The 72089-nt window shown below is 44.2% G+C and overlaps 2 protein-coding genes and 1 pseudogene across 2 annotated transcripts; all 3 read left to right on the top strand.

Annotated features, from left to right (window-relative positions):
* Positions 1 to 50: 50 nt before the first annotated feature.
* Positions 51 to 6651, top strand: LOC139566757 (uncharacterized; annotated as a pseudogene).
* LOC139541155 (gastrula zinc finger protein XlCGF57.1-like) lies at positions 6650 to 9093 on the top strand (the record flags this gene model as incomplete). Its single annotated transcript, XM_071345461.1, has 1 exon — positions 6650 to 9093. A coding segment is annotated over one exon (723 nt), but the record flags the coding sequence as incomplete, so codon positions are not given.
* Positions 9094 to 34361: 25268 nt separating this feature from the next.
* Positions 34362 to 51142, top strand: LOC139541148 (5-hydroxytryptamine receptor 3A-like). Its single transcript, XM_071345448.1, has 9 exons — positions 34362 to 34851; positions 34969 to 35013; positions 35098 to 35207; positions 41612 to 41781; positions 47766 to 47923; positions 48044 to 48254; positions 48419 to 48637; positions 48893 to 48897; positions 50606 to 51142. Exons 1-9 carry the CDS (start codon positions 34666 to 34668, stop codon positions 50825 to 50827), a joined length of 1326 nt encoding a protein of 441 aa, XP_071201549.1. The 5' UTR covers positions 34362 to 34665; the 3' UTR covers positions 50828 to 51142.
* Positions 51143 to 72089: the final 20947 nt, after the last annotated feature.

The following is a 72089-nucleotide window of genomic DNA, read 5'->3' as shown; positions in this document are numbered from 1 at the left end:
AGTTGGTGGCAACAATACACCATGTGTGTGTAGTTCGTCATGAAACTCAAAGAAGTAGTAAAAGGAAGTAGAAGTAGAGACTGGTTTGTTTTGGTTATGAAAATTCCTTGCGGAGTGAAGACCCGCCGACTACCCACCTCGCTCAGTCGAAAAATGTCTAAACTACAGTCGTTTCGTGAGTTTTTAAATGAGCGTTTAACAGCGGCTGCCTTGGAGATTTTCGCGGCAGTTGAGAAAACGGTGGCAGAGTACCAGGAGGAGAATGATCGGCTACGGAGATTGCTGCGGATCACCCCGAAGATAAAACTATGTAGAATTGGTTCGTATGTAGATTGTAGAGATCTACCGGGGGATAGGGTTATGTAATTATGTAAGTGGATAAACGCCGACAATATTTCCAAGGTAATGTACAGAACTCAGGCCTTTATACCGCTTATATAACACAGTTGCCAAATAAAACAATACTAAAGTACAGTTACCAGGGGGACATTTTTTTTTTTGCAAGGTAATTCATGCTTTGTCATCTTTTGGTTACTAGACGCGACCCAGTCGTTAGACGCTGCCCCAGGCAGTTGTTCGTTCTATAGCTATGTTCCATTGTCGCTGGCAACGTTCTTGCCCCTTGCTTGCTAGCTAGCCAACTAGCTACGGCTAACACAGTCACGACCTCTGCAGCTGGTAGCTACATTTGCGTTTGTTTAAGCTGCTTTCTATTCACATTAATTTGGACACATCCATAACGAGCGGATGATGCCCGATTCTTCCTGGCATAGCTAGAAAAGTTTGCTTTCAGGGCTGCCAACTTTTGAATTAAGTTTAGAGTGAGATTTGCGATGTGAATTTCATTGCCCCCTGGCACAACCCCTAGACAGGGGATTGGGGAATATATTTTTTTTAAAGCGAATTTCCTGCCATTCTACGTATTTTGACATAGCTTAGGCCTATGACCAGGGTGGAAAATAAAAAACATAGGTCAGGTGTATTCAGGATGCTTTGAACATTAAATTAATACTCAAACTTCGACGAGTTTGTTACTTAGATTTTTGGGGGACGAAATTGACACTTAGGTTCACAATCTTTTCAAAATTATTTTAATAGTTACAAATCAGGTCACCCTACAAAACTTCATGCTAAAATATACTGTAGGTCTATCTGCTGCTTTTAAATTGTCACAGCCTAAATTACAGTCACCAAACGTGGGGACGAATGTGATTAAATCGACTTTAGTACATGCTGTCAAAAGCCTGCATTCTGCAATAGCGACGTTAAGTCCTATGGGGCTCGGGTCCACTATTCCAACTGGAGTTACAACTCTAGTAACTATCGCTCTATATCGTGGAGCGCAACGCTCCAAAATGTACTCCCTGCTGAGCCAAACACTTCCCACTTAATGAAAAGGTCGGGCCCAGCAATGGCTGCGACCAAGTCCCACAGTACTGTGACACACTGTGTCACAATATACTGTGTCCTCAGTACAATCCGCCCCACTCAGTCCAGAGACATAGTCAATGGCTAGTGCGCAGATAAACAGAATATGAGCCATACTAATCTCAGATAGCTCATGCTTCAATATCCTGTCAATATTCAATGATTGGTCTAATAGCACTGTAATCTAGTTACAGGAACTATTTCCCTCATCCTTCTGCCCAAACATAGTCATAGACTTGTGGGCAGGTTAGAATACATGACCTCTACTGTACTGATCTCTCAGTCATAGTCACTCTAACAGGAAAAAGCGGACCTGAAGGAAACGGGTCCATCGGTCCTGCAGTTTTCCCACTTAGTTCAAGTCCTCCCGTCAGCTATGCTGAGTACAGACTGAACCATGGTTAGAAGACATATTATACTGATTTCTCAGTAAATCCACCACACTCAATCTAGAGACCAAAGCCTATGATTTGTGGGCAGATAGAAAGAACATGGGCCATACTAATCTGACTAGCAGATAGATGATCTGTCAATATTCAATGAACGGTCTAATAGTAGTGTAATACCAGTTACAGCACAATTTCCCTCATAGTGCCAACTGTAAAGTTTGGTGGAGGAGAAATACTGGTCTGGGGCTGTTTTTCATGGTTCGGGCTAGGCCCCTTAGTTCCAGTGAAAGGAAATCTTAACGCTGCAGCATACAATGGCATTCTAGACAATTCTGTGCTTTGTGGCAACAGTTCCGACAAGGCCCCCGTGCACAAAGCGAGGTCCATACAAAATAACTCGACTGGCCTGCACAGAGCCCTGACCTCAACTCCATAGAACACCTTTGGGATGAATTGGAACACCGACTGCGAGCCAGGCTTAATCGCCCAACATCAGTTCCCCACCTCACTAATGCTCTTGTGGCTGAATGGAGGCAAGTCCCCGCAGCAATGTTCAGATATCTAGTGGAAAGCCTTCCTAGAAGAGTGGAGGCTGTTATAGCAGCAAAGTGGGGCCAACTCCATGTTAATGCCCATGATTTTGGAATGAGATGTTCGATGAGCAGGTGTCCTCATACTTTTGGTTGTGGAGTTTGTTGTTAGTTAACCTGCCAATATGAAAGCCGAATAAAAAAAATACCAGCTTAATCAAATGCAACCACTGACTGTTTGCTCATTGCTGTTGCTCTAAAATGGCAACTCAGCGCTAAAGCGCATGTGCCAATTGAATCAACAGTCTGGTTGTATTTGATTAACCTTTATTGAAAAAGTATGTATTTAAGCAAAGAAAGGCACACAACTACAGAGGACAAACATAAGTACAAGCTAGGCGTTTCATAATTATAACATTTTGAAGTATTGACCTTGGGCTAATCGATGTAGTCAGTTAGATTCCACAAAGCCTTGTCTCTGCTCCCCTCTGTTGGTGGAGTCATCTGAAACTTCTTTCACCCTTGGAGTGGAGTTTAGACTGTCCGCTATGTAGGCCTAATTATGTGCACAAGCACAAATCGTCACATCCGCAATTCATGTCCCGTCCATATCTGTTATGTCGGTCATTTTTTTTACACTGCACATTGGCCAACTAAGCCCAAAAAGAGATTGTATTTTAAAATAACAATAATTTCATACCTTGATGACATTGAGACACGATCTCAAATGTGAGAATGGTGCCGGAGGGGATGGCTGCCGCTTTACGGGCCCCTGGCCAATTGTGATATTATTATTATATTTTTTTTTAACATAATGTTTCCGCCATTGTTTTCTATGACCAAAAGCTCTTTTCGGTCATAAGACGGTATCAGAAACATAATGTACAAACAATGTGAAAAGACACACAAAATAGCACAATTGGTTAGCAGCCTGTAAAACGGAAGCCATCTTTTTTTTTATTATTATTATTATTTTTTTTACATTTGTGGATAGACTTTTTCTCAACTCAAATCCTATATATGCAGTACGAGTCAAAAGTTTGGACACACCTACTAATTCCCAGGTTTTTCTTTGTTTTACTATTTTCTACATTGTAGAATACTAGTGAAGACAAACTATGGAATCATGTACTAACCAAAAAATTGTTAAACAAATCAAACTATATTTTATATGAGATTCTTCATAGTAGCCACCCTTTGCCTTGATGACAGAAAATAATAAAAATAAAGAAAAAACATTGAATGAGAAGGTGTGTCCAAACTTTTGACTGGTACTGTATATTTGTCAAAGCCTGGCCTAAAACCATCAAGTGCGCTGTTTAGGTCTCGTCTGCAGGCTTGGGGGATATTTTAGGACGTCTACTATCGGATCGCTAAAATAATGATTATGATCACACTTCCTCAATTCAAATATTATGGCGACACTATACCAAAGATGGTTGGGTATGGCTTAGAAACTTGGGACATGTTGAAATATCTTAACGCCTAGAATAAAAACCTCCAGACTTTCTGCATAGCGATCAATTTATTAAATATATATATTTTTTTTTTACAGGGGCCAGTTTTGAGCAACCTAATCCCGTCCAAATCGTCCTCTGGGGCAATAGTTGCATAACCAATGTTCTCTAGTAATATTGCTCCTGTGCAAATAGGGCTTAAAAGTGATACCCATTTAAAAAAATATGTTATATTATCTCTGATCCAGGGCTTTCCATTGAGGGCTCTATTAATTTCTACTACATGCCTTTGATGAAGATTTTGGTCATATGAAAACACAATTGAACATTTTCACAAGGCATTTGGTAGAAGTAAATGCATCCATAAAAATAAATATAATTTGATTTAAAATAACTTCAGCTTATTTTAATGAATTTAGTTATCTTGAAGCCCATTCACAACAACATGAGAAAGTATATAGGGCGGCAGGTAGTCTAGTGGTTAGATTGTTGGGCTAGATCGAATCCCCGAGCTGACAAGGTAAAAATCTGTTGTTCTGCCCCTGAACAAGGCAGTTAACCCACTGTTCCTAGGCCGTCATTGTAAATAAGAATTTGTTCTTAACTGACTTGTCTAGTTAAATAAAGGTAAAATAAAAAATATGGAAGCAAAGCAGAAGGGTCATCACTTTCACCAAATATTAGCTATTATATTGACAAGATGGTCAACTGACCGCTCTAACAATGGAAATGAACTCAGCAAAAAAAGAAATGTCCTCCCTGTCAACTGCATTTATTTTCAGCAAACTTAACATGTGTAAATATTTGTATGAACATAACAAGATTCAACAACTGAGACATAAACTGAACAAGTTCCATAGACATGTGACTAACAGAAATTGAATAATATGTCCCTGAACAAAAGGGAGGTCAAAATCAAAAGTAACAGTCAGTATCTGGTGTGGCCACCAGCTGCATTAAGTACTACAGTGCATCTCCTCATGAACTGCACCAGATTTACCAGTTTTTGCTGTGAGATGTTACCCCACTCTTCCACCAAGGCACCTGCAAGTTCCCGGACATTTCTGGGGGGAATGGCCCCAGCCCTCCGTTCCAACAGGTCCCATATGTGCTCAATAGGATTGAGATCGGGCTCTTCGCTGGTTTCATCAGACCACAGAATCTTTTTTCTCATGGTCAGAGTCATTTAGGTGCCTTTTGGCAAACTCCAAGCAGGCTGTCATGTGCCTTTTTACTGAGGAGTGGCTATTGTCTGGCCACTCTACCATAAAGTCCTGATTGGTGGATTGCTGCAGAGATGGTTGTCCTTCTGGAAGGTTCTCGAATGTCCACAGAGGAACTCTGGTCAGAGTGACCATCGGGTCCTTGGTCACCTCCCTGACAAAGGCCCTTCTCCCCCGATTGCTCAGTTTGGCTGGGCGGCCAGCTCTAGGAAGACTCTTGGTGGTTCCAAACTTATTCCATTTAAGAATGATGGAGAACACTGTGTTCTTGGGTACCTTCAATGCTGCAGACATTTTGTGGTACCCTTCCCCAGATCTGTGCCTCGACACAATCCTGTCTCAGAGCTCTAAGGACAATTCCTTCGACCTCATGGCTTGGTTTTTGCTCTGACATGCACTGTTAAATGTGGTACCTTTTAATATAGACAGGTGTGTGCCTTTACAAATCATGTCCAATCAATTGAAATTACCACAGGTGGACTCCAATCAAGTTGTAGAAACATCTAAAGGATGATCAATGGAAACAGGATGTACCTGAGCTCAATTTCGAGTCTCATAGCAGAGGTTCTGAATACTTATGTAAATAAGGTGTGTGTATATATATATATATATATATATTTTTTTTTTTTTTCCCTTCATAAATTTGCTAACATTTCTAAACCCGTTTTTGCTTTGTCATTATGGGAATTGTGTATAGATTGACGAAATTTAATCAGTAACTTAACAAAATTTGGAAAAAGTGAAGGGTTCTGAATACTTTCCGAATCTTGTGATAGTGGACTTTTGAAGTTGCGTTGAGCGGAGATTTGGGGGTATGTGGATGACTGAGAAGAGAGTAAAGAATTCAGCTTTTTTCTCAACTTTGAGAAGTAAATGAAAATGGATTAAAAAAAAAAAAAAATCTTTTTTTTCTGTTTACTTCCTGCATTGCCTGACTTCAATTTGAATTGACCCCAACCCTGATGTCTAAAGGCTGTATAGATAATATCTGCTCCCTTCTTCTTCTTCCCTCCAGACTCCCTGCAACTCTCTCTCGCTGTCTCTGAAGAGGATGTTCCCTTTGAGCAGCAGTACTGTGAGCAGGAGTGGAGCACCAGACTGGGGCAGGAGGATCCAGAGCCCATACAGATTAAAGAGGAACAGGAGGAACTCTGGACCAGTCAGGAGAAAGAGAAGCTTCAAGGGATGGAGGTTGATATCATAGAGTTCAAATGCACTCCTCCTTGTGTGAAAAGTGAATGTGATCAGGAGGATTGACTTCAGTCCTTGACTCTTCTTGAAACCCAGACTGTGGAGAATGTAGAGAGTGACTCTAAACCAGTGGATCTCAAACCTATTGACAATGCGACCCACCTAAATAATCAATACAATGACTCCAGGAACACCACATCTAAAAAAACAGTATGCTGCCATGACTGTGGTGCAACATTTGCTCTGAAAGCTGACCTGCAGAGGCATTTGACTCACCAAGATGAGACCCAGGGAATGCTGATTCTGCAAAAAACACTACAATTCCACCTGTAAACTGAAAGCCCATGTCCGACTCTGTCACGTGGAGAAGCCCTGCCCCATTTGTGGCAAGACCTTCAAATACAAAGGGGTTCTTTCCAGGCACATGATGACTCATACAGGAGAGACGAGAGAAACCATTTAGCTGTGGTGACTGTGGGAAGAGCTTCAAACGCAAGCAGCACCTAACCAACCATGTACGGACTCACACAGGAGAAAAACCATTTAGCTGTGGAGACTGCGGGAAAAGCTTCATTCAGAAGGGATATCTAACCGAACATATTCGAACCCACACAGGAGAGAAACCATTTAGCTGTAGTGACTGTGGGAAAAAAAGCTTTAATCAGAAGTGGCTCCTAACCGAACATATACGGACTCACACAGGAGAGAAACCATTTAACTGTAGTGACTGCGGGAAAAGCTTTAGTTACAAGGGGGACCTAAGGAGGCATATGCTGACTCACACCGGAGAGAAACCATTTAGCTGTGGTGACTGTGGGAGATGTTTCAATCATAAGGGGCACCTAAGGAAGCATGTATTGACTCACACTGGAGTGAAACCATTTAGCTGGGGTGACTGTGGAAAAAGCTTCAATCAGAAGGGAGACCTAAATACACACATACTGACTCACACAGGAGTGAAACCATTTAGCTGTGGTGATTGCGGGAAAAGCTTCTATCAGAAGGGACACCTAAATGAACATATTCGGACTCACACAGGAGAGAAACAACATGTCTGCTCAGTATGTGGTAAAGGATTCACTCAGAAGGCTCATCTGGTGAGGCATGTAAATAACGTCCACAAAGAAAGAAAACAGGACGAAAACGGGAAATAAGAAAAAAGATCTTCTGTCAGAAGATTGGAATTAAAAAAGGCAGGATGTGGACAGGAAAACACGAAGGAAAGCAAAATAAGTGTGGATCATAGGTTTCAGATATTCTATAGGCCTACATCTTTGGGGTAAGTGTAGCGACCTTGTTAGCCTAATGGGTTTTGGATAGTCGAAGGAGCTGCGATTTGAGTCCTGGTTGGATTTGTTTTTGTTCACCATGTAATTCTTAATCCAGCCCTGCCTAGGTCTTTGGTGGCTTAAATTGCTTATCTAGCTAAATATGTTGTTCTAAACTGTTTGATTCTTCTTCCTAATAATGTTTCTTTAACCACAGTAAGGAAAGGTAATAGATAGCCTATTAATATTTTGCTCTATATTTGCCACCCAAAGCAGTTTGTCAGGGGCCATATTTTAGTCCTGTTTTAGGCATCTCAAATATGTACAAATACATCATACAAGGGAGCATATGTATTCCATTATCTGTATAGTGGACAGAAGATTGCTGTTCAAGGTCATGAATATTAAAATGTAGAGGGAAAATGCTGGTGGAGTGCCGAATAAAGATACCCTGTTAATTCTATCCATCATTTTAGGGCACCTACAACACGATATACTCTAAAAACATTTGTCTAATTCAATTTGTGCAATCAAAATAGTTTCTCTAAAAACTATTATCCATGAGTGCTGTAGCTATGCAAAGGTATTGCTGTGATGAAAACATTACAGCAGCAATTTGGTATAGACCTACATCATTTTGTCTGAACTCAAGGGTAGAAGCAAACCGATAAAGCAACTTAAAGGTAAATGGTGCAGACATTTATGTCAATAGGGTGAGAGTTGTCCGACTTTTAAAAACACAATGGCCGTTTATTACTTGCCACGTCAGGCTTGTTGTTTGGGGGGTTACAGTAGGTTTCCAAATTCTGTCGAATTACTATTACTCGAATTACTATTACAGTCATTGCATTGAATCGGGTTCAAAATAGTTAAATAATGACTCAAAATATACTTATTAATTTATCTAAGGGAACATTGGATGGTCAGTTATTATGGTCAAGTCGTGGGGATGCGGAGAGGTACAGTATGTCTTATGAAAAAGATGTTCTGTGTTTTGACACAAAGATCAACTGTACTAGTTGTTCAGGCTTTGATCTTGTCCCATCTTGATTACTGTCAGGTGTTGAGAATATGAAATGTTACTTATTCGTGTCACTGATGGAGTGCTAAGGTTGAGGGTCTACAACAGAAGTTAAGGGTTATAGGAGGAAGGTATATAGTGTGTGCAACTAAGCTTGGAATGTGTTGAGTGCAGGGAAGTGATTACATGTGGCAGCCATTGATAAGGGGAGACGGGTGGAGATCTTAGAAACTAACAATGTCACTGAGGGAGAGAGGGTAATATATAACGTTTACATTATGTCAGGATATGTTGTTGTTAGCCATCAGGGATCCTCTGGGAGGAGAAGAGACACAGTCTGGTATCAATAACCATGAAAGCCTTGAGTTGGGGTGAGCACTTTTTCTCACTTTGGGATGAAGTGAGAAAGAACAGATATCACTAAGGTTCTGTCGAGCAACAGGGATGCATTGGCTGTTCAGTTGTGGAGGAGGAGACTCAGCCTAGGAGAAAGGGTTAAATATAAGTGCTTGTGTGAAATGTTTTTTTTTTGTCTGAATTACAGCTGTAACGACCCTTTGGGAAGAATTAAACTTGGTTAAGCTTCTCTAGTGTCCGTGAGTTATTTACTCTGAAAAATAAGAACAAAACACAGGTCATCTGGTCAGGTTTCAGCAAAGAAAAACTCAAAAAAAGCAGCACACATTGCACTTAACACACACACAACTTACATCAACAACATGCATGACAGTCTCATGGTTGAGGAGAAATTGACTACTTCTCTAGTCTTTTTAGTTCTAACCACTTGTATAATATATTTGCATACACTTCAAACAGACATGCCCCTATGGGTTTCTTCACGGTACCCAAACCAAAAACAGATTTAATGCGTTGCTCAGTTATGTACAGAGCCATGTCATCGTGGAATGCTCTGCTATAAGAGGTTACACAGGCAAAAATCAAGTTCAGCTTTAAAAAACATCTTGTATCAAATCGTCTCTCCTCTTTCCAATTAACACATTTAACTGTACTGTATATAAAAATAGTGTCAAATGTCAAGTGTTTTTGTTTTCTCTCCTATATATAACTCTTATTTTAATTTTGTATTTTGAATTGAATGCAATATCTTATGTTATTGTCTTTCTGTACTTGGTCATGTATTTGTATGTTTTATGTGGACCACAGGAAGAGTGCTGCATGTGCAGTAGTTCATGATTATCCTAATAAACTAAACCTCTGCTTGTGTGTCTGTGCAGTAAAAAGGTTGGTCCCATTGTCGCTCAGAGTTCTAAACGGCAAGGCATCATCATTCAGAAAATTCTGTTGCGTCATAGTTGGTTTGATGACTTCACAATGCCACTCATCTCATTGTGGCAGTTACATAAATTCATTGTCTCAGTCTGTTGGACCCTTGGAGCAGAGCAACAGACATATACTCATCAGCAACCTTTCCTGCAGTTTTGTTTTCACATCACTTTTTTGTTAAATCAATAGATATTAGATTTATTTTATATTCTCACTCAAGTGGGGATTTTTTTTCTCCACAAGATTAACAATGCCTTTACTTTGAGGTTGCAATATTTTTCTTTCTATCGTGAAGCTGCAATCATTTGATACATTTTTACATTAAATCTGTTTTCGAATTCCGCTGAGTGATGGCTGTAACACCTCAAATGTACACCATGCTCTAGATTTAAGGACTGACAGCCCATGTCATGCATGACATCCTATAACATTTGGAAGCTATACAAGGTTTCTCCTTTCCCCCCTCTGATAACCAGGTGGTGAATCGCATCTCTGCATGTCTGGCAGACATATCAGTGTGGATGACGGATCACCACCTCAAGCTGAACCTCGGCAAGACGGAGCTGCTCTTCCTCCCGGGGAAGGACTGCCCGTTCCATGATCTCGCCATCACGGTTGACAACTCCATTGTGTCCTCCTCCCAGAGTGCTAAGAACCTTGGCGTGATCCTGGACAACACCCTGTCGTTCTCAACTAACATCAAGGCGGTGACCCGTTCCTGTAGGTTCATGCTCTACAACATTCGCAGAGTACGACCCTGCCTCACGCAGGAAGCGGCGCAGGTCCTAATCCAGGCACTTGTCATCTCCCGTCTGGATTACTGCAACTCGCTGTTGGCTGGGCTCCCTGCCTGTGCCATTAAACCCCTACAACTCATCCAGAACGCCGCAGCCCGTCTGGTGTTCAACTTTCCCAAGTTCTCTCACGTCACCCCGCTCCTCCGCTCTCTCCACTGGCTTCCAGTTGAAGCTCGCATCCGCTACAAGACCATGGTGCTTGCCTACGGAGCTGTGAGGGGAACGGCACCTCCGTACCTTCAGGCTCTGATCAGGCCCTACACCCAAACAAGGGCACTGCGTTCATCCACCTCTGGCCTGCTCGCCTCCCTACCTCTGAGGAAGTACAGTTCCCGCTCAGCCCAGTCAAAACTGTTCGCTGCTCTGGCACCCCAATGGTGGAACAAACTCCCTCACGACGCCAGGTCAGCGGAGTCAATCACCACCTTCCGGAGACACCTGAAACCCCACCTCTTTAAGGAATACCTAGGATAGGATAAAGTAATCCTTCTAACCCCCCCCCCCCCCCCCCTTAAAAGAGTTAGATGCACTATTGTAAAGTGGTTGTTCCACTGGATATCATAAGGTGAATGCACCAATTTGTAAGTCGCTCTGGATAAGAGCGTGTAGTGCCTGGATTAGGACCTGCGCCGCTTCCTGCGTGAGGCAGGGTCGTACTCTGCGAATGTTGTAGAGCATGAACCTACAGGAACGGGTCACCGCCTTGATGTTAGTTGAGAACGACAGGGTGTTGTCCAGGATCACGCCAAGGTTCTTAGCACTCTGGGAGGAGGACACAATGGAGTTGTCAACCGTGATGGCGAGATCATGGAACGGGCAGTCCTTCCCCGGGAGGAAGAGCAGCTCCGTCTTGCCGAGGTTCAGCTTGAGGTGGTGATCCGTCATCCACACTGATATGTCTGCCAGACATGCAGAGATGCGATTCACCACCTGGTTATCAGAGGGGGGAAAGGAGAAGATTAATTGTGTGTCGTCTGCATAGCAATGATAGGAGAGACCATGTGAGGATATGACAGAGCCAAGTGACTTGGTGTATAGCGAGAATAGGAGAGGGCCTAGAACAGAGCCCTGGGGGACACCAGTGGTGAGAGCACGTGGTGCGGAGACAGATTCTCGCCACGCCACCTGGTAGGAGCGACCTGTCAGGTAGGACGCGATCCAAGCGTGGGCCGCGCCGGAGATGCCCAGCTCGGAGAGGGTGGAGAGGAGGATCTGATGGTTCACAGTATCAAAGGCAGCCGATAGGTCTAGAAGGATGAGAGCAGAGGAGAGAGAGTTAGCTTTAGCAGTGCGGAGCGCCTCCGTGACACAGAGAAGAGCAGTCTCAGTTGAATGACTAGTCTTGAAACCTGACTGATTTGGATCAAGAAGGTCATTCTGAGAGAGATAGTAGGAGAGCTGGCCAAGGACGGCACGTTCAAGAGTTTTGGAGAGAAAAGAAAGAAGGGATACTGGTCTGTAGTTGTTGACATCGGAGGGATCGAGTGTAGGTTTTTTCAGAAGGGGTGCAACTCTCGCTCTCTTGAAGACGGAAGGGACGTAGCCAGCGGTCAAGGATGAGTTGATGAGCGAAGTGAGGTAAGGGAGAAGGTCTCCGGAAATGGTCTGGAGAAGAGAGGAGGGGATAGGGTCAAGCGGGCAGGTTGTTGGGCGGCCGGCCGTCACAAGACGCGAGATTTCATCTGGAGAGAGAGGGGAGAAAGAGGTCAAAGCACAGGGTAGGGCAGTGTGAGCAGAACCAGCGGTGTCGTTTGACTTAGCAAACGAGGATCGGATGTCGTCGACCTTCTTTTCAAAATGGTTGACGAAGTCATCAGCAGAGAGGGAGGAGGGGGGAGGAGGGGGAGGAGGATTCAGGAGGGAGGAGAAGGTGGCAAAGAGCTTCCTAGGGTTAGAGGCAGATGCTTGGAATTTAGAGTGGTAGAAATTGGCTTTAGCAGCAGAGACAGAAGAGGAGAATGTAGAGAGGAGGGAGTGAAAGGATGCCAGGTCCGCAGGGAGGCGAGTTTTCCTCCATTTCCGCTCGGCTGCCCGGAGCCCTGTTCTGTGAGCTCGCAATGAGTCGTCGAGCCACGGAGCAGGAGGGGAGGACCGAGCCTGCCTGGAGGATAGGGGACATAGAGAGTCAAAGGATGCAGAAAGGGAGGAGAGGAGGGTTGAGGAGGCAGAATCAGGAGATAGGTTGGAGAAGGTTTGAGCAGAGGGAAGAGATGATAGGATGGAAGAGGAGAGAGTAGCGGGGAGAGAGAGCGAAGGTTGGGACGGCGCGATACCATCCGAGTAGGGGCAGTGTGGGAAGTGTTGGATGAGAGCGAGAGGGAAAAGGATACAAGGTAGTGGTCGGAGACTTGGAGGGGAGTTGCAATGAGATTAGTGGAAGAACAGCATCTAGTAAAGATGAGGTCAAGCGTATTGCCTGCCTTGTGAGTAGGGGGGGAAGGTGAGAGGGTGAGGTCAAAAGAGGAGAGGAGTGGAAAGAAGGAGGCAGAGAGGAATGAGTCAAAGGTAGACGTGGGGAGGTTAAAGTCACCCAGAACTGTGAGAGGTGAGCCATCCTCAGGAAAGGAACTTATCAGGGCGTCAAGCTCATTGATGAACTCTCCAAGGGAACCTGGAGGGCGATAAATGATAAGGATGTTAAGCTTGAAAGGGCTGGTAACTGTGACAGCATGGAATTCAAAGGAGGCGATAGACAGATGGGTCAGGGGAGAAAGAGAGAATGTCCACTTGGGAGAGATGAGGATCCCAGTGCCACCACCCCGCTGACCAGAAGCTCTCGGGGTGTGCGAGAACACGTGGGCAGACGAGGAGAGAGCAGTAGGAGTAGCAGTGTTATCAGTGGTAATCCATGTTTCCGTCAGTGCCAAGAAGTCGAGGGACTGGAGGGAAGCATAGGCTGAGATGAACTCTGCCTTGTTGGCCGCAGATCGGCAGTTCCAGAGGCTGCCTGAGACCTGGAACTCCACGTGGGTCGTGCGCGCTGGGACCACCAGGTTAGAGTAGCAGCGGCCACGCGGTGTGAAGCGTTTGTATGGTCTGTGCAGAGAGGAGAGAACAGGGATAGACAGACACATAGTTGACAGGCTACAGAAGAGGCTACGCTAATGCAAAGGAGATTGGAATGACAAGTGGACTACACGTCTCGAATGTTCAGAAAGTTAAGCTTACGTTGCAAAAAATCTTATTGACTAAAATGATATAGTACTGCTGGCTGGTGAAATAGGCTAGCTAGCAGTGGCTGCGTTGTTGACTTTGTTTGAAAGTGTAGCTGGCTAGGTAACCTCTAACTGGCTAGGTAACCTCGACAATTACTCTAGACTACACAATTATCTTGGATACAAAGACGGCTATGTAGCCAGCTAAGATCAAACAAATCAAACTGTTGTACTGTAATGAAATGAAATGTAATACTACCTGTAATACTACCTGTGGAGCAAAGCGGAATGCAACTACTCGCTCCAAACCAAACCGGAAGTGCGTATCGTAGAGGGAGAGGCAATAGAAGTGTTGTTTCTTGTATTATTGTCTTTTGTGTCTTTAGAGGACTGCTTCACCTTAATGTCCCCTTTCCCTTTTCTTCTGTCCTTATTTTGTCCCACTTTGTCCCTTCTTTGTCCCTTCTTCTCTTCTGCCAACTAGACACTCCTTGTTAGCTAGCTAGCTTCTTTCAGGAATGTCCCTAGCAACTGCCTAGCAACAGGTAAACAACTTAGCTAGCTAAGAAAACGGTATAATTTTATGAAAAATTGTTACTTTTTCAAAAGCCTTTCTTCTTTGTTTGCTGCTTGTTTGGTCTCCTATTCAGTTTGCAGTTTTCTTTTGATTTTTTTCGATGTACTTTACTCTAAAAAAACATTTAAATGTCAATATTTGTAGGTTTCTTCAGCAAGGTTTTTCAACGAATGCACAGGTTGACATAATTTCCAAATTTATTGGTTAATTTCTGTTCAGTAGAACCCATCTTTCACCAGAGTTGTTGTTCTATAAATGGGCATATGCCCCCCATTTCATCAGGCAGTGCGGGCAGGACCAGGGCAAGGTATTTTTCATGCAGCACCCAGTAATCCAGTACACTACTTCCCCTTTCAGTTCATATCAGTCCCATTCCTTTAAGTACAGGGGGAGATTAGGGTGGTTCCTCTGTACTGAGCTGTTGGGTGCTTGGTGGAGGAGTGCCGTCTGAAATCCAGGGTCACTGTGTTGTGCTTGAATGAGGTCTGCTTCCTTCTGGAGTTTGGAGGTACCCCAAGTAAGTTTGCCACACGTGCTGGCAGGTCTTCCTCATGCAACTTCTGACACACTGTGGTGACTTCCTTGGTCGGTACTGACAACTTGTCTTCAGGGCTGGGTAGTTGAATTGGTTCACTTTGAAAGGGCATCAGCGTCAATGTTGATCTTGCCTGGGTGGTACTGGAGACTGAAGTTGTAGTTGGCAAGGCTGGCCAACCACCTGTGCCCAGTGGCATTGAGTTTGGCTATGGTCAAGATGTAGGTGAGGGAATTGTTGTCAGTACATGTAACAAAACTGGCCCCAGACAAGTAGTTCAGGGGCGGACTGGGAACAGAAATTGGTCATGGCATTTCTAACACACCTCCCTTGAGGCCCCCACACCGGTCCATTTTTTTTAGGCATCTATTTAGCCAGATAATTATAATTTTGAGTAAAAAACCCAAGTTGGACAGCCCATCTGGCATTTGCCAAAATGGTGGATGTCCAGTCCACCCCTGCCACTGCCCACTTCAGAGCCAAAAATTCCTACCAATGAACCGGATACCTCTTCTCAGACTCAGCATAGTCAAACCTTGGAACGGTGTATTGATCTCGATGGTCCGTCTGTTCAATGTTCGGTAGTTCACACACATCCTTATGGCTCCATGTCTTTCTGGCCACTACAATAGGAGAGACATAGAGACTTTGTGACTGAAATTATCAGTCACCAACAGCTCCTGCAGGTCCCTTCTCACATCCTCAATGTTCACTAGTTGAGTAGTAGCCTTTGAGATCTCTCTCTGAAAGGCCTGGAGTCTGAATCCCAGAAAGCCACATCCTTGGCTAGTGATAGGGGAATCCCCAAATCTAAAATCATGGGGTTCACGGCAGGCTAAGACACTAAGGATGGAGGTGTGGAGGAGGTCAGAAGTTTAACAATGGATAATACCTTGGCAAAAACTGTCTTTTTGCCAGTACTATTTCCTTCTTGGTAGCATTACATACTCGGATAGACAGCACGACGTCACTCCACTTCAGTGAACGAACAACCCCCCGGGCAACGTGTCTTCTTCTGTGGCCCCACACTGCAGGGAATGTATACATCGGAGTCAGTTGGAATAGTTGAAGCCTCTGGCCCCACCCACTTAACTTCACCAAGCTGGATCATCATACAGTCCCGGTTTCTGAAGGGACTGGTGTTTGATGTAGGCCATGGAAAACATAGGGTGGATGGTCAGTACGTTGCCATACTCTCTTCCTGTGGTCTCTTCACACAGCTGGCTCAGGCACTTAAGAGATGGGATGGGAACCCCGTCCTGGCATTTCGTCTCTGGACCCCAGCTACGTCCTCAGGAATTCTAACTCAATGACCACATAGTGACAGTAGTTATCCTTATTGTGTTCCCATATAGCTAAACCCTCTACTGGCTTCCAGGCAAGTGCCCCAAGTGTGCTTGGAACCAGTCCTAAAAAATTCTAGTAACTTAGGAGCCACTATCTCACAAGACTATGACTACTATGGCTATGACAAATGACTAAAATGTTTTTAAAAAACTACCCATTTGATTTTAACTGGAACGACAGTAGCTGGCCCGACAAGCCCCTGGGGCAGTGGAGCTGAAGAAGTCAAACTGGGAAAGGCCTTCAAGGGGGAGCTGTTTTCTACAGTGGGGGCCACAGTCTGCTCAGTTACTGTGCCTCATTGGCATTTCTTGATGATATCCACACACAATGGTGTGTATTCATGGATGTGAAGTGAAGCCAGGCTTCCCCCAAAAATTGACCAAGAAAAAAAGACATAAAATAATTGATCTTTCGTCCCTCTGTGTTTTCAGAATTTTCCTTCAATTTGTAAGAGGCTGATTGTATCTCACCGGAGAAAGCATCTGAGCGAGCGAAACAGCACCCCTCTGTCTCTGCATGTGTAGACCATCTATCTGATGCTGTCTGGTCATAAAGAGTATGACATTGTTTTGCCTCCCATAGCATTGAGCGCAAGGGAAGCCAGCGAGCATTTGGCTTCTCTTGATTTAAGGGATAAAAGCATGTACTGTATGACAAAGTCATAGACCGTTTCATCAACATGAAAGAAACGGAGGATGGCATTGGAGTTTCTCTACAAGAGGGGCGAGTCAACATGTTTTTTCTACTTGCACGAATGCACGCACGCACACACACACACACAAATCAGAACAATGGACAGACACATATTTAGCTTACATTGATTGGCCTAAATTGTTTTTGGCATCTTTTAGTTGTCACTGTATTAGACTAAGCATTAGGTGATTTGATGATGTTGAAATGGTGCTGGAATAGGAGGCAGCTCCTGTTTTCTTTGCGACATGCGGTAACACTGTGGTTTTAAATCAATAGTTGTTTAGTGGTCTGAAAATGTTGGAAACATTAACTTGCTTGACCATGCAGTAGGTTATGTAACTGTTTGTTACATGCATATACTTTGTGGACTTCACTGGACAGCGGCTGCTTTCCGGTTTCGTGATGAAGCTTATTCTGCCACTGTCTTCTTATTGTCTCGGCCTTAGGCCTATATATCACGGTCGCAAGGCAAATGTTATACAGGTTATAGAGCAAACAACGCAATTACGTCATTTTTTTCTGTCTTGGGTTCCCCAGTGATTTTATCCACGCACACCTACCTTCCACATCTGCCTGCAACAGTTGAAGTTGTTGACTGAGTGTGGCCTATTCCTGTCTCGTACCACTCTCTATTGTGGGATATGGCCGGCTGTGCTCCAGTGACTCTTGCTCCTCTGCTGTTTGTTTTGACTGAGGAGTGAGATCATACCCAATTGTAGATCCCGGAGCTGATCCTGCATAGTAGAGGTTTTTATACTCACCCCTTCCTTCTGAGACTGATGGGGACCCAGAGTTTATTTACATTTTAGTCATTTAGCAGATGCTCTATTGATGCAAATGTGGGTTAATAGGGGGCTAAAAAAATACAAATTACAAATCAAATTTTAATGGTCACATACACTCACATTAACATCTGCAACGAACCAAGCTGCATACCTATTGCAGATTCAGTCTTCCCAGCCTGGTGCAGGTCTACAATTTTGTTTCTGGTGTCCTTTGACAGCTCTTTGGTCTTGGCCATAGTGGAGTTTGGAGTGTGACTGTTTGAGGTTGTGGACAGGTGTCTTTTATACTGATAACAAGTTCAAACAGGTGCCATTAATACAGGTAACGAGTGGAGGACAGAGGAGCCTCTTGAAGAAGTTACAGGTCTGTGCGAGCCAGAAATCTTGCTTGTTTGTAGGTGACCAAATACTTATTTTCCACCATCATTTGCAAATAAATAAATAAAAAATCCTACAATGTGATTTTCTGGATTTTTTTTCCTCATTTTGTCTGTCATAGTTGAAGTGTACCTATGATGCAAATTACAGGCCTCTCTCATCTTTTTAAGTGGGAGAACTTGCACAATTGGTGGCTGACTAAATACTCTTTTGCCCCACTGTATATATGGTGCCCCCAGCTGTGCTCAGCGCACCATATGTGAACTGATTGCACCCCATCTATCTTCAGAGCTCGTGCTGCTAGGTGACCTAAACTGGGACATGCTTCACACCCCGGCCATCCTACAATCTAAGCTTGAAACCCTCAATCTCACACAAATTATCAATGAACCTACCAGGTACAACCCCAAAGCCGTAAACACGGGCACACTCATAGATATCATCCTAACCAACTTGCCCTCTAAACACACCTCTGCTGTTTTCAACCAAGATCTCAGCAATCACTGCCTCATTGCCTGCATCCGTAATGGGTCAGCGGTCAAACGACCTCCACTCATCACTGTCAAACGCTCCCTGAAACACTTCAGCGAGCAGGCCTTTCTAATCGACCTGGCCCGGGTATCCTGGAAGGACAATGACCTCATCCCGTCAGTAGAGGATGCCTGGTTATTTAAAAAAAAAAGCCTTCCTCACCATCTTAAATAAGCATGCCCCATTCAAGAAATTTCGAACCAGGAACAGATATAGCCCTTGGTTCTCTCCAGACCTGACTGCCCTTAACCAACACAAAAACATCATGTGGCGTTCTGCATTAGCATCGAACAGCCCCCGTGATATGCAACTTTTCAGGGAAGTTAGAAACCAATATACACAGGCAGTTAGAAAAGCCAAAGCTAGCTTTTTCAAGCAGAAATGTATTCCTGCAACACAAACTCAATAAAGTTCTGGGACACTGTAGTTCATGGAGAATAAGAGCACCTCCTCCCAGCTGCCCACTGCAGTGAGGATAGGAAACTCTGTCACCACTGATGAATACACTATGATTGAGAATTTCAATAAACATTTTTCTTCGGCTAGCCATGCTTTCCACCTGGCTACCCCTACCCCGGTCAACAGCACTGCACCCCCCACAGCAACTCGCCCAAGCCTTCCCCATTTCTCCTTCTCCCAAATCCAATCAGCTGATGTTCTGAAAGAGCTGCAAAATCTGGACCCCTACAAATCAGCCGGGCTAGACAATCTGGACCCTTTCTTTCTAAAATTATCTGCCGAAATTGTTGCAACCCCTATTACTAGCCTGTTCAACCTCTCGTGTCGTCTGAGATTCCCAAAGATTGGAAAGCAGCTGTGGTCATCCCCCTCTTCAAAAGGGGGGACACTCTTGACTCAAACTGCTACAGACCTAAATCTATCCTACCCTGCCTTTCTAAGGTCTTCGAAAGCCAAGTTAACAAACAGATTACCGACCATTTCGATTCCCACCGTACCTTCTCCGCTATGCAATCTGGTTTCAGAGCTGGTCATGGGTGCACCTCAGCCACGGTCAAGGTCCTAAACAATATCTTAACCGCCATCGATAAGAAACAATACTGTGCAGCCGTATTCATTGACCTGGCCAAGGCTTTCGACTCTGTCAATCACTGCAGACTCAACAGCCTTGGTTTCTCAAATGATTGCCTCGCCTGGTTCACCAACTACTTCTCTGATAGAGTTCAATGTGTCAAATCGGAGGGCCTGTTGTCCGGGCCTCTGGCAGTCTCTATGGGGGTGCCACAGGGTTCAATTCTTGGGGCGACTCTCTTCTCTGTATACATCAATGATGTCGCTCTTGCTGCTGGTGAGTCTCTGAACCACCTCTACACAGACGACACCAATCTGTATACTTCTGGCCCTTCTTTGGACACTGTGTTAACAACCCTCCAGACGAGCTTCAATGCCATACAACTCTCCTTCCGTGGCCTCCAACTACTCTTAAATACAAGTAAAACTAAATGCATGCTCTTCAACAAATCGCTGCCTGCACTTGCCCGCCCGTCCAGCATCACTACTCTGGACGGTTCTGACTTAGAATATGTGGACAACTGCAAATATCTAGGTGTCTGGTTAGACTGTAAACTCTCCTTCCAGACTCATATCAAACATCTCCAATCCAAAGTTAAATCTAGAATTGGCTTCCTATATCGCAACAAAGCATCCTTCACTCATGCTGTCAAACATACCCTTGTAAAACTGACCATCCTACCAATCCTCGACTTCGGCGATGTCATTTACAAAATAGCCTCCAATACCCTACTCAATAAATTGGATGCAGTCTATCACAGTGCCATCCATTTTGTCACCAAAGCACCATATACTACCCACCACTGCGACCTGTACGCTCTCGTTGGCTGGCCCTCGCTTCATACTCGTCGCCAAACCCACTGGCTCCAGGTCATCTACAAGACCCTGCCAGGTAAAGTCCCCCCTTATCTCAGCTCACTGGTCACCATAGCAGCATCCACTCGTAGCACGAGCTCCAGTAGATATATCTCACTGGTCACCCCCAAAGCCAATTCCTCCTTTGGCCGCCTCTCCTTCCAGTTCTCTGCTGCCAATGACTGGAACAAACTACAAAAATCTCTGAAACTGGAAACACTTATCTCCCTCACTAGCTTTGAGCAGCTCACAGATCACTGCACCTGTACATAGCCCATCTATAAATAGCCCAAACAACTGCCTCTTCCCCTACTGTATTTATTTAGCTCCTTTGCACCCCAGTATTTCTACTTTTCACATTCATCTACTGCAAATCTACCACTCCAGTGTTTTACTTGCTATGTTGTATTTACTTCGCCACCATGGCCTATTTATTGCCTTTACCTCCCTTATCTCACCTCATTTGCTCACATTGTATATAGACTTATTTTTCTATTGTATGTTTGTTTTACTCCATGTGTAACTCTGTGTTGTTGTATGTGTCGAACTGCTTTGCTTTATCTTGGCCAGGTCGCAGTTGTAAATGAGAACTTGTTCTCGACTTGCCTACCTGGTTAAATAAAGGTGAAATAAAAATAAAACATTTAAAAAATGAGCAATGTAAGATATGTAAAAATGATTAAAGTGGCATTATTTAAAGTAACTAGTGATCCATTTATTAAAGTGTCCAGTGATTGGGTCTCAATGTAGGCAGCAGCCTCTGAGTTAGTGATTGCTGTTTAGCAGTCTGATGGCCTTGAGATAGAAGCTGTTTTTTAGTCTCTCGGTCTCAGCTTTGATGCACCTGCACTGACCTCGTCTTCTGGGTGATAGCGGTGTGAACAAGCAGTGGCTCAGGTGGTTGTTGTCCTTGATGATCTTTTTGGCCTTCCTGTGATATCGGGTGCTGTAGGTGTCAAGGAGGGCAGGTAGTTTGCCCCTGGTGATGCGTTGTGCAGACCACACCACCCTCTGGAGAGCCTTGCAGTTGAGGGCGGTGCAGTTGCAGTACCAGGCTGTGATACAGCCCGACAGGATGCCCTCGATTGTGCATCTGTAAAGGATTGTCAGGGTTTTGGGTGACAAGCCACATTTTTTCAACCTCCTGAAGTTGAAGAGGCGCTGTTGCGCCTTCTTCACCACAATGTCTGTGATGTGTACGCCCAGGAACTTTCCACCTTCTCCACTGCTGTCCCTTCGATGTGGATAGGGGGGAGCTCCCTCTGCTGTTTCCTGAAGTCCACGGTCATCTCCTTTTTGTTTTGTTGACGTTGAGTGAGAGGTTGTTTTCCTGACACCACACTCCGAGTGCCCTCACCTCCTCCCTGTAGGCTGTCTCGTCGTTGTTGGTGATCAGGCCCACTACTGTTGTGTCATTTGCAAACTTGATGATTGAGTTGGAGCCGTGCATGGCCATGCAGTCGTGGGTGAACAGGGAGTACAGGAGAGGGCTGAGCACACACCCTTGTGGGGCCCCAGTGTTGAGGGGCAGCGAGGTGGATATGTTGTTTCCTACCTTCACCACCTGGGGGGCGGCCCGTCAAAGTCCAGGACCCAGTTGCACAGGGCGGGGTTGAGACCCAGGTCCTCCAGCTTGATGATGCGCTTGGAGGGTACTATGGTGTTAAATGCTGAGCTGTTGTCAATGAACAGCATTCTTACATAGGTATTATTTTTGTCCAGATGGAATAGGGCAGTGTGCAGTGTGATTGCGTCATCTGTGGATCTGTTGGGGTGGTATGCAAACTGAAGTGGGTCTAGGGTGACCGGTAAGGTGGTTGTGATATGATCCTTGACTTGCCTCTCAAATCACTTCATGTATCTTGTTACAAAATACAGTACATTGGATTGTAGTTCAGGTCAGTGAAATACAAATTACAAAACTCAAAAGTAATCAAAATAGGTATTTCAAATACATGTAAACAGAAATACTTCCCATCTCTGCACACACACACAGTTATGTTGTCCGGTTGTTGACTCAACACAAACCCATCTTGTACAGCTGGTTTAGAAGGGGCTGTTGCCGGGGGTAGTCGGTTGATATTACTGTAAGTGTTCCTAGAATGATCTTTCACTCCTTTCTTCCTCTGTTTGAGCAGGATGATGTTTATCTTACCAGACACTGATCTCAGAAAAGTTCTGTCTCTCCTTCCCTCAATGGTTAAGGGCTCTGTCCCAAATGGCACCCATTCCCTGTATAGTGCACTGCTTCTGACCAAAGTCCCATGGGCCCTTTTTTGGATCCATGTTTACAGGCAGCTGCAGCCCATTTGGGATACAGACTCTTTCTCTCTGTGTCTAAACCCATCTCTCACTCAGACCACCCTAAACCAATAAAAAGTCACTCTAATAATTTTAAATCAATCAAAAGTATTGCTGGCCCACACAACCAAATCAGTGTGCCCCGGTCAAGTGTCTCAAAGCCCCTCCCCTCTCTCTCTCCCTGTGATGTCGTTGCAGGTGATAATGGATGACTGTCATTTCTGGCACCTCTCTGCACACACACAGCACGGACACTCAGACACGCCTGCACATTGGACTCGTCACACACACACACACACACACACACACTCTCTGATGGTCCTGCTGTTTCACACACTCTCTGTATCACTGTTCCACACTCACGGCTGGTGTCATGCTCCGGGTTACTCTACTCCATCTACTCTTTCTTTCAGGTGAGTGGTTGTTATACTTTTTGAAGCCTCGGGAGCACTCTCACATACACTGTAGTAAAAAAAAAAAATGCGACCAGTTACAATAGGATTGTGAGTTTGCTCAACATTTGGGCATATAGCTGAACCAACACACATTCTCAAGTTGAATTGTATGTTCACTGAACTTTGAGTTTTAGGTTGAGTGAACATACAATTCTACTTGAGAATTTATTCTACATTATTTCCCAGTGTGCCTTGCCTTTAGAGCGAATTGTAGTTACCACCCATGACTGTATTTGTTAGCTACAGAGACATGGTTGTTGTATTCACTGACTTTCAGTTATGTAGCCTTTTCCAAAATAAGTGTCCAAGTGAATATGTTATCATTAAATTAAACTCTTTATAATAATACACTGCTCAAAAAAATAAAGGGAACACTTAAACAACACAATGTAACTCCAAGTCAATCACACTTCTGTGAAATCAAACTGTCCACTTAGGAAGCAACACTGATTGACAATAAATTTCACATGCTGTTGTGCAAATGGAATAGACAAAAGGTGGAAATTATAGGCAATTAGCAAGACACCCCCAATAAAGGAGTGATTCTGCAGGTGGTGACCACAGACCACTTCTCAGTTCCTATGCTTCCTGGCTGATGTTTTGGTCACTTTTGAATGCTGGCGGTGCTCTCACTCTAGTGGTAGCATGAGACGGAGTCTACAACCCACACAAGTGGCTCAGGTAGTGCAGCTCATCCAGGATGGCACATCAATGCGAGCTGTGGCAAGAAGGTTTGCTGTGTCTGTCAGCGTACTGTCCAGAGCATGGATGCGCTACCAGGAGACAGGCCAGTACATCAGGAGACGTGGAGAAGGCCGTAGGAGGGCAACAACCCAGCAGCAGGACCGCTACCTCCGCCTTTGAGCAGGAGGAGCACTGCCAGAGCCCTGCAAAATGACCTCCAGCAGGCCACAAATGTGCATGTGTCAGCATATGGTCTCACAAGGGCTCTGAGGATCTCATCTCGGTACCTAATGGCAGTCAGGCTACCTCTGGCGAGCACATGGAGGGCTGTGCGTCCCCACAAAGAAATGCCACCCCACACCATGACTGACCCACCGCCAAACCGGTCATGCTGGAGGATGTTGCAGGCAGCAGAACGTTCTCCACGGCGTCTCCAGACTCTGTCACGTCTGTCACATGTGCTCATGTGCTCAGTGTGAACCTGCTTTCATCTGTGACGAGCACAGGGCGCCAGTGGCGAATTTGCCAATCTTGGTGTTCTCTGGCAAATGCCAAACGTCCTGCACGGTGTTGGGCTGTAAGCACAACCCCCACCTGTGGACGTCGGGCTCTCATACCACCCTCATGGAGTCTGTTTCTGACCGTTTGAGCAGACACATGCACATTTGTGGCCTGCTGGAGGTCATTTTGCAGGGCTCTGGCAGTGCTCCTCCTGCTCAAAGGCGGAGGTAGCGGTCCTGCTGCTGGGTTGTTGCCCTCCTACGGCCTCCTCCACGTCTCCTGATGTACTGGCCTGTCTCCTGGTAGCGCCTCCATGCTCTGGACACTACGCTGACAGACACAGCAAACCTTCTTGCCACAGCTCGCATTGTTGTGCCATCCTGGATGAGCTGCACTACCTGAGCCACTTGTGTGGGTTGTAGACTCCGTCTCATGCTACCACTAGAGTGAGAGCACCGCCAGCATTCAAAAGTGACCAAATCATCAGCCAGGAAGCATAGGAACTGAGAAGTGGTCTGTGGTCACCACCTGCAGAATCACTCCTTTATTGGGGGTGTCTTGCTAATTGCCTATAATTTCCACCTGTTGTCTATTCCATTTGCCCAACAGCATGTGAAATGTATTGTCAATCAGTGTTGCTTCCTAAGTGGACAGTTTGATTTCACAGAAGTGTGATTGACTTGGAGTTACATTGTGTTGTTTCCATTTCCATTTACATTTACATTTAAGTCATTTAGCAGACGCTCTTATCCAGAGCGACTTACAAATTGGTGCATTCACCTTATGACATCCAGTGGAACGGCCACTTTACAATAGTGCATCTAAATCTTTTAAGGGGGGGGGGAGTGAGAAGGATTACTTTATCCTATCCTAGGTATTCCTTAAAGAGGTGGGGTTTCAGGTGTCTCCGGAAGGTGGTGATTGACTCCGCTGTCCTGGCGTCGTGAGGGAGTTTGTTCCACCATTGGGGGGCCAGAGCAGCGAACAGTTTTGACTGGGCTGAGCGGGAACTGTACTTCCTCAGTGGTAGGGAGGCGAGCAGGCCAGAGGTGGATGAACGCAGTGCCCTTGTTTGGGTGTAGGGCCTGATCAGAGCCTGGAGGTACTGAGGTGCCGTTCCCCTCACAGCTCCGTAGGCAAGCACCATGGTCTTGTAGCGGATGCGAGCTTCAACTGGAAGCCAGTGGAGAGAGCGGAGGAGCGGGGTGACGTGAGAGAACTTGGGAAGGTTGAACACCAGACGGGCTGCGGCGTTCTGGATGAGTTGTAGGGGTTTAATGGCACAGGCAGGGAGCCCAGCCAACAGCGAGTTGCAGTAATCCAGACGGGAGATGACAAGTGCCTGGATTAGGACCTGCGCCGCTTCCTGTGTGAGGCAGGGTCGTACTCTGCGGATGTTGTAGAGCATGAACCTACAGGAACGGGCCACCGCCTTGATGTTGGTTGAGAACGACAGGGTGTTGTCCAGGATCACGCCAAGGTTCTTAGCGCTCTGGGAGGAGGACACAATGGAGTTGTCAACCGTGATGGCGAGATCATGGAACGGGCAGTCCTTCCCCGGGAGGAAGAGCAGCTCCGTCTTGCCGAGGTTCAGCTTGAGGTGGTGATCCGTCATCCACACTGATATGTCTGCCAGACATGCAGAGATGCGATTCGCCACCTGGTCATCAGAAGGGGGAAAGGAGAAGATTAGTTGTGTGTCGTCTGCATAGCAATGATAGGAGAGACCATGTGAGGTTATGACAGAGCCAAGTGACTTGGTGTATAGCGAGAATAGGAGAGGGCCTAGAACAGAGCCCTGGGGGACACCAGTGGTGAGAGCACGTGGTGAGGAGACAGATTCTCGCCACGCCACCTGGTAGGAGCGACCTGTCAGGTAGGACGCAATCCAAGCGTGGGCCGCGCCGGAGATGCCCAACTCGGAGAGGGTGGAGAGGAGGATCTGATGGTTCACAGTATCGAAGGCAGCCGATAGGTCTAGAAGGATGAGAGCAGAGGAGAGAGAGTTAGCTTTAGCAGTGCGGAGCGCCTCCGTGATACAGAGAAGAGCAGTCTCAGTTGAATGACTAGTCTTGAAACCTGACTGATTTGGATCAAGAAGGTCATTCTGAGAGAGATAGCGGGAGAGCTGGCCAAGGACGGCACGTTCAAGAGTTTTGGAGAGAAAAGAAAGAAGGGATACTGGTCTGTAGTTGTTGACATCGGAGGGATCGAGTGTAGGTTTTTTCAGAAGGGGTGCAACTCTCGCTCTCTTGAAGACGGAAGGGACGTAGCCAGCGGTCAGGGATGAGTTGATGAGCGAGGTGAGGTAAGGGAGAAGGTCTCCGGAAATGGTCTGGAGAAGAGAGGAGGGGATAGGGTCAAGCGGGCAGGTTGTTGGGCGGCCGGCCGTCACAAGACGCGAGATTTCATCTGGAGAGAGAGGGGAGAAAGAGGTCAGAGCACAGGGTGGGGCAGTGTGAGCAGAACCAGCGGTGTCGTTTGACTTAGCAAACGAGGATCGGATGTCGTCGACCTTCTTTTCAAAATGGTTGACGAAGTCATCTGCAGAGAGGGAGGAGGGGGGGGGAGGGGGAGGAGGATTCAGGAGGGAGGAGAAGGTGGCAAAGAGCTTCCTGGGGTTAGAGGCAGATGCTTGGAATTTAGAGTGGTAGAAAGTGGCTTTAGCAGCAGAGACAGAAGAGGAAAATGTAGAGAGGAGGGAGTGAAAGGATGCCAGGTCCGCAGGGAGGCGAGTTTTCCTCCATTTCCGCTCGGCTGCCCGGAGCCCTGTTCTGTGAGCTCGCAATGAGTCGTCGAGCCACGGAGCGGGAGGGGAGGACCGAGCCGGCCTGGAGGATAGGGGACATAGAGAGTCAAAGGATGCAGAAAGGGAGGAGAGGAGGGTTGAGGAGGCAGAATCAGGAGATAGGTTGGAGAAGGTTTGAGCAGAGGGAAGAGATGATAGGATGGAAGAGGAGAGGGTAGCGGGGGAGAGAGAGCGAAGGTTGGGACGGCGCGATACCATCCGAGTAGGGGCAGTGTGGGAAGTGTTGGATGAGAGCGAGAGGGAGAGGGAAAAGGATACAAGGTAGTGGTCGGAGACTTGGAGGGGAGTTGCAATGAGGTTAGTGGAAGAACAGCATCTAGTAAAGATGAGGTCGAGCGTATTGCCTGCCTTGTGAGTAGGGGGGGAAGGTGAGAGGGTGAGGTCAAAAGAGGAGAGGAGTGGAAAGAAGGAGGCAGAGAGGAATGAGTCAAAGGTAGACGTGGGGAGGTTAAAGTCGCCCAGAACTGTGAGAGGTGAGCCGTCCTCAGGAAAGGAGCTAATCAAGGCACCGAGCTCATTGATGAACTCTCCGAGGGAACCTGGAGGGCGATAAATGATAAGGATGTTAAGCTTGAAAGGGCTGGTAACTGTGACAGCATGGAATTCAAAGGAGGCGATAGACAGATGGGTAAGGGGAGAAAGAGAGAATGACCACTTGGGAGAGATGAGGATCCCGGTGCCACCACCCCGCTGACCAGAAGCTCTCGGGGTGTGCGAGAACACGTGGGCGGACGAAGAGAGAGCAGTAGGAGTAGCAGTGTTATCTGTGGTGATCCATGTTTCCGTCAGTGCCAGGAAGTCGAGGGACTGGAGGGAGGCATAGGCTGAGATGAACTCTGCCTTGTTGGCCGCAGATCGGCAGTTCCAGAGGCTACCGGAGACCTGGAACTCCACGTGGGTCGTGCGCGCTGGGACCACCAGATTAGGGTGGCCGATGCCACGCGGTGTGGAGCGTTTGTATGGTCTGTGCAGAGAGGAGAGAACAGGGATAGACAGACACATAGTTGACAGGCTACAGAAGAGACTACGCTAATGCAAAGGAGATTGGAGTGGCAAGTGGACTACGCGTCTCGAATGTTCAGAAAGTTAAGCTTACGTAGCAAGAATCTTATTGACTAAAATGATTAAGATGATACAGTACTGCTGAAGTAGGCTAGCTGGCAGTGGCTGCGTTGTTGACTTTGTAGGCTAGCTGGCAGTTGTTGACTTTGTAGGCTAGCTGGCAGTGGCTGCGTTGTTGACACTACACTAATCAAGTCGTTCCGTTGAGTGTAATAGTATCTACAGTGCTGCTATTCGGGGGCTAGCTGGCTAGCTAGCAGTGTTTCCCTTTATTTTTTTGAGCAGTGTACATTATATATGTGACGCGCTGTATCGTAATCAGTCAGAGTTGATATGGCTAATTAGCGTTACAAACTAGCTAGCTATATACTTTGAATCAAACTGCAATAGGGTATTTAACTGCATGATTTTCCTGTTTGCCCAATCAAAGCTACTGTAGCGCATCATCCACGGGAAAATAAAAAAGTTTACCTCAGGCTACACTCTCTCTCTCTCCGCTCTTCAGATCTGTCAAAAACCCTTCACACTGTCACTACTGTCTACACCTTGGCTAGTTTAGCTTTTTACTGCATCGATGGATTCCCGGGAGAGAGAAATCGCCAGATTTTTAAATAGTAAAGTTGTGCTGGGAGCTGGTTCAGACGATCAGTAGCGTCAAGTTATTGGCACCTGAGCCAGAGAGCATTTCCATCAGCGACTCCACAGACTAAACAGACACCGACGAGCCCCTCGAGGAGGCAACCGAGGAACACCAGCCGTTAATGGTATATATATATCTGAGCTTCATTTAGTTAGTCTGCTTTTTAATTAGTTTGTAGAATCGTCCATTCTACCAAGAGAGTTAAGATACCAGCAAAAATTGGTCAGAGTCACATTGAAACAGAGGTGGTCCCTGCAAAACTTCCCTCAAGAAGGGGCTGTACTAGACATAAAAAATGACAAGGCAGTGATGTTTAAGCAACCAGTGATCCTTGAACTTACTACCTCAGGCCACTATTGTGTAAACATTTTAGACAAAGACATCATAGAGTCCATGTAAAAATGAGATTCTGACAGTCACAGACAACATGAACACAAAGGAAAACACCAGAACTGGTACAACTTCCAGTACTCTAAACCAGCTACACTTTCTGGTACAACAGGGTCATCTGACCTGTCACTTGTAGATAATCTCAGAATTGAAACAATGGAAAATCAAGAAAAACAGAATGACATTCAAAATGATGATGTACTTGAAACAAAGAATGTGTCATTTGACTCAGCTAAGCTAGATGAGCTCAGTAATTGGAGGAAAAATTGAGTGTTTGAGGAAATCAAAGAAATTGGCCAAAAATGTGTCTCAACAAGGTGGATGTGTACCCTTGAAGAATACTTAACTGGAATAGTGCCAAAAGCATGTCTAGTGGCTAGAGGTTTTGAGGAGCTGGCTGCTAAAGAACTTCCAAAAGACTCACCTACATGTGCCTCAGAGTCTCTCAGATTGCTGATGACAATGATCTGCCAGAAAAAAATTGAACCTTCATTCCATAGACATCAAATCTGCATTTTTGCAGGGAACAGAGCTGTCAAGGGACATTCACATCTGACCTCGGCCTGAAGCTAAGAGCGAAGAAACACTGGAAACTAAAAAAGTGTGTGTATGGCCTGGCAGATGCATCACTCTACTGGTACAACAAAGTCAAGGAAACAATGCTGAGTACAGGTGGAAACATGTCACAAGTGGATCCTGCAGTCTTTTATTGGCTTGATCAAGACTGCAATGTGACTGGAGTACTTGCCTGTCATGTTGATGACTTCATCTGGGGTGGGTCACAGACCTTTGCTACAACTGTGATTCCACACCTCAAAGCTGTTTTCCAGGTCGGCCGTGAGGAGCATGATCATTTTTGTTATGTTGGTATATAGTTTATGGAAAAATACTGATACAACAGGAGAGCTATATTAAGAATCTTCAACCTATCCACATGGATTCTTCAAGCGCTGTACAAAGGAATTCTCCCCTCTGTGGAATTGAAGCTGGTCAATTGAGGTCAAAGATAGGTCAAATTCTATGGGTTGCTAGACAGAGTAGACCTGATGTAATGTTTGATGGCTGCAACTTGGCATCCAACACAAAACACGCAACTGAGGCAAACAAAGTTGTTCGTAAACTGAAATCACAACAAGTGACTCTAAAGTTTCAGCATGTTGGAAAAGATGACTCTCCGAAACTAGTTGTCTCCAGTGATGCTTCCCTAGGGAACCTTACAGATGGAGGCACACAAGGTGGACATCTAATCGTGTTAATGGGTGAAGGAGGAAGATTCTCACCTATCTGTTGGCAGCCAAAAAAGATCAGAAGGGTTGTCCGAAGCACACTTACTGGAGAAACACTTGCAATGCTATCTTTCTTGCTGTTTAGAGAGCTTACCACTGGTGAGACAAAACGGCACATTCTACCTGTAGTTTGTGTCACTGACAACTACTCCTTAGTTGATGCTGTGAAGTCGACCAAGTCTGTCACAGAGAAAAGACTTCGTCTTGAGATTAGCAGCATCAAGGAACTTATTCAAACACAGAGAATCCAGCAGATTCTGTGGTCGACCACAAAGGAACAGCTTGCTGACTGTCTGACTCAAAAGGGAGCATCCAGTCTTGTGCTCCTACAGGCACTCAGTAATGGAAAGTGGCAGCTTGAGTAATACAAATTATAACTTTGTCACACAACCCATTTGTAATGGGGGACTTGAATAATACTTGGACATTTAATTATGTTGTTGATGTTTTATTTTGTCTTTAATTATCCCTATATTTCTGTTATTATGGGGCTATCACTCTGTTATTAGTGCGCCTGCGCAGCAGTCTCGTTGTTGATGAACCTGGCCTGCTTGCAATAGCAAACATGTAGTGTGCTAGTACAGTTTAGTAAACGTTGTTAAACTGGAACCTTGTCGTTGTGTAATTTTGCGTTAACAGCACAGATGCTGTATCATGCATTTCCTAGACTTAAATTGCCCTTGCATAATGATTGCGTTTGAATCCAAGCTTGCAACTCGGCTATCCTCCCCATAAGGCGATAGTTCTCCTGTCTATTTTGAATACAGCGACTGCAATGACAAGGGATAATGTAATTGAGCTTTTTTGTTCAGAGGTTCTGCAAATCCATGTCCAGATAAAGTGTCCGGGGTGACAAAGTTGAATTTAGAAAGTTCTGTGAGGACAAAACTAAGATGTTGGTAATCTTGTTAAATACAGTTTGATTAAAAAGCGAAAGTTTGACAGGTAGCCAAGAAGCAACAAACAGCAAAGGACAGAGACAACACGGAAGTGCATTGTGTCACCATGTTGTGTTTTCCTAAATCTTGATACTTAAATTTGTATCAAACGTTCAACAGCTCAAGCCAGTGGACGAGCGGCAAAGACTCTAACCCAGCGGGCCACAACCGCACGGAAAGGATAAATAATACATTTTTTGAATCAGTAAAATACAATAATAATTATACAAAATTATAGGCTATTTGTGCAGTAAATACATTTTCTCACCACTCTAATATCTCTGTCACGCCTACAACAGTTTATAGATTTTTAACTTGAGTAATGCGAGTTCATCGTGAGCTGTGTTGCCCGCCAACTTAGTACTAGCCAATCTGTCACTTCAGGGGAGAATAACAACTGTCTTTAAGTTGGCAGGTAAAGTGGCTGCATTCAAAGCCAAACTGGAACTGTGGGGTCGGCGAGTGGACAGGGGCATATTTGACATGTTCCAAACATTAGCGGGGATTTTGTGAGAGACTGAGACTGGGCTGTCTTTCTCCCAGCTGGTGCGCGATCAACCTAGCTTCGCTGTCAATGGAGTTCGAGCGTTACTTCCCAACTGCCAAAGACCCACGAAGTGCGAAGGAATGGATCCGCGACCCATTTGTGAATGTCCCAGGTGAATCGTCCATGTCCGTGCAGGAAGAAGATCAACTCCTTGAGGTTGCAAATCAAATGACGGTGGCCTTAAAAGTATGTTTGAGAACTTCACCTCTGCCGAACTTCTGGATTAAAATCTAGGCTGAATATCCTGAGATAGCCACAAAAGCACTGAAAACGTCCAGTAGACTGGACACTTTCTTCCATCACCCCTAGATGGGACCGTGTTGTGCCGAAAAGCTACCCCTTGCCAGAATTCTCCCCCGTCCCCCATCGTGTGAACGCGCATGCACTCAATTATTCATTGATGCGACTTGCTTGCTAGTTGAGATTTCTGATCACGTTTGGCTGCGTTTCATTTTATATGTCGGTTTGATCGCGGGGGAGGCACTAGTAATGTCTGCAGTTTTCGGGTTTGGCTATGTTTCAAGTGTATTAGTCTATAAATAAATCTCTTTGACAAAATTCGTCATCTCTCCCATGTCTTATTCTACTAGTAGTTGTTTGCCTACATTTCACTCCCCCCTGTATGTTTAATATAACACACATACAAAATATTCATTTCGGTTGCCTATCCTGACGTGAAGTTTGTTCTATAGAAAGTATTTGACTCTAGCCACAAAATTATGGAAATTAGAAGGGGGGGGGGGGGGGGGGGGATTTCGGCAAGGCCATTTTCTTGCCTGCTGAAATCCCCCCCCCCCTTCTATCTTGGGACTGCAAGGCCGGCACACTTCAGAATCATTTTGGTAGCTCATGTTGACCAATAGTGTGTGCCACAGACAGCAAAATTAGAGTAAAAAGAAACATACATTTATTTTAGAAAAATGTTGTAATGTTTAAGAAAATAAAGATAATACACAAATATCACACAATAACACAAAAACATCACAGATAGTTACATTTGTTAAACAATAAATACAAATTTCGATCTTTGCATAATAAGTTATAAAAAGACAATAAATAACAAACAAATATTGGAAAGCTGCAACAGCTCGACTGAACATTTAGTCCACTTTTTATGGAAAGTTTTCCAGGTGATTGTCACGTTTGTTATAAGGATCGGACCAAGGCGCAGCGTGGTATGCGTACATTCTTATTTATTTAAAGAATGAACACTGAACAAACTAACAAACTAACAAAATAACGAAATGTGAAGCTATACAAACGAGTGCTGACAGGCAACTACACATAGACAAGATCCCACAAACACCAAAGGGAAATGGCTACCTAAATATGATCCCCAATCAGAGACAACGATAAACAGCTGCCTCTGATTGGGAACCATATCAGGCCACCATAGACATACAAAAACTAGCGTACCCACAGTAGTCACGCCCTGACCTAACCAAAATATAAAGAAAACAGAGATATCTAAGGTCAGGACGTGACAGTGATACTGTCGCCTGGAACTCAAGCCTAACCTAGTCCTGACAGGCAGCGCAGACATAATCCTCCAATGATGGTATGGTTTTCATACCGGACTGGTGGAACCATCGTGGGCAGCGGTCACAACCAATCTGAAATGTATGATGAAAAATGTTAATATATTTAAAACATTAAATACATTTTCTTCAATTACAATTATTTCATTATCAGACAAAGCAGATGATACTACCTCTAGAAATATTACTGCTTATACATTCGTACTGCTAAAAAAATATATATATAATTAATTACTTAAAAATCATACAATGTGATTTTCTGGATTTTTGTTTTAGATTCCGTCTCTCACAGTTGAAGTGTACCTATGATAAAAAATTACAGACCTCTACATGCTTTGTAAGTAGGAAAACCTGCAAAAACGGCAGTGTATCAAATACTTGTTCTCCCCACTGTACTTAAACTAAAATGTTATGAAAAAGCAGCTATACTAAACTTATAGGCCTAACATATTACGGTCGTGACTGGATTTAATGTATTGTGTACTGGATTTAATGTATTGTGTTTTGTATTAAGCAAAATGTCTTAACAGTAACTGCAAACCTTGACTGCGTTTTTCGCAAAGACATGGTCGGTGACACTCAGCATGTAATGGAACGTAACTCACTTGATATTTGGAGTAGAGAGATCATGTTGGTCTCATTAGAAAGTTAACATTCTCTTTCCAGCACTGTATAAACATGTATTTTGGGGTCAATGTGACTGATTATGATAGAGCAAGTCACATACAGTACCAGTCAAGAGTTTGGACACATCTACTCAAAGGTTTTTCTTTATTTTCTACTATTTTCTACATTGTAGAATAATAGTGAAGATATCAAAACTATGAAATAACACATATGGAATCATGTAGTAACCAACAAGTCTGACAGAGGTGGCTATTAGGAAACGATTAAAGAAAGTAAAGGAAATTATTATCATTAATTAATTGTTAGCGTTCAATCAAACCTTGATCATGGAGGTTGTACTTATGTTCGATCTTAATACCTGAACATGTAAGTGTGTCTCTTCTCCTATAGGTACAGTCTCACCTGAGAGTGTGTATGAAGTGTGTGTCTGTCCCTCTAGGTACGGTGTCACCTGAGAGGGTGTGTAGTTATCAGGATGTTCTGGACCACCTGAACCTGACCAGAGGAAACGATGTGTTCACCTCCACGCGGCCCGTGCTCGACCACACACACCCAACCATGGTGCACTTGGATGTCTACCTATACGCTATCCTCGCCGTGGTCAGTGTGTGTGTTTGTGTGTGTGGAGGGGGGGGGGGGGGGGTAAGTATGTGCGTGTTTAAGAGAGATGGTGGTGTGTGTTATCTGGTGATATTCACATGGTGTGTGTGTTTCTAGATTGAGAAGTCCCAGACCTTTGTTCCCTTCATCTGGATACAACTGGTGAGTTATTTTTTTCCACTGTTATGTTCCACTCGTTTTCCACTGATCCATGTACCTGCTTCTCATGACCTCTCCTCCCTCCAGACCTGGAATAATGAGCGGATCTGGTGGGATCCTAGTCAATTCTGTGGAATATCCAGGGTCTCCGTTCCCAAAGAGATGTTGTGGATACCAGACCTCACAATCTACGAGATGTGAGTAACCAAAGCACTCACGCGCATATGTAACAGTATAACTTTAGACCGTCCCCTTGCCCCGACACGGGCGCGAACCAGGGACCCTCTGCACATAACAACAGTCACCCACGAAGCGTCGTTACCCATCGCTCCACAAAAGCCGCGGCCCTTGCAGAGCAAGGGGAAACCATACTTCAAGTCTCAGAGCAAGTGACGTAACCGATTGAAACGCTATTAGCGCGTACCCGCTAACTAGCTAGCCATTTCACATCCGTTACACATACTCTCCATTAAAGTGGTCAATACAGTAGGCTATCAATGCATGACCCACCACCCATTTCAGCTGGAGACAGTTTGCTTCTTTTTTTGGTGAACCATAGTTTTTTATTGGGTCATAAGGGCACTACAATCATAAAAATTGAATTACACTTTTGCCCCCTTTTTTTCTATTACACACCCTCCCACCCATTCCAAACATAGAGTTGAAGTCGGAAGTTTACGTACACTTAGGTTGGAGTCATTAAAACTCGTTTTTCAACCACCCACAAATTTCTTGTGAACAATCTAAAGTTTTGGCAAGGCAGTTAGGACATCTACTTTGTGCATGACACAAGTAATTTTTCCAATAATTGTTTACAGACAGAATATTTCACTTGTAATTCACTGTATCACAATTCCAGTGGGTCAGAAGTTTACATACACTAAGTTGACTGTGCCTTTAAACAGCTTGGAAAATTCCAGAAAATCAATTTAGAAGCTTCTGATAGGCTAATTGACATCATTTGAGTCAATTGCAGGTGTACCTGTAGATGTATTTCAAGGCCTACCTTGGAAAATCAACTGCAACTGCACATGGGGACAAAGAACGTACTTTTGGTGAAACAAAAATATAACTGTTTGACCATAATTACTATTGTTATGTTTGGAGGAAAAAGGGGGAGGCTTGCAAGCCGAAGAACACCATCCCAACCGTGAAGCACGGGGGTGGCAGCATCATGTTGTCGGGGTGCTTTGCTGCAGAGGGACTGGTGCACTTCACAAAATAGATGGCATCATGAAGATGGAAAATTATGTGAATATATTGAAGCAACATCTCAAGACATCAGTCAGGAAGTTAAAGCTTGGTCGTAAATGGGTCTTTCAAATGGACAATGACCCCAAGCATACTTCCAAAGTTGTGGCAAAATGGCAACAAAGTCAAGGTATTGGAGTGGCCATCACAAAGCACTGACCTCAATCCTATAGAAAATTTGTGGGCAGAACTGAAAAAGCGTGTGCGAGCAAGGAGGCCTACGAACCTGACTCAGTTACACCATATCTGTCGGGAGGAATGGGACAAAATTCACCTAACTTATTGTGGGAAGCTTGTGGAAGGCTACCCGAAACATTTGACCTAAGTTCAACAATTTAAAGGCAAAGCTGCCAAATACTTATTGAGTGAATGTAAACTTCTGACCCACTGGGCATGTGAACAAAGAAAGAAAAGCTGAAATAAATCATTCTCTCTACTATTATTCTGACATTTCACATTCTTAAAATAAAGTGTTGAGCCTAACTGCCCTAAAACAGGGAATTTATACTTGGATTAAATGTCAGGAATTGTGAAAAACTGAGTTTAAATGTATTTGGCTAAGGTGTATGTAAACCTCCGACTTCAACTGTACCCCTGCCCCCCTCCACAAAAAAAAGTGTTTCATATTCAAAATAAACAACACACAAAGCAAAGTAATTTGCCAATACAACACCACCAACGATACATTTTACATTCAACAGTTTAGAGATTTCTGAGGCGGCTACTTTCCATGTTTCCAGAGTGCTAGGAATGGCTTTATTCATACGGGCAGTGCATAACTCCAACATAATTACATCCTGAAAGTATGCTAGCCATTTCCTTATGAAGTTCATGTGGTTGCAACCAGCGCTAAACAACAAGTTCTTTGGCAGCAGTCAACCCAGCCAAAATCTTTGCTGTTTCCTATTCAGCTGCATACATGTATCATCGTTAAGCAACAATGTAATTGGTTCAAGGGGTACAGTTTTATCACTCATGTCAGAGAGAATATACAACACTTTCCTCCAGAACTCATAAATCTCCGGACAATCCCATATCATATGTTTGTATAGGTCACAGTACAGGCTGTGAGCCTGTTTTGCATGGAATCATACAAGTTGTGTCCAGTACGATCTATGACTAAGTTTAACATGAATTAATTGATGGTTTTGGTTCTTTGATGAGTAAAATATATTCTCTGGCAGTTTGCTTGTTTAAAACATACTTAACTTTGGGAAAACTGGACGTTTTGTCTTAAAGTGGGATGCATGTTTTACCTTGCTTCAAAGTAGCCTAGCCAAAATCCTACCAGAAACATTGAGGGAATTATTTAGTAAATACTTTTTGAGCTCCTTTGCCATTGAAACCAGCTTTTCTCCCTGTTCTATTGGTTTTAATACCAACTTTCCTTCATTGTCCACAAGCACAATCCTATAATCAACCCATTCTGTTTGTTGCATCTTTAGATTTACCCTCTTTCTAAGTTTCTAACTGAGATTTTCATCTCTGTCACATGAATCGCTCACATCAGGTGTGCTCTTAGAACAGTGTTTTCTCACGATTTGCTTTTTGGCAAATGTTTGAAAATTATGTTTTAGCCTACATAGGCATCTTTATTACAGTAGTTTGTATGTTCAATAATATAGCCTCTTGGCTGAGACGATATGCGACAGCAGCACGCCTGTTTCAATTAAGCTCCGTTCCTTGTAGGCCCACGCATGCATAGTATTACGAATTTAACCGATGGTTAAATCGAGGTTGGTTAGTCGGCAGCAAAATGTACCAAAACGTGCTTCCATAAATGCATCTTGATAGGAAAATAGTGTTTTTACATAATGTAGAAACCAAACATTCAACAAATTACATTGCAATTTCAATGACAAGTATTTCTAGAAACATTTAAACTTTTTCTAATGAACAAATGTATTTACAGGGTTACATATTAATTTCTAGGGCACAACATGTGCTTCAGAAGTAGCTATAATACTTTGATTTAAAAATATATTTGGTATGTTCCTAACTTTTATAAGTTGGGAGCACCAGTGCTGTTCATTTTAAATAAGGGGGGAAAAACAGAACTGACAACCTGGATGGTAAATTACTGAGGTTGGTATTGGAATACATTGCAACATCTTCAATCTAAGTGTGCCCTCAGGTCTGGATGAATGGCAAAGGCCATTCCGCTGCCCAAAAATAGCAAAGCACCCTTTAATGGTTCAAACAGCCTTTGATATCATTGATAATAACATATTTCTGAAAAAACAAAGGTGTTATGGATTAGCATCCTCTGCCTTATCATGGATGGCCAGTTACCTTTTTAATAGAAGCCTGTCTAATGCAAATTCGGTTGAGTGTGGTGTACCGCAGGGCAGCCGGCTTGGACCATTGTTGTTTTCTGTGTTTACTAATGACCTTCCACTGACCTTGAATAAAGCCTGTGTGTGTCCATGTATGCTGACGACTTAACAGTATACACTTTGGCTGCAACAGTAAAATAAAAAACTGACACCCTCAACATAGAATAGCTAGCAATAGGCTGGTACTAAATATCTAAAGAAAAGCATTATTTTTGGGACAAATCACTCACTCAACCCTAAATCTCATCTGGATCTTTGATTTAAAAAAAAATGTAACCTTTATTTTAACAGGAAAGACAGAGACCTAGGTCTCTTTTTCAAACATGGCCTTTATAATACACATTATATATAAAATATAAACGTGACATGTGAACAGGTTATTTAAAAAAGTTATTTATTTCAATCCCTGTTAGTGAGCATTTCTCCTTTGCCAAGATAATCCATCCACCTGACAGGTGTGGCATATCAAGAACCTGATTAAACAGCATGATGTCTCAAGTTGATGGAGTGTGCAATTGTCATGCTGACTGCAGGAAGGGCCACCAAAGCTGTTGCCAGAGGATAATAGTGAAGACATCAAAACAACACATATGGAAGCATGTAGTAACCAAAAACGTGTTAAACAAATATTTTATATTCTTCAAAGTAGCCACCCCTTTCCTTGATGACAGCTTTGCACATTCTTTGCATTCTCTCAGCCAGCTTCACCTGGAATGCTTTTCCAACAGTCTTTAAAGAGTTCCCACATATGTTGAGCACTTGTTGGCTGCTTTCCCCTCACTCTGCTGTCCAACTCATCCCAAACCATCTTAATTGGGTTGAGGTTGGGAGATTGTGGAGGCCAGGTCATCTGATGCAGCACTCCATCACTCTCCTTGGTTAAATAGCCCTTACACAACCTGAAGGTGTGTTTTGGGTCATTGTCCTGTTGAAAAACAAATGATAGTCCCACTAAGCGCAAACCAGATGGGATGGCGAATCGCTGCAGAATGCTGTGGTAGCCATGCTGGTTAAGTATGCCTTGAATTCTAAATAAATCACAGACAGTGTCACCAGAAAAGCACCCCCACACCTCCTCCTCCATCCTTCAAGGTGGGAACCACATGTGAAGATCATCCATTCACCTACTCTGCTTCTCACAAAGACAAGGCGGTTGGAACCAAAAATCTAAAATTTGGATTCATCAGACCAAAGGACAGATTTCCACAGGTCTAATGTCCATTGTTTATTTTTCTTGGCCCAAGCAAGTCTCTTCTTATTCATGTCCGTTTAGGAGTGGATTCTTTGCAGCAATTTGACCATGAAGGCCAGATTCACGCAGTTTCCTCTGAATAGTTGATGCTGAGATGTGGCTGTTACTTGAACTCTGTGAAGCATTTATTGGGCTGCAATCTGAGCTGCAGATAACTCTAATGAACTTATCCTCTGCAGCAGAGGTAACTCTGGGTCTTCCTTTCCTGTGACGTTCCTCATGAGAGTCAGTTTCATCATATCGCTTGATGGTTTTTGCGACTGCACTTTAAGAATCTTTCAAAGTTCTTGAAATTTTCCGGATTGACTGACCTTCATGTCTTCAAGTAATGGACTGTCGTTTCTTTTTGCTTATTTGAGCTGTTCTTGCCATAATATGGACTTGGTCTTTTACAAAATAGGGGTATTTTCTGTATACCAGCCCTACCTTGTCACAACACAACTAACTGGCTCAAACTTGTTAAGGAAAGAAATTCCTCATTCACTTTTAACAAGGCACACCTGTTAATTGAAATGCATTCCAGGTGACTACCTCATGAAGCTGGTTGAGAGAATGCCAAGAGTGTGCAAAGCTGTGATCAAGGCAAACGGTGGCTACTTTGAAAAATCCAAAATCTCTAATATATTTTAATTTGTTTAAAACCTCCTTTGGCGCATGAACCGCTAGCGGGACACCTACGACAACATCCGGTGAAATTGCAGAACGTGAAATTCAAAATAGTAATACAAGTGTCATACATCATTTAAAAGCTTAACTTCTTGTTAATTCAACTCCGTTGTCGGCTTTACGGCGAAAGCATACCATACGATTATCTGAGGACAGCACCCCACACCAAAATACTTTTTCAACCAGCACAGGCGTCACAAAATCACAAATAGCGATTAAATAAATCACTTACCTTTGAAGATCTTCCTCTATTTGCAATCCCAAGGGTCCCAGCTACACAATGAATGGTCGTTTTGTTCAATAAAGTCCTTCTTTGGCGCCAACTAAACTGACTTTTTTGGATATAATGATCTCAGTAATCCACTCGTTCAACATGCATACAAACGAATCCATAAAGTTAGTAATGTTCGTCCAAACAAGTCAAACAATGTTTCTAATTAATCCTCAGGTACTCTAATATCTAAATGAACAGTAATATAAGACGGAGAATAGTATGTTCAATAGGGAAGATAAATAACAAAGAGCGCGCACCTCATTCACGCGCCAACAAGGCTACTTTTCTAATGAGAGACAGCTTGTAGTTCTTCCAACTATTTGCTCATTTTTCAAAAAACAAGCCTGAAACCCTTTCTAAAGACTGTTGACATCTAGTGGAAGCCATATGAACTGCAATCTGGGTCCTATCTATTTGTATTTCCCGTAGGCTAGCACTGAAATGGCCTGTGACCTAAAAAAAAAAAAATTCCGGATGGATTTTCGCCTGCCATATCAGTTCACTATTTTAACAGTTTTAGAAACTTCCGAGTGTTGTCTATCCAATGCTACCAAGTATATGCATATCCTAGCTTCTGGGCCTGAGTAACAGGCAGTTTACTTAGGGCACGTCAGTCATCCGAAATTCCGAACAAAAAGCAGTCTCCAAAACAGGTTAACAATTTTGTGGTTACTACATGATTCCATTTGTGTTATTTCATAGTTGGGATGTCTTCACTATTATTCTACAATGTAGAAAATTGTAAAAATAAATAAAAACGCTTTAATGAGTAGGTGTGTCCAAACTTTTGACTGGTACGTGTGTGTCTGTTTGTTGTCTCAGGACAGAGAAGGATGATGGCCCTCACAGCCCATACCTGTATGTGTCCCATGATGGGATCGTCTTAATAGAGGATGAAATGAAGGTGGTCAGCACCTGTAAGATGGACGTCCACAAGTTTCCATTTGACACACAGAGATGTAACATCACATTCAGCTCCGCCATACACATCGGTGAGTGTTAGGTTTGAATTTTTTCCTGGTATTTTACTAAATGTTCCATCCCGAGAATAAATCCCTTTTCTCCCGGGTAACCAAGTATTTCCCGCCAAAACCGGAAGTGACATTCAAAAGCATTATAAAGCATATAAATAGGCCTGTCTGGATTTGATTCAAGCTTTTATCAGGCATTCAAGCCTGATGCTACCTGAGCCATACATTAAATACATTTTATGAGCCCTTGCTCTTCTATCAAACTACCCGTGAGTTCTATTGGCTGCTGTACTTAACTTTCAGTAAACAAGAGCTTGCGTCCCTCTTCGAATAGTCTATTGGTATAAGAAATGTTAAAAGAATAATACCCAGCAAACTAATCTAGTCTTGCTTTTCCTGCGACTTCAAGAGCTAAGGAGCATTTTTTAAGAAAAGAGGCTAGCGGAGTATAGGTGCGTGCATATTGCGCACGAGACAGAGGCCATTTAGTTAGATTATTATACATAACCCATCATTAATTAGCTAAATATAAGGATAATACTGCATTGAATGTATTACCTGAAAGGTAGGCTAGGACACCTATATATAAATATAGGGCTATACTGTATATCAATCTAGAACAGGATTATCTATTTGTTGCAATTTGAATGGAGTTGATGAAGAGAGAGTGTGTGCTCGCGCGTGGACTGATTTAAGCAATGATATTCCAGTGACAGTGTCACGCCATGACCATAGAGAGCCTTGTTATTCTCTATTTTGGTTAGGTCGGGGTGTGACTAGAGGGGGTTGTTCCTATCTAGGTTATTATTTCTATGTTGGCCTAGTATGGTTCCCAATCAGAAGCAGCTGTTTATCGTTGTCTCTGATTGGGGATCATATTTAGGCAGCCATTTGCCCACTGGTTTTTGTGGGATCTTGTTTTTGTGTTGATGCCTGTGAATGTCACGTTTCGTTGCTCTTTATTGTGAGTTTCATTTAATAAACATGTGGAACCCAGATGACGCTGCACGTTGGTCCGAGTATGTTTCCAACGAGCGTGACAGACAGGCTGTTTTAAAATATATACAGTAATCCCTCGTTTATCGCGGGGGTTACGTTCCGAAAATGACCCGCGATAAGTGAAATCCGCGAAATAGAAAACTTTTTTTTTTTTTTACAATTAGCAACTATTACATGTATACAAATACAGTGACTCACGTGTAGGCCGTTTCGTCGACATTATGGGTTTAGGAGATGTTCGAAATTACAAGATAATTTGGCCAACTTAGTGTAAATTTGCCAAGCTGTTTTATGTACGTACACATAACTGCACGAGACGACAAAATGATAGCACAATTCGTAGCATGTTTTGATACAAGAAGCGGGAGTGAGTTTTTAGCGAATCAGAATGCAGAGCACAATGCACCAAAAAAAAAAAAAAAATGCATTATGAAAATCCGCGAAATAGCGAATCCGCGATAAGTGAACCGCGAAGTGGCGAGGGATCACTGTATACAATATATATTTGCAAAAATAAAAATAAGGTAACCCCCAAATGTCACGTTCCTGACCTTATTTCCTTTGTTCAGTCTTTGTTTAGTTGGTCAGGACGTTAGCTGGGTGGGCATTCTATGTTATGTGTTTCTATGTTTGGTTTAGGGTTGTCTACTAGCCTGATATGGTTCTCAATCAGAGGCAGGTGTTTTACGTTGTCTCTGATTGGGAACCATATTTAGGTAGGCTGTTCTCACTGTTTGTTTGTGGGTGATTGTTCCTGTTCGTGCGTTCATTTGTTTTTCATTGTTCACTTGTTCAGGACTGTAGCGTCGTTGGTTTCGTATTGTTTATTGTTTTGTTCGTGTTCATAAATTGTTCAAATAAATATGGATAGATACCACGCTGCGATTTGGTCCTCCTCTCCTTCAACCAACGACGAGAGTCGTTACACCGAAAGCCAGATTGGGATGGGTAAATTAGACACACATTGTATTTATATTACTGTAGCGTAGGCTATGCTATAGCAAATGCAGGCCTACCTGTCAAAGAAAAAAAGTTACCATGAGATAATAGGTCTACATAAAATCAAATCACATTTTATTTGTCACGTGCTGAATACAACTGTAACGGCTGTCGCTCTCCTCATCCTCGGACGAGGTGAGGAGAGAAGGATCTTCAGACCAAAATGCAGCTTGAGGGAAATAAGCCATCTTTATTATAAATACGACGATGGCAACACGAAAACACAAACACTTTCAAATTTACAAAATAACAAAACGACGTATACGAAACCTGAACATAAACTTACATAACTAATACGTAACACTTACGGACAGGAAACATACTACATCGAAACGAAACGAACAACCGAAACAATCCCGTATGGTGTAAGACATAACACAGACACAGGAGACAACCACCCAAAAACAAACACTGTGAACAGCCTACCTAAATATGACTCTCAATTAGAGGAACGCCAAACACCTGCCTCCAATTGAGAGCCATACCAGGCAACCCTAAACCAACATAGAAACAGATAACATAGAATGCCCACCCAAACTCACGTCCTGACCAACTAACACACAAAACTAAACAGAAAACAGGTCAGGAACGTGACATAACCCCCCCCTCAAGATGCGTACTCCGAACGCATCACCAAAAAGTCCAGGGGAGGGTCTGGGTGGGCATCTGACCACGGTGGTGGCTTAGGCTCCGGGCGTGGTTCCCACCCCACCATAATCAATCCCCGCCTCCTTAGCCTCCCCACAATGACCACCCTCCAAATAACCCCACCTAAATTTAGGGGCAACACCAGAATCAAGGACAGCTCTGGGACAAGGTAGTTCAGGACATAGGGATAGCTCAGGACAGAGGGATAGCTTAGGAGAGAGAGGTAGCTCAGGATAAAGAGGTAGCTCAGGATAGAGGGGCAACTCCGGACTGAAGGGCAGCTCCGGACAGAGAGACAGCTCTGGACTGAGGGGCAGTTCTGAATTACTAGCCGCTTCTGGCTGAGGGACAGCTCATGGCTGACTGACGGCTCTGGACGCTCATGGCAGGCTGACGGCTCTGGACGCTCATGGCAGGCTGACGGCTCTGGACGCTCATGGCAGGCTGACGGCTCTGGACGCTCATGGCAGGCTGACGGCTCTGGACGCTCATGGCAGGCTGACGGCTCTGGACGCTCATGGCTGGCTGACGGCTCTGGACGCTCATGGCTGGCTGACGGCTCTGGACGCTCATGGCTCTCTGACGGCTCTGGCTGCTCATGGCTCTCTGACGGCTCTGGCTGCTCATGGCTCTCTGACGGCTCTGGCTGCTCATGGCTCTCTGACGGCTTTGGCTGCTCATGGCTCGCTGACGGCTCTGGACGCTCATGGCAGGTTGACGGCTCTGGCTGCTCATGGCTCGCTGACGGCTCTGGCTGCTCATGGCTCGCTGACGGCTCTGGCTGCTCATGGCTCGCTGACGGCTCTGGCAGATCCTGTCTGGCTGGCGGCTCTGGCAGATCCTGTCTGGCTGGCGGCTCTGGCAGATCCTGTCTGGCTGGCGGCTCTGGCAGATCCTGTCTGGTTGGCGGCTCTGGCAGATCCTGTCTGGTTGGCGGCTCTGGCAGACCCTGTCTGACGGACGGCTCTAGCGGCTCCTGTCTGGCGGGCGGCTCTAGCGGCTCCTGTCTGGCGGACGGCTCTGTAGGCTCATGGCAGACGGGCGGCTTTGCAGGCTCATGGCAGACGGGCGGCTTTGCAGGCTCATTGCAGACGGGCGGCTCAGACGGCGCTGGGGAGACGGATGGCTCAGATGGCGCTGGGGAGACGGATGGCTCAGATGGCGCTGGGGAGACGGATGGCTCAGATGGCGCTGGGGAGACGGATGGCTCAGATAGCGCTGGGGAGACGGATGGCTCTGGCCGGATAAGGCGCACTGTAGACCTGGTGCGTGGTGCCGGAACTGGAGGCACGGGGCTAAGGACACGCACCTTCATACTAGTGCGGGGAGCAGGGACAGGGCACACTGAACTCTCAAAGCGTACTCTATACCTGGTGCGTGGTACCGGCACTGGTGGCACCGGGCTGAGGGCACGCACCTCAGGACTAGTACGGGGAGAAGTGACAGTGTGTACAGGACTTAGGAGACGCACAGGTGGCTTAGTGCGTGGGGCCGGAACTGGAGGCACCGAACTGGATACACGCACTATAGGGAGAGTGCGTGGAGGAGGAACAGGGCTCTGGAAATGCACTGGTAGCCTAGTGCGTAGTGTAGGCACTGTAGGTACTAGGCTGGGGCGGGGAGGTGGCGCCGGAAATACCGGACCGTGCAGGCGTACTGGCTCTCTTGAGCATTGAGCCTGCCCAACCTTACCTGGTTGAATGCTCCCGGTCGCCCGCCCAGTGCGGGGAGGTGGAATAACCCGCACCGGGCTGTGTAGGCGAACCGGGGAAACCATGCGTAAGGCAGGTGCCATGTATGCCGGCCCGAGGAGACGCACTGGAGACCAGACGCGTTGAGCCGGCCTCATGACACCTGGCTCAATGCCCAATCTAGCCCTACCAGTGCGGGGAGGTGGAATAACCCGCACCGGGCTATGCACACGTACAGGAGACACCGTGCGCTCTACTGCGTAACACGGTGTCTGCCCGTACTCCCGCTCTCCACGGTTAGCCTGGGAAGTGGGCGCAGGTCTCCTACCTGCCCTTGGCCCACAACCCCTTAGCCCCCCCCCAAGAAATTTTTGGGAGTTACTCACGGGCTTTTCGGGCTTCCGTGCAAGACGCGTCCCCTCATAACGCCGGTTCCCTTCTCCGGTTGCCTCTGTTCTCCTCAGTGCCTCCACCTGTTCCCATGGGAGGCGATCCCTTCCAGCCAGGATCTCCTCCCATGTGTAGCAACCTTTACCGTCCAATACATCGTCCCAAGTCCATTCCTCCTTCTTGCGCTGTCCCTTACTCCGTTTACACCGCTGCTTGGCTCTGGATTGGTGGGTGGTTCTGTAACGGCGGTCCTCCTCCTCTTCATCCGAAGAGGAGGAGTATTGATCGAACCAAGGCGCAGTGGAGTTTGAACACATATTTATTAAACGAAAACACGAACTTGAGTAAACTAACAAAAAATAACAAACGGTGTAGACAAACCTATACGACGAACTCACAATAAAACAAGAAGAACGCACGAATAGGACATAAGACTACACAAACCGAACAAACCGTACACAGTCCCGTATGGTGCAAACAATTACACAGACACAGGAGACAACCACCCAAAAACAAACACTGTGAACAGCCTACCTAAATATGACTCTCAATTAGAGGAACGCCAAACACCTGCCTCCAATTGAGAGCCATACCAGGCAACCCTAAACCAACATAGAAACAGATAACATAGAATGCCCACCCAAACTCACGTCCTGACCAACTAACACACAAAACTAAACAGAAAACAGGTCAGGAACGTGACAACAACACTCTAACCTTACAGTGAAGTGCTTACTTACAAGCCCTTAACCAACAATGCAGTTCAAGAAATAGAGTGAAGAAAATATTTACTTAATAAACTTAAGTAAAAAACAACAATAACAAGGTTGTATACAGGGAGCGGTACCAAGTCAATGTGCGGGTGTTGAGGTTTGTCGAGGTAATATGAACATGTATGTAGGGGTAAAGTGACTATGCATAGATAATAAACAGCGAGTAGCAGCATTGTAAAAACAAAGGGGGGGGTCAATGCATTGTGTACATGCATTGTGAACTGCGCTCCATACTGAGATTGGATGCCTGTCCTCAACCCTAGTGAGTGTGATGTGTGTGTGTAAGGTGTAGGGAGGCTTTAGGGGAAAGGGAGACGGGGGGTGTATATCCTAAACAAACTGAGGTTTAGTGCAATTGGCGTGCAACTACTGCATCTCCTCTCTTCATCAAATCATCCTACTATGTATACACACACACCTGTGTGCATGCACAACACACATTTGAGTGGCTCTTCTCTTCCCTTTGTCTATTCCCATCTTCCTCTCACTCCTCTCCTTCCCTCAGTGACAGATATACAGCTCATTCCTTTCTCTAACTCGTCCCGGGTCACCCAGGCTTCTCGTGAAGTCATGCAGACGCAGGGAGAGTGGGAGTTCCTGGACATGACTGTCTCCAGGGGCAAACTAATCTTAGATCGCGAGTGGGACCAGATCTCATACACTGTACGTCTCACGCACAAACACACTCCATATATAGCTGGATCTATGACCAAGCCCGACATTACTATGCCACATTTGACATCACTGTCCTATCCTTCTTCCTGGCTCATCTCTTTTTCTTAGATCACCATGGCGAGGAGGCCCCTCCTCCACGTCATCAATTTCCTGCTTCCCATCCTGTTCTTCCTGTGTCTGGACCTGGCCTCCTTCCTGATCTCAGACCAGCGGGGGGAGAAACTGGGCTTTAAGGTCACCGTGCTGCTGGCCATCTCTGTTTTGCTGCTCATCCTCAATGACATACTGCCCTCCATGTCAAACAGGACCCCTCTCATAGGTTGCACAAACGCACAAAACCACAAACATCTATATATATATGTATATACAGTATGCACAGTCGCGCACACACACAGGGTATTGGTGGCCAACGGATGTGTCACCTCCAACAATGTGGCTTGTGTAGTGATCTTCTATTGTCTGTGTGTGTGTTCTCCCTCACAGCGACCTACTGTATAGTGATCTTTGCCTTCATGTTGCTAAGCCTGTTGGAGACCATCTTAGTGACTCACCTGATGGAGAGAGACTCTGTACACCAAGAGACAGGTATAGACCACGCCCCCGCATATGACTGTGACCCAGGTACGCCACTGACACAAGTGCCTCACTTTGTACTGTCGTTTGTGTGCAGGGTAGTTTCCTATAGAGGGGGAAATAGAACTGGTGATGAGTAAAATCATCATGACTGCATCACCAAATGACACCCTATTCCCCATATATTGCACTACTTTTGACAAAAGCCTAGTAGTGCACCACGAATAGGGTGCCATTTGGGACATAGACAATACATGATCAGCTGATAATGTCAGTGACAGAGCTGCTGATTGGTTTCAGAGGAGGAGAGGAGGCGTAGTTGCTGTGCCTGTATCTGTGATGTGTCTGGAAGAAAAGCTCCATGTGAACCATTGCCTGTTGCAGAAGAGGTTAGATTGCCTACTTTATTTTGGTTGCTTCTCAAATGGCAGCCGATGTGGTGCATTGCTTTTGACCAGGACCTATAGGGAAGAGGGTACCATTTGGGATGCAAACATCTATAGCAATGTTCTTTAATATTGGTCCTGGGTATCAACAGGGTGCAAAATATTTTGCTGTAGCCAAGCAGTTACAGATTACCAACTACACTGAACAAAAATGCAAATGCATTATGCAACAATTTCAAAGATTTTACTGAGTTACAGTTCATATAAAGAAATCAGTCAATTGAAATAAATTCATTAGGTCCTAATCTATGGATTTCACATGACTGGGAATAGACATGCATCTGTTGGTCCCAGATACCTTAAAAAAAAAAGGTAGGGGCGTGGATCAGAAAACCAGTCAGTATCTGGTGTGACCACCATTTGCCTCATGCAGTGCGACACATCTCCTTCGCATACAGTTGATCAGGCTGTTGATTGTGGCCTGTAGAATGTTGTCCCACTCCTCTTCAATGGCTGTGCGAAGTCGCTGGATATTGGCGGGAACTCGAACAAGTTGTTGTACACGTTGATCCAGAGCATCCCAAACATGCTCAATGGGTGACATATCTGGTGAGTATGCAGGCCATGGAAGAACTGGGACATTTTCAGCTTCCAGGAATTGTGTATAGATAGATCCTTGTGACATGGGGCCGTGTATTATCGTGATGTCGGTCAATGAATGGCATGACTATGGGCCTCAGGATCTCGTCACGGTATCTCTATGCATTCAAATTGCCATCGATAAAATGCATTTGTGTTCGTTGCCCATACCATGGCACCATGGCCCACTCTATTTACAATGTTGACATCACCAAACCACTCGCCCACACAACATACACTCTGCTATATCTGCCCGGTACAGTTGATACCGGGATTAATCTGCGAAGAGCACACTTCTCCAGCATGCCAGTGGCCATTGAAGGTGAGCATGTGCCCACTGATGTCAGTTACGACGCTGAACTGCAATCAGGTCAAGACCCTGGTGAGGACGACGAGCTTCCCTGAGACGGTTTCTGACAGTTTGTGCAGAAATTCTTCGGTTGTGCAAACACACAGTTTCATCAGCTGTCCTGCTGGCTGGTCTCAGACGATCCTGCAGGTGAAGAAGTCGGATGTGAAGGTCCTGGGCTGGCGTGGTTGCATGCGGTCTGCGGTTGTGAGGCCGGTTGGACGTACTGCCAAATTCTCAAATTATTTTAGAAATTAACATTAAATTCTCTGGCAACAGGTTTAGTGGACATTCCTGCAGTCAGCATGCCAATTGCACGTTCCCTCAAAACTTTAGACATGTGTGACAAAATTGCACATCTTAGAGTGGCCTTTTATTGTCCCCAGCACAAGGTGCAGTGGTGTAATAATCATGCTGTTTAATCAGCTTCTTGATATGCCACACCTGTCAGGTGGACGGATTATTTTGGGAAAGGAGAAATGTTCACTAACAGGGATGTAAAATAATAAACATTTTAGAGAAATATAATCTTTGTGCATAATGGAACATTTCTGGGATCTTTTATTTCAGATTATGAAACATGAGGCCAACACTTTACATGTTGCGTTTATATTTTTGTTCAGTATACCTCTGCATTTTTTTTTTTACACGTGTAGAGTTCCTTTTTCTCACATGTTAATGATCTCACAGTACTAATAATAACCTCATGTTGATCATCTCCAGGTCATCTGTAGCGAGCAAGGAGAGTCTCACCTGTTGCTGTTGATTCTGGGGGACCTACGGGCGGTTGAGCGGACATTAGCGCTGTTCGCCAGTGGCAGGAGGGAGGGGAAATCTGGCTATTGGACCAGAGTGGCACGGCGCCTCAACGCCGCCTTCTTCACCATCTACCTCATCTCTGTCATGCTCTTCATAAGCCTTATGTGTAAGGAATGGCTAAATTAGACCTAGAATTAAATTGCCAATTGCATATCCAAATCTAGACATCAGAGCATGTTTGTGAACTTTATGTTTACGTCCCATTTTCTCTGTTATATTTCATTACGTGCAGTGCCAGTGTCGATGGGTGTTTTGAAAGGCATGTGCATTTTTTTAGCTCATGTGCATAAAATATATACATTTATTAATGTTTAGCATATTCAAACACTATGGAGAGTACTTATGTTATCCAACCGTTTGCTTTTCATTTCATATATCATGTTAATGAAACTAAATCATTTTATTGTAGACTACGCTTTACACCAAATAAAGAAAGAACTGAAAGACCTTCCAGTGTGTGTGTGTGTGCGCGCGCATGCAGTGAGATAGATGGAGAAGCAACTGGCAAGACTCTAAGCTGTAGGTGGCAATATGCTCTGAAATGTCGCATCATTGTCCCAACACCACCTGGACAGCTCGAGTTCAATCAATGACGTGGGTTTTCTTTGTAACCACTGCAGCCTCACAAATGAGAGATTTGTCAGTGATTTAATTGAATTATAGGACTATTTTGCCAACTCTTTAAAGTAGAGAATATTGTAGTATTTATTCGTAGGAAAAAGGGGTTGGAGACGCCTGCGATTTCTCAGTGAAACAGGTGGGTAGTTTGATGCCCATAGAAGCATTACTTTGTTACGCTGTATCAACTGTAATACATTAGAAGGGTAACTTTTTAGCCCGGTTAGTTATATCTACATAGTGGTGTCACAATCATTGACAGTAATAGAATAACACCCTGACTACGTTGCATTTGTCAAAGAGCGTCTGAGTTGCCAAATGCTAATAAATAACTTAGATTTGAGATGCACGACAGGCTGCAAGTCCCACCTCCTTATTGGTTTTCACGAAGATACAAACCCATGGGGTGGCTTGAAAGACAAACGAGGAGGCTGATTACAGACAGTCAGTGGACAGGCTGAGTTATGGTGGAAGCAGATGTGGATCTTGAGTCTAATGGCGGTGGAAGCCGTATCGATGAAGTTGTTGTAGGAGCCATTTTGTTCTGTTTATGAGTTGCGTATATGTGACCTGATTCAGGAAACTAGGCGTATGTCGCAAGTCACGACTTCACAGAAGAGCTGTTTGAATGATCAAAATGAGCTTTTTGGCAGAAATGCCTTCTCGGAACATGTGAACTTTCACGCCATCTGTAAATAAGAATAAAATTGTTTAATAAAGAGCATAGTTTGTTTACCCACAGAAAAAGTGAGCAACATTCTTGCTAGCCTGAGATAATGAGTGGGCTGGACATGCCGAGAGATGAGTTTGGATTGGTCTACCATATAGCACGCGTCTGTCTATTGGAGCTGGTCAGTATGTTTAGGTAATCGTGTGGAACGTGGCTTTAAAAAATAAAAATTGCGTAGTAAAACTGCATAAACCTAATGTCAAGTTAAAGTGTACTGCTAGCTAGCTAACGTTATGTGTATGCTCTCCACTTTCTGGAGGACCAAGTTTTGAAATCAGTGAAATTCGAGTATGATAGCTAAGGAGATGGAGAGAACACCAGTCTGGATTACATTGTCAAACTAATGTATACTGGTAAGATTTTCAGATATTACACATTTCTAAATTTGACAGAAAGTGGTTTCATTTCAAGTGTACTGTTAGCTAGCTAACATTATGTGTATGATCTTATTCCTCGTATCTCAGACACATTTGCTTGACTAGTTATAGCCATATAACCTGGTTGGTTAGCTATCTACAGATTCATGCAGGGTAGTAACATCATGAATTGTGATTATGGTCCATTGTTTAGCTAGCTAGCTAAATGTCTTAACAAAAGACTACTCTAATTTTGAAAAAAGTATTTATTTCAAGTTAAAGTGTACTGTTAGCTAGCTAATATTAGCTGGCTGGCTCGCTAACTAACGTTACATCATGCGTTGGGATTCATTGTTTACCTAACTAGCTACATTTCTTATCAAAAGACTCATCTTAGTGTGCCAGAGCGCAGAAAAACTGATGCATTTTTGAACACATTTTTTTCAACACCCGTTGAATATGTCCGTTGTCAGTAAACGTCGGCAACAAAGAATAATTCAATTGTTGCCAGCAGCACAGTTAGTCACCAACACTAGATAACATGAAAAAAGCCTAACCAGCTCTGCTAGGGCGAGTAAAATGGTCAGATTGGGGTTGTTCTCTCATTATGTGTCTGGAAGTAACTAGCCAATGTTAGCTTGGGTGCTTAACTGTAGTTGGGAGGTCAGAGTTTTCAGAACAACCCTACTTATTGGCCAGAGCGTCCGGTGTGCGCTCTGAATGCGAAACTACAGATAGAGAGAGAACAGCTCACTGAACATTACTCGCCCTCTCAGATGTCTGGAAGTAGCTGGCAAGTTAGTACAGAATGGTTGGATCAACCCTTAAAGAGATGGGTGGGGCTAAGGCTTAAGACGGTGTGAACAATACTGATTGGGTGTAGACAAAGGGCTCTCCAATAGTAGTACCAAAACATTGAAAGACTGTTTTCTCAAAAGTGAGTTTTACAAGTTGATCAACTTTCAAAGCAGAATTACTTTCCCATTGTTTCCTCAAATGCAGTGGATGATATACCATTTTGTAGCTCTGGTCTCTACTTTTATCCAATGTAAAAAACAGAAACTAAAATGTTGCTACATAAGACCGAATCCAGGTGGTGTGTCACATACGTTGTCTGTCAAGGGTTGTTTTTACTTGTTTTGTACACTAGAGGGCACTATATATGTTTGGGTCATTTGTCACTGGTTGCGTAACCAGTAACCCAAACATATAGTGTCCTCTGGTGTACAAAACAAGTGACCAGGAAGGGTTAGCACACGTGAGAGGAGAAAACATACAGTTCTTACCATATCACAGATACAGCTTACAGAATGCATCCCTCTACACCTTTTGTATAGGAATGTGTTTTGGAGCTATTTATATACGCAATAAATGGGAACTTCACACCAAAAGAGTAACGTTTGGAAAGGTGATTTTTGTGGACGTGTTATAGACAGCTCTCTCCTTTGCCAGTGGCAGTTCATAGGGAATCAACTACAGTTGTGTTGGAGAACAAAATGTTGAGCTCTGACGGAGTCCCCACTTACCTTGTAGGAGCACAGTTTTTTGAAGACGAGCACCTGGATAAAATATCAAACTTGCGAAAGCTGTTTCAGATATCCAAACTGGTGGAAGAGGCAGTGGATAAAGTAAAGGCTGTGAGGATCACGAGAAGTGGGTTTGTATAGATTTTTGTATGGAGCGCATGGTGAGTCTCACCGCACATGACATCGTCACTTCCTGTTGTACTCAGAACGAGGAAGAGTTCCGTTTTGTTTGTTGTTTAAAAGTATATTGGAAAGTTATTGGTAGCTACCTAGCTTCTTATGTTGGATCCCACGACGCAGTTTGCATCAGTTGCTGGGATTGCTTGTATCTTTCCAGTGATCCTGCCGACCAAGGACGGGTCTGAGGAGTTATTTAGCTGGACATCAAGCTAACGAGGAGTTCTTGAATGCAGCCCGCGATGCTGTTAGCCATTGTGGCTGGGACCGCGGATTGGCCCGGGTTTGTGGCTATCTAGATCCCTGTTGTTTGATTTTTTCAATTTTCCCTGTGACCTTCCCTGTCTGAAACTGCAAGGAGTAACAGCCTAACACACTTTGCTAGCTACCATGACAAAGACCAAAGCTGGTGGGAGTACCATTGAGGACAGTGCCAGTGGTGTCTATCACACGTGAAGGATCTTTAAACAAACAAAAAAAGAGACCTATAGCAGTTGTTACAAAAACAAGAAAATAGTCAAGTGTTTTGTCCAAATACTTGTGGATTCTACTAAGAATGGACAACCTGACCAGAGAGGTCCAGGACCTGAAGAGCAGTTTGCAGTTCTCTCAGGGTCAGCTCAACGAGTTGAAACATGAGAACGGCAAGATGACAGCAATCTGTAAGTCATTGAGAGAGGACATCAGTTCTGTGTGTGAATCCACGAGGGACATCTCGAGAGATAATCAAGGCGAAACAACATGGTTGTGGACAGAATTGCAGAAAACCCACATGAGACCTGGATGGAGTCTGAGGACAAAGTGAGGGAAATGATCTGAGAAATTGAAGATGGACCCCAGGAAGATTGAGTTGGAGCGCGCCCACAGGATTGGAAAACCCACCACCGGCCCAGGTGATAGGCCGATAGTGGTGAAGTTCCTGAGGTTCAAAGACAAGATAGCTGTTATGGAAAGGGCCAAGAACTTGAGAGGAACGTATATCTTCCTCAACAAGGACTATCCTGAAGCTGTGCGCCAGAAGAGGAAAGAACTGATCCCAGCCATGAAAGCTGCCAGAGCACGTTGGGACATTGCGTACATTCGCTACAACATAATTATTGTCCACCCTCCCTCCCAGAAGCCTGGAAGGGATGAGAGAGCCAAGCCTATGGGTTCGTAGCCTCAACCCTGCAGCACACACACACGCCACACACATGCTTTTTTGACACCACACTCAAAAAAGCAAGTTCTGCAGGCTCTAGTTTTGTCTAATCTTGATTATTGTCGTGTGGTCCAGTGTGGCAAGGAAATACCTAGTTAAGCTGTAGGTGGCCCAGAATAGAGTGGCACGTTTTGCTCTTAATTGTAATCAGAAGGTTGATACAAATACTATGCATGCCAGTCTCTCTTGGCTAAGAGTTGAGGAGAGACTGACTGCATCACTTCTTGTTTTTATAAGAAACATTGTGTTGAAAATTCAAAATTGTTTGCATAGTGCTCGGACACACACACTTATCCCACCAGACATGCCACCAGGGGTCTTTTCATAGTCCCCAAATCCAGAACAAATTCAAGAAAACGTACAGTATTATATAGAGCCCTTATTGCATGGACCTTCCTTCCATCTCATATTGCTCAAATAAACAGCAAACCTGGTTTCAAAAAACAGATAGAGCAACACCGCGGCACAACGCCTCTCCCCTATTTGACCTAGATAGTTTGTGTGTATGCATTGATATGTAGGCTACGTGTGCCTTTTAAAAATGTATGTAGTTCTGTCCTTGTCGAATGATGTTCTGTATTATGTTTTGTGTGGACCCCAGGAAGAGTACCTGCTACTTTTTCAACAGCGTTGCTCTTTGTAGCAGGGCACCTGTAAAGGGGGTAGTATCTGGCGTCTCGTGGGTCGTCAATGTTGAACAAATGAAGAATATCCCTGGAGTGGTTGATGCATGTTAGATTAATCGTGTGGCGAATGGAGTGGAAGAGTTAAGAAAATATTTACCAAATAAACTAAAGTAAAAAATATATATAATATATACAGGGGGTACCGGTACGGAGTCAGTGTGCAGGGGTACAGGTTAGTTTAGGAACATGTAGGTAGGGGTGACGTGTCTATGCATAGATAATAAACAGCGAGTAGCAGCAGTGTACTAAACAAATGGGGGGAGTCAATGTAATAGTCCGGTGGCCATTTGATTAATTGTTCAGCAGTCTTATGGCTTGGGAGTAGAAGCTGTTAAGGAGCCTTTTGGTCCTAGACTTGGCGCTCCGGCACCGCTTGCCGTGCGGTAGCAGAGAAAACAGTCTATGACTTGGGTGACTGGAGTCTGACACTTTTTTGGGCTTTCCTCTGACACCGCCTATTACTTAGGTCCTGGATGGCAGGAGGTTTGGCTCCAGTCATGTACTGGGCTGTACACACTACCCTCTGTGGCGCCTTACAGTCAGATGCCGAGCAGTTGCCATATCAGGCGGTGATGCAACCGGGTCAGAATGCTCTCGATGGTACAGCTGTAGAACTTTTTCAGGATCCGGGGACCCATGCCAAATCTTTTCAGTCTCCAAAGGGGTAAAAGGTTTTGTCGTGCCCTCTTCAAGACTGTCTTAGCGTGTTTGGACCATGATGTGGTATGTGGACACCAAGGAACTTAAACTCTCGACCCGCTCCACTACAGCTCCATTGATGTTAAATGGGGGCCTGTTCGGACCGCCTTTTCCTGTAGTCCACGATCAGCTCCTTTGTCTTGCTCACATTGAGGGAGAGGTTGTTGTTCTGGCACCACACTGCCAGTTCTCTGACCTCCTCCTTATAGGCTGTCTCATCGTTGTCGGTGATCAGGCCTACCACTGTTGTGTCATCAGCAAACTTAATGGATGGTGTTGGAGTCATGTTTGGCCACACAGTCGTGGGTGAACAGAGAGTACAGGAGGGGACTAAGTACACACCCCTGAGGGGCCCCAGTGTTGAAGATCAACATGGAAGATGTGTTGTTGCCTACCCTTACCAACTGGGGGCGGCCCGTCAGGAAGTCCAGGATCCAGTTGCAGGGAGGTGTTTAGTCCCAGGGTCCTTAGCTTAGTGATGAGCTTCGTGGGCACTATGGTGTTGAACGCTGAGCTGTAGTCAATGAACAGCATTCTAACATAGGTGTTCCTTTTGTTCAGGTAGGAAATGGCAGTGAGATTGCATCATCTGTGGATCTGTTGGGGGATGGTATGCGAATTGGAGTGGGTCTAGGGTATCCGGGAGGATGCTGTTGATGTGAGCCATGACCAGCCTTTCAAAGCACTTCATGGCTACCGACGTGAGTGCTACGGGGCGGTAATCATTTAGGCAGGTTACGTTCGCTTCCTTGGGCACAGGGATTATGGTGGTCTGCTTGAAACATGTAGGGATTACAGACTCGGCCAGGGAGAGGTTGAAAATGTCAGGGAAGACACATGCCAGTTGGTTCGTGCATGCTTTGAGTACACGTCTTGGTAATCCATCTGGCCCCGTGGCTTTGTGAATGTTGACCTGTTTAAAGGTCTTGCTCAAATCGGCTACCGAGAGCGTTCTCACACAGTCATCCAGAACAGCTGGTGCTCTCGTGCATGCTTCAGTGTTGCTTTCCTCAAAGCGAGCGTAAAAGGCATTTAGACTTGCATCACTGGGCAGCTGGCGTCTGTGTTTCCCTTTGTAGTCCGTAATAGTTTTCAAGCCCTGCCACATCTGTTGAGCGTCAGGGCCGGTGTAGTAGGTTTCAATCTTAATCCTGTATTGACGCTTTGCTTGTTTGATGGTCTGAGGGCATAGCAGGATTTCTTAGAAGCATCCCGGATTTGTGTCCCGCTCCTTGAATGCGGCCGCTCTAGCCTTTAGCTTGATGCGGATGTTGCCTGTAATCCATGGCTTCTGGTTGGGATATGTACGTAGGGTCACTGTGTGGACGACGTCGTCAATGCACTTATTGATGAAGCCGATGACTGAGGTGGTATACTCCTCAATGCCATTGGATGAATCCAGGAACATATTCCAGTCTGTGCCAGCAAAACAGTCCTGTAGCGTAGCATCCGCTTCATCTGACCACTTCCATATTGAGCGAGTCACTGGTACTTCCGGAGGATAGAATTATGGTCAGATTTGCCAAATGGAGGGTGGGGGAGAGCTTTGTATGCATCTCTGTGTGTGGAGTAAAGGTGGTCTAGAGTTTTTTTTCATCTGGTTGCATAATTGACATGCTGGTAAAGATTTGGTAAAACTGATTTAACTTTTCCTGCATTAAAGTCCCCGGCCACTAGGAGCGCCGCTTCTGGATGATAATTTTCTGGTTTGCTTATGGCCTTACAGAGTTGGTTGAATGTGGTCTTAGTGCCAGCATCGGTTTGTGGTGGTAAATAGACGGCTACGAATAATATGGATGTTTCAAGCCCTGGCCATAGAGAGGCTTTTATTCTCTATTTTGGTTAGGCCAGGGTGTGACTAGGGTGGGCATTCTAGTTTCTTTATTTCTATGTTTGTGTGGTCCCAATGAGGCAGCTTTCTATCATTGTCTCTGATTGGGGATCATATATAAGTTGGGATTTGTGGGTAGTTAGTTTCTGTACCTGACAGAACTGTTTTGTTTTTTTCACTTTGTTCGAGTGTTTTTTAGAAATAAAATATCATGAACACTTCATGCCTTCCGACGAGAGACGTTACAGGATGAGAACTCTTAGTAGATAGTGTGGACTACAGCTTATCATAAGGTACTCTACCTCAGGCGAGCAATACCTCGATACTTCTTTAATATTAGACATCGCGCAACAGCTGTTATTGACAAAAAGATACACCCCCCCCCAGACGTAGCATCTCTATTCTGCCGGTGCATGGAAAATCCCACCAGCTCTATATTATCCGTGTCGTCGTTCAGCCACGACTCGGTGAAACATAAGATATTAATATCCCGTTGGTAGGATAATCGTAGGTCATCAATTTTATTTTCCAATGATTGCATGTTAGCAAGTAGAACGGGAGGAAGTGGGAGTTTACTCGCTCACCTACGGATTCTCAGAAGGCAGCCCAATCTGCATCGTCTTTTCTTCACGCAAATGACGGGGATTTGGGCCTGTTCCTGGGAGAGCAGTATATCCTTCTTGTCGGACTCGTTAAAGGAAAAAGCTTCTGCCAGTTCGTGGGGAGTAATCGCTGTTCTGATGTCCAGAAATAATTTTCGGTCTTAATAGATGGTAGCAGCAACACGATGTACAAAATAGCACAATTGGTTAGGAGCACTATAAACGTCATCTTATTTACTTGTTCCAATGGCTGTGTCTGAATAGCCATATTGCGTTCTGTCTACTTAAAGTACATACTGCGTACTGTTTAATAGGTCGTATTTAGTATGTGGGATTGCAGTATGTGGAAAAATGTTGCCTACTCTCTACTTACTCACATAGCAGACGTTACAATAATCCCTCAAGTAAAACCTCAAATTCCTTGAGCTAACTTTTCGATAGCAGCTTTCCTGTAAGCTTTATGATGCCCTACTGTGCTTATACCTTACTCTGTCTAGCTATTTATGGCCACCATAAAATTATGTCTAGATTCACCCCCTCCATCAGGTCCAAACAGTGCATCGTGAAAGCAAACGGTAAACTGGCCATGCTAACAATCACATTACTTTTAGGCACAACTAAACTTGTTAGCTAATTGTGGGGGACAGAATGCATTTAGAAATAATTTCTATCAAGAAGCAAGGTGTATTTATTTCAGTCCTGAGACAGGCATGACCACTCACCGGAATGTAGTAACGTGATAGTCACAAGTTATCAAACTTTTTAAGCACACTCAAACTACTAACAGATCGGCTAGCTAGTTTCAGGAGACAAAATACATGATACACTGTTTGTTGTCAGAAAAAGACACGTCACCTGATCAACCAAGATGTCTAGCAAGCTAGCAAATGTTAGCTTCAAGAGGAGCAATCAATTACAGATATAAATGTAACTTCTTCTAGAAAAGCAAACTAGCATTACCTCTATCAATGAAACCTTTCTAAGTACTAATACAAGATTCCGCATTCCTGGCTTTAACATTCTAAGAAAGGATCAACCAGAGGGATGCAGAGGGGGTGTGGCACTGCTCATACAGGAAGGAATCAAGTACTCTGAAGCTGTTTTTACCCTCACCAAATAAGAACTTAGCTTGTTATGGCTAGGGGTTCCGCTAGCAGAACGTTGACAAATATGCAGAAATTAAATTATTATAATTATTTAACTTTAATTAAATCAGAAGTGCAATACACCAAATGAAAGCTAAACCTCTTGTTAATCTAGCCACTGTGTCAGATTTCAAAAAGGTTTTACTGCGAAAGCAAACCATGCGATTATCGATCAGCAGACAAAACATTACGTACAGTTACCAGCCAAATAGATTAGTCAGAAATAGCAATAAAATTCATCAATTACCTTTGAAGATCTTCTTCTTTTGGCAATACTAAGGCGGAGGTAGCGGTCCTGCTGCTGGGTTGTTGCCCTCCTACGGCCTCCTCCACGTCTCCTGATGTACTGGCCTGTCTCCTGGTAGCGCCTCCATGCTCTGGACACTACGCTGACAGACACAGCAAACCTTCTTGCCACAGCTCGCATTGATGTGCCATCCTGGATGAGCTGCACTACCTGAGCCACTTGTGTGGGTTGTAGACTCCGTCTCATGCTACCACTAGAGTGAAAGCACCGCCAGCATTCAAAAGTGACCAAAACATCAGCCAGGAAGCATAGGAACTGAGAAGTGGTCTGTGGTCACCACCTGCAGAACCACTCCTTTATTGGGGGTGTCTTGCTAATTGCCTATAATTTCCACCTTTTGTCTATTCCATTTGCACAACAGCATGTGAAATTTATTGTCAATCAGTGCTGCTTCCTAAGTGGACAGTTTGATTTCACAGAAGTGTGATTGACTTGGAGTTACATTGTGTTGTTTAAGTGTTCCCTTTATTTTTTTGAGCAGTGTAGTTCATTTCCCCCCACCTTCTGATGTTACCAGAATCTTTATGTTAAACAAGGGGTTTTCAAATTTCACATCAGTAGGGTAGAGAGAGGAAAAAGGGGGGAAGAGGTATTTATGACTGTCATAAACCTACCCCCAGGCCAACGTCATGACATGTGTAATGAAATGTGTAAAGTACACATTGCGGGTGTGTGTATGTCTGTGTCTGTATATATTAGATATTTTTTACATTTTATTTTATCTAAACATGGAATGGAACAGCTCCTCACCATAGTGATTGTTTCCCTACTCTATATATAATCTGTGTCTGTGTCTTTATTTCACAGTTCCAGTGATTCTGATTGGGAGCCCATACTGCCAAGGTGCCCATCCCCCACTGAAGCTGGTTCATCCAGCCGGACCCCTGCTGTCTCCGGCACCACACCTACCACCGCCCGGCCATCTAGAGGTGTGAAGTCGGTGACAAAGAAGTGGAGGAGGGGAACCTGCTGGCAGGAGGGTCGTTGGCACTCTGTGCTGAAGGAGGATGTGGCCCCACCACCTCCAGAATTCAGACCAAAAGGCCACCAGGACCTCAGCTGGACATGACCTCCAAGTACAGCCCCATGCAACTTTTTCAGTTGTTTTTCACCTCGGCAGTTGTTGATTCCCTGGTGTTGAACACAAATAAGTACGGAGCTAAGAAGCAGGCAGGCAAGAAAGAGACATGGAAGGCCATTTCCATGTCAGATCTTTTTTGTTACCTTTCTATGGTCATTTACATGGGTCTTGTAAAGCTAAAAACCCTGAAGGACTACTGGAAAACTGCACCCCTCTATCAACTGCCTTTCCCCACCACGGTCATGTCATGCAAAAGGTTTCTGACAATCTCACGGGCGCTTCATATCAGTGACCGAAAAGTTGATGAGGACAACGAGAAGAAGCGAGGCACGGCAAGGTTTGATAAGCTCTGCAAAATTAAACCTCTCTGCCACAACATCGTTGAGGCCTGCAAGACCTATTTTCAGCCCACCCAGAACCTTTCCATAGATGAGGATGGTAGCCTCAGAATTGGCCTAAAACAATACATGCGTAACAAACCAACTAAATGGGGTTACAAACTGTTTGTTTTGGCTGATTCTGCGTGTGCATACACGTGCAATTTTTTTGTCCATGAGGGGAAGAGCAGTTGTGTGACCGGTAAGGGACTTAGCTATGACTCCGTTATGGAGTTATTAGATTTTCAGCTGCTAGGGAAGGGCTACAAACTGTGGACAATTTCTACACAAGCCTTACCCTGTTCACAGACCTGAGGAAGCTGGAGATGTGGGCCTGTGGCACCATTCAAACCAGCAGAGTGGGATTTCCGAAAACCAGGGTGAATGACATGCCTAAGCGGGCTGATCGGGGTACCATGAGATGGATTCGCGAGGATGGCCTGCTCTTTGTGAAGTGGATGGATACCAGAGAGGTGGTCATGTGCACCACTATCCACAAGTCCTTCAGTGGTGATCACGTCGTCAGGCGTGTGAAGGGCGCTACTGGGGCATGGACCACCAAAAATGTCCCCATTCCAGCTGCTGTGAAGGACTACAACAAGAGCATGGGAGGTGTGGACCTGTCAGATGCGCTGATATGCTACTATAATGTTCTCCACAAGACCATGAAATGGTACAAGACATTGTTTTATCATTTCATTGACATTGCTGTGGTAAATGCCTTCATACTCAAGAAGGAAATGGCTAAGAGCTGTGGACAGCCCCCCATCTCACAGCTAGCCTTCAGGGAGCTGCTCATCCAGGAGCTTGCAAGCTACAGCAAGTCCGCTGTAGCACCCTCTGTCCCTTCTGCTCCAACCAGTGGTGTTCACATGCCAAAATTCATCCTGGTAGGCTGGAATGTGCCTCATGGCAAAAAGGGCTCAGTAGGGAGGCTTTGTTGTGCTCTTTGCCACAAGAAATCCCCTGTCACCTGCACCACCTGTTCGGTGACCCTCTGCGTCACACCAGAAAGACACTGCTATGGGCAATGCCATCAGCAGCACAATATTGTGTGGAGGACTGAGGGTCTTCACATTATTGTATATTGAAAGTGTAAATAGTTACCCTTGTTGTTTAAAAAAAATTGAAATATTCATATTTTTTTTCACTCGGTATGTTAGAATAAATGTTTTGTATTTTGTATATAGTTATTTGCATCAATGTACCAATTCGGCCACTTGGGTACATTTGGGACACCTGGGTGACTTCATGCTCAATGGCATGTATCTCACTTATTGGAAATTGGAAATTGAGAAAAAGAAAACCTAAACAGGTTTTAACAATAATGAATACACTGAAGTAAAAATACTTTTAAACACACATAAAGCTCTTCTGATAGCCACTATTTACTGTCCACCCACAACAACACCCTCAAAAATGGATCACTCTCCTTGCAGACAACAATGGCCATACCATCATAATGGGAGATTTTAATGCCAAACACATTGATTTTAACTGTAAAACTACAAAATACTCGGGAAGAGTAAGGGATAACCTCGACAAGACAAACCTGGCCATCCTCAACACCGATGAGCCCACAGACATCCATTCTTCCACAGCAGACATCCTTGATCTTGTAATTTGCTCCCCGGACTTGCCTGCCAAACTCCTTAGCTTCTCCGTCAGTCATGTGGGAAGTGACCACCTTCCTGTCGTTGCCTCCTTTTCTCTCCAACTTCAACAAGCACCTGAAAAACAAAGCTACAACTACAAGAAAGCAAACTAGGAAAAATACAGAAAATGCATTACAGACAAGAGAAATATTGCAGTAGCAACACAGAACCCCAAGGATTTGGACCAGCTCGCCGAGAGGATCGGGAGCATCCTCATCCAGGCCCGGGAAGAGACTATTTCACTTACCACCACCACAACAACCCACCACATATCCTCAGTCTCATCAAGCAGAAGAGAACGGTTCGGAGAGATCTTATTAAAACAAGAGCAACAAACTTGAAAACAGAAGTTAATTGGATACAGAATCATATCAGATATCAACTCATCCTCCACAAACAAACAGGTGATAAAAGGTGGACTGCCTTTTATCACCAGCTTGATACAGACACTAACCCCCAGACCTTCTGGCAAAAAATCTAAACAATTAACGGAGACAAAACCAATAATATTATAACCTGTGCTAAAGTCTCAAGACCAATTCATCGAAGACAACAAAACAAAAGCTATATTATTTAGAAACCACCTACAAAATGTTAATTCTTGTCCCAATGATCCCCTCTTTGACAAATGGAAAACAGTGTCGACAGAGATACAGAAAACAGTATATACTCCAAATCTGACACCAGTAGACCATCCCCTCACCAGCTCTGTTGCTATTGAAGAAATTAAGACTCATCTGAAAAAAACGAAAAACAAAGCACCTGGGGAAGACAACATTGACAGCACACTCATCAAACAAGCAGCTGATGAATACCTGCACCTCCTTTCTAACCTCTTCACCACGTCTCATGGACAGCTATTTTCCCCTACCGTGGCAATCTGCAGTTGTCACAAGGATTCACAAACCTGGTAAAATACCCATACAACACAAGTTATAGACCAATCAGCCTCTTCAGTCATGTCGGGAAGCTGTTTGAGAGAGTAGTCACCCAAAGACTGAGCAGCCACACGGAGGAAATGGGCCTCCTTGGAATCCACCAAGATCAATTACCGATAACATTCTAAGACTGTCAGAGGACATCCTTCGGAACTTAAAGAAAAAAGAACTTACCCTGGTGGTTTTCTTTGATATAGAAAAAGCATTTGATAAGATGTGGCACAATAGGTTGTGCTACCGGCTTGCAGACTCCAGTCTCAATCTACCACTCCATCAGAAATATTACCACTAGCTTTCTCCACAACCGTACAATTAAAGTGAAGGTCTCCACAGCAAATTCCCCACCATTTACCCTTGAAGCAGGTGTCCCACAGGGGGCAGTCCTAAGCCCATTACTTTTTCTACTATCCTTATCAGACATTTATTATCCCCCACCCACCATAGGCCAAGGCTCACAGTTTGCCGATGACCTTGAATACTGGTCCAGCTCCAAATGTCCTCAACTTGCTTCAAAAAACTCCAGAAGTCTGTTGAAATGATCAAGACATTGTCTAACATGTGGCGTGTACAACTGAACCCACAAAAGACTCAATGTGTCCTCTTTACAAGAAGCACCAGCAAAAAAAACAAGAAACCCATAGATCTCAAACTTTATGGTGAAACAATAAAAGTAGAAAAAGAAGAACAATTACTTGGAGTCACCTTCCAGAAGAATATGCACTGGACAACCCATATAGCAAACAGAGCGATAGGGACAAAAAAAGACTAAACCACTTAAAAACGCTGTGTGGAAGAAAATACAGAGCCGAGCCTCAGACAGTATTGAAAGTCTACATCCGATCTCTCTTTGAATACGCCCTACCAACCTGGATAACAGCTTCACCACAGCAGATTCATCAGCTACAGATAATCCAAAACATGGCAATACAAATGGTTACCAAATAGATCAGCAATCACTACGTTCATAGCATATCTTGACTCACATCAATAGACAGTCAATCATTGGCCAGAAGTTCATCAACAAAGCCACTCATAATCCATCATTGAAGGAAGCTGTGGAACAGGCCAAATGGACCACAGACACAGCCATGTCCATAATGTTGAAACTGACCTAAAAAATAAACACAATCATGCAAAACTGACTTTAATTACACAGTTTATGTTCCATAAGTTTCAAAAAAAAGAAAAAAAAGAATTACGAAATACAAATGAATGTGTGTGTATATATGTGGATGCATTCTTTAACCCTCTCCCCCATACAGCTATGAGCTGTAACTTTAATAAAGTTGGTTTTAAACACAATACATTCATGTCGGGAAAGGAAAATAGAGTAACTAATCTATGCCTGTTATGATAAAACCTTAATCCATTTAGACTCGGGGGATGCCTTGCTTGACCACACCCTCCTTCCTTGCTCCTGGCCTGCCCTGCCTCTTCCACCAATCCATTTGTTTTTATGGACAGAAAAGTGCAGAAGCTCCGATCAGGCCAATTGTCGCTCGCCCATCTTCCCCATTATCCCCAGTGTATTTATACCTGTGTTCTCTGTTGCCAGTTTGTCTTGTCTCGTCAAGCATACCAGCGTTGTGACACTGCCCTGGATAACTGACCTCTGCCTGCCCTGACCCTGACTGCCTGCCGTTCTGTAACTTTCGGACTCTGCTCTGGATTACTGACCTCTGCCTGCCCTTGACCTGTCTATTGCCTGCCCCCTGTTTTTGTAATAAACTTTTGTTACTTCGAACTGTCTGCATCTGGGTCTTCTCCTGAGCAATGATACTTTCTCAATCTGCACATAGCGCTAATCTGTGTCAGTCATTCCTCTTGAGATGTATCTCACAGGTTTAGTTTGATGCATTGCACTATGTAGTGTTTGTAGCTCACACTAATTTTCAACACCCGTCCCTAGATGGACTTTACGGAAACAAAAGGAAATAAATACATAATCAATGTTTAAAATAACATCTGTACATTAGAATTTGACCAAGGAGAGGGATGGAGTGCTGCATCAGATGACCTGGCCTCCACAATCACCCGACCTCAACCCAATTGAGATGGTTTGGGATGAGTTGGACTGCAGAGTGAGGGAAAAGCAGCCAACAAGTGCTCAGCATATGTGGGAACTCCTTCAAGACTGTTGGAAAAGCATTCCAGGTGAAGTTGGTTGAGAGAATGCCAAGAGTGTGCAAAGCTGTCATCAAGGCAAAGGGTGGCTACTTTGAAGAATATATAACAGGATGAAGGAAAAAGGAAACCGCACACTGCTCTTGATAAGCTTACGTATTGGCCTTCATCAGAGCTTTTGGGAATTTTTTGAAATTTGCACCCTTATGTAGACCTAGCCCCACCCACATCCGTTCCACACATCGAAGGGAGTTGGAGTCAAAGGAAAAACAAGTGCTAACAAATATAACAATATGCATTTCATAAATATTACAAAAGTGTATAAATAAGATGTATAAACACGTCTGTAAAACCACAATGAGGACATAACAAGTTTATTAGTCATTGGGTACATCGTACGAAAAACAGTAATATTGAAGACATTTTTTGCATATGGGAAGGAACTGAAAAAAAGCTGTCAGATTTTATGGCACTGCTCAATGACATTGACCCCAATCTCAAATTCACTATTGAACGTGACACTCAACGTGTTCATTACCTCGATATGTGGATTGATAAATCAAATGGAACCATGTTTACAACTCTGTATAGAAAAGAAACGGACAGAAATACTCTATTACAGGGGGACAGCTTCCATCCTGAGCCATTAAAAAGAGGACTTCCAAGAAGCCAATTTTTCAGACTGCGCCGTATATGCCACTCAACAGAGGATTATCTAGAAAAAGCAGCGGAGATGCGCATTAGGTTTCTAAGAAGAGGCTATTCGCCACGACGTGTGGATGAAGCTCTTAATTTGGCATTGGGAAAAACACGAGATGAACTGTAACAAAAAAGACCCGCTAAAGCTAAAGAACACTCCGTAATGTTCACAACCACATATACTTTGAATTCGCGAAAAGTGGGAGGTGTGGTCAAGAAACACTGGCATATTTTATCATCGGACCCAGTTTTGCCAGCTGAATTTAAAAATCCACCACTTATTTGTGTATAGGAGAGGTCGCAATTTACGAGATAAATGGGTTCATGACAACTGCCAGCCACAAAAGAAAATCAGCCAGGCTCTTTTACACCCTCTACCAAATGTAGCTATAAATGCAGAGGATGCGCACAGTGCAACAATATGATGAAGTGTGAATATTTCTGCCACCCACACACAGGAAAACGGTTCCAAATAAATGACATTACGTGTTCCACCACCCATGTTATTTACATTATTAAATGTCCATGTGGGCTCTGCTATGTTGGTAAAACCTCCTGCTCTCTGAGAATTAGTGAACAAAAAAGTTAAATCAGGAGAAACAACAGGGATTACAGTCGCAGTACATTTTAATGACCTAAAGCATGACATTTCTACCTTTTAGATTTTGTGGCATAGAGAAAGTTAAGATAGACAGGGGAGGTGATATTAATAATATTCTGAGTAAAAGAGAATGTTTTTGGATTTTCACCCTCCAGACATTATTTCCTAAAGGACTTAATGATGAAATGCCTATGTATGTTATGTTGTGAATTTGAACATGAATTATGTGTCTATTTAAGATTAATCTGATGTTTTTCGTACGATGTACCCAATGACTAATGAAAACTTGCTATGTCTAAACCAACTTGCTATGGTTTTACAGACGTGTTTATACGTCTTATTTATATAATGCATATTGTTATTTGGTAGCTGTCACGCCCTGACCTTAGAGATCCTTTTTATGTCTCTATTTTGTATTGGTCAGGGCGTGAGTTGGGGTGGGCATTCTATGTTTTTATTTCTGTGTGTTTGGCCGGGTGTGGTTCTCAATCAGGGACCGCTGTCTATCGTTCTCTCTGATTGAGAACCATACTTAGGTAACCTTTTCCCACTTGTGTTTTGTGGGTAGTTGTTTTCTGTCTTTGTGTCTGTACCAGACAGAACTGTTTCGTGTTGTTCGATTTTCGTTTATCACTTTGTTATTTTTGTCATAGTGTTCACTTCTCATTAAAAGGCATGAACACTTGCTGCGTTTTGGACTCCTCCCTTAGACGATCGTTACAATAGCACTTATTTGTTTTTCCTTTGCCTCCAACCCCCTTCGATGTGTGGAAGGGAAGTGGGTGGGGCTAGGTGCAAATTTAAAAGAATTCCCAAAAGCTCTGACGAAGGCCGTGAGACCGATACGTAAGCTTATTAAATATCAGTGATACTATCAAGAACAGTGTGCGGTTTCCTTTTTCCTTCATCTTGTTCAACTGTTGCCATGCACCTGCAAAAAAGATTGCTCAGATGTGCGAGTGCCTTTTGAATTAAGAATATATATATAACAGAAAATATATTTAGATTTGTTTAACACTTTTTTGGTTACTACATGATTCCATGTGTTTTTTCATAGTTTTGATGTCTTCACTATTATTCTACAATGTAGAAAATAGTAAAAATAAAGAAAAAGCCTTGAATGAGTAGGTGAGTCCAAACTCTTGACTGGTACTGTATATCACTGTGACCTGTTGTTGACTGTCAGGCAGTGAGGCAGGCTGTTTCTGCACCCCATAAAGAGCCAATCATCAGAAGTCATGTGATATGAATCAGAGTGGGGAGCCGCCTAACCCACTAGTTGGTCAGAAGGTTCAAATCATTGTTTCAGATCGTAATTCCGAGTAGGCAAAAAGCATCACCCACAGCTGTTGTTATACCCCGTATACGTTGGTGGCGGTAATGATATTTGTTGTGCTGTAACTGAAACTAGAATAAGATCTTCTGACATCCTTTCTCTTCGTCAAAGGTACGTAATCACATTATTTTTTAAACTGTGATTTACAAAGCTAAGGTAATAGATTGTTTTTACCCCGGGATAGACCGCTAATATGAACATTTGAGTGCAATTCGATTTGAATATATAATCAATTTAAAATTATTTGCAATTCTGCATTAGCAGTCCTTTTGGCTTAAATTTCCCCGGGAACCATGGCATCATTTCCTGTTTTCAGTGCTAGGCTGCGTCTAATTTCTTTGGCTGCATCTCCTGTCTTGGTCTTAAATCTCCATATTTTTCCCGATGTGTGCACTAGTACTTTTTTGTATGGATTTAAACTCTCTCTAGCCAATGCTTACACCATTCATATAACCAGGAACCAATGTCCAAAGTGGGTATTTAGAGCACTCATTTCATATGATATGGCAGCATTTAAATGCATAGGAGGGGTTACTTTGGGTGCACTATGGGCAGAGCAAGATGATTGGGTTTACAATGACCAAAAAAGCTTGAGAACCACTGGACTAGGCAAGTATTGTGGTACTGTCACGCCCTGACCATAGAGAGCCCTTGGTTCTCTATGGTGTAGTAGGTCAGGGGTGAACTAGGGGGTGTTCTAGTTCAATATTTCTATGTTGGTGTTTTGTATGGTTCCCAATTAGAGGCAGCTGGTAATCGTTGCCTCTAATTGGGGATCATATTTAGGTAGCCATTTTTCCCACCTGTGTTTGTGGGATATTGTTTTGTGTTTGTGCACTTTCACGTTTCGTTTATAGTTTCACCGTAATAAAGATGTGGAACTTCAATCACGCTGCACCTTGGTCCGCTAATTACGACGTTCGTGACAGGTACATTATAACAAATCCAACAATCATCCATTAGCCAAGATGCCCCAAATATTCCTGTCCCATGCTTGTTAAAGCCCAAAGATGCATCATCACCGGTCTCTGGAGGCATTTGATACTACGTAATGTCCATACGAAGCACAACTTCCTACCCGTAACTGTCTTTAGATTCCCTATAAGAAAACAATTGAGTGTAAGCAAAGTAACTCCACTAGTCATGCATTATGATACATCATTTAAATGTAATTGATTTATTCTAAATTAAGATATAAAATTAAACTTAGTTGTCATTGTCTTGTTCTTTACTAGCCTGTTCAACCTCTTTCGTATCATCTGAGATCCCCAATGATTGGAAAGCTGCCGCAGTCATCCCCCCCTCTTCAAAGGGGGAGACACTCTAGACCCAAACTGTTACAGACCTATATCTATCCTACCCTGCCTTTCTAAGGTCTTCGAAAGCCAAGCTAACAAACAGATCACCGACCATTTCAAATCCCACCGTACCTTCTCCGCTATGCATTCTGGTTTCCGAGCTGGACATGGGTGCACCTCAGCCACGCTCAAGGTCCTAAACGATATAACCGCTATCGATAAAAGACAATACTGTGCACCCGTATTCAACCTGGCCAAGGCTTTCGACTCTGTCAATCACTGCATTCTTATCGGCAGACAACAGCCTTGGTTTCTCAAATGATTGCCTCACCTGGTTCACCAACTACTTCTCAGACAGAGTTCAATGTGTCAAATCGGAGGGCCTGTTGTCCGGGCCTCTGGCAGTCTCTATGGGGGTGCCACAGGGTTCAATTCTCAGGCTGACTCTTCTCTGTATACATCAATGATGTCGCTCTTGCTGCTGGTGATTCTCTGATCCACCTCTACGCAGACGACACCACTGTATACTTCTGGCCCTTCTTTGGACACTGTTAAGGGCTTATCAGTAAGCATTTCACGGTTCCTGTTGTATTCGGCGCGTGTGACAAATACATTTGATTTGTCTCTACAACGTGCCGAAAGTGTTCAACAGGGATGCTGGCCCATGTTTACTCCAATGCTTCCCACAGTGGTGTCAAGTTGGCTGGATGTCCTTTGGGCGGTGGACGGTGGACCATTCTTGATGCAACTGTTGACTGTGAAAACCCCAGAAGCGTTGCCATTCTTGACACAAAATGGTGCGCCTGGCACCTACCACCAAACCCTGTTCAAAAGGCATTTAAATAATTTGTCTTGCCCATTCACCGTCTGAAAGGCACACATACACAATCGTTGTCTCAAGGCTTATAAATCCTTCTTTAACCTGTCTCCTCCCCTTCATCTACACTGATTTAATTGGATTTATCAAGTCACATCAATAAGGGATCATAGCTTTCATCCTTATTCACCCTATCAGTCTTACTGTATCTCATGGAAAGAGCAGGGCCGAAATTCACAAAACCTTAAAGAATTGAATCTTAACTGCCATTTTTTCCCCATAACTATAGACTTATAAAAAAAGTTAAGAAAAGTTGCTATTCCTTAAAAAGGTTATTGGAAATGTTCTTGCACTATTTCTTATGTCTCTCCTTAAGCAAAAAGTTAATAAATTAGATGGAAAATAGTTTGTTTTATTTCCTAATTCCAAGATTAGAGGTCGACTGATTATGATTTTTCAACGCCAATACCGATTATTGGAGGGCCCAAAAAAAAGCCCATGCCGATTTTAATTTTAGTAATGACAATTACAACAATACTGAATTAACACTTATTTTAACTTAATATGATAAATCAATTTAGCCT

The sequence above is a fragment of the Salvelinus alpinus genome, chromosome 2 (assembly GCF_045679555.1).
Source record: "Salvelinus alpinus chromosome 2, SLU_Salpinus.1, whole genome shotgun sequence".
NCBI classification, from domain to species: domain Eukaryota; kingdom Metazoa; phylum Chordata; class Actinopteri; order Salmoniformes; family Salmonidae; genus Salvelinus; species Salvelinus alpinus.
Note: the sequence above shows the minus strand (reverse complement) of the source record. Positions and strands in the feature narration are given on the sequence as shown.

What these genes read in the sequence shown, in the direction of transcription:
- LOC139541148 (XM_071345448.1), top strand. Translation starts at nt 34,666, where the DNA reads ATGAAGTGTGTGTCTGTCCCTCTAGGTACGGTGTCACCTGAGAGGGTG. An exon ending in GACCTCACAATCTACGAGAT is followed by an intron (nt 35,208 to 41,611) that starts GTGAGTAACCAA and finishes TTGTTGTCTCAG; the next exon opens with GACAGAGAAGGATGATGGCC. An exon ending in GGGACCAGATCTCATACACT is followed by an intron (nt 47,924 to 48,043) that starts GTACGTCTCACG and finishes TCTTTTTCTTAG; the next exon opens with ATCACCATGGCGAGGAGGCC.